The 72,089-nt window shown below is 35.8% G+C and overlaps 4 protein-coding genes, 1 long non-coding RNA gene and 1 pseudogene across 8 annotated transcripts; 2 read left to right on the forward strand and 4 right to left on the reverse strand.

The window, feature by feature from the left end:
* Positions 1-12,388: 12,388 nt before the first annotated feature.
* Positions 12,389-14,872, reverse strand: LOC113348867 (probable protein phosphatase 2C 34). The gene is made up of 6 exons (XM_026592761.1): positions 14,571-14,872; positions 14,021-14,273; positions 13,590-13,904; positions 13,275-13,392; positions 12,958-13,181; positions 12,389-12,829 (listed from the first exon to the last, which is right to left on the reverse strand). Exons 2-6 carry the CDS (start codon positions 14,261-14,263, stop codon positions 12,641-12,643), a joined length of 1,089 nt encoding a protein of 362 aa, XP_026448546.1. The 5' UTR covers positions 14,264-14,273; positions 14,571-14,872; the 3' UTR covers positions 12,389-12,640.
* An 8,721-nt stretch (positions 14,873-23,593) lies between these two features.
* Positions 23,594-24,791, forward strand: LOC113353826. The gene is made up of 3 exons (XR_003361552.1): positions 23,594-23,641; positions 23,799-23,850; positions 24,740-24,791. It is a non-coding gene; the product is annotated as an uncharacterized LOC113353826 (long non-coding RNA).
* Positions 24,792-25,568: 777 nt separating this feature from the next.
* LOC113351784 lies at positions 25,569-26,201 on the forward strand. The gene has a single exon (XM_026595718.1). It carries the CDS (start codon positions 25,569-25,571, stop codon positions 26,199-26,201), a length of 633 nt encoding a protein of 210 aa, XP_026451503.1.
* A 2,078-nt stretch (positions 26,202-28,279) lies between these two features.
* On the reverse strand, positions 28,280-31,069 carry LOC113353827 (CST complex subunit TEN1-like). 4 transcript variants are annotated; one of them, XR_003361553.1, is made up of 5 exons: positions 30,893-30,997; positions 30,466-30,635; positions 30,054-30,210; positions 29,743-29,926; positions 28,280-28,592 (listed from the first exon to the last, which is right to left on the reverse strand). XR_003361553.1 is itself a non-coding variant. In XM_026597313.1 (5 exons), the coding sequence occupies exons 2-4, from the start codon at positions 30,597-30,599 to the stop codon at positions 29,804-29,806; spliced, it is 414 nt and encodes a 137-aa protein (XP_026453098.1). In that variant the 5' UTR covers positions 30,600-30,635; positions 30,893-30,997; the 3' UTR covers positions 28,280-28,592; positions 29,757-29,803. The 4 variants fall into 4 exon arrangements, 3 of the variants coding, with proteins under 3 accessions (XP_026453098.1, XP_026453097.1, XP_026453096.1); XM_026597313.1 differs by having other exon boundaries at positions 29,757-29,926; XM_026597312.1 differs by lacking the exons at positions 28,280-28,592; positions 30,893-30,997 and adding an exon at positions 31,013-31,069 and having other exon boundaries at positions 28,914-29,926.
* A 775-nt stretch (positions 31,070-31,844) lies between these two features.
* LOC113351785 lies at positions 31,845-35,333 on the reverse strand. The gene is made up of 3 exons (XM_026595719.1): positions 34,356-35,333; positions 33,228-33,971; positions 31,845-33,068 (listed from the first exon to the last, which is right to left on the reverse strand). The coding sequence occupies exons 1-3, from the start codon at positions 35,331-35,333 to the stop codon at positions 31,845-31,847; spliced, it is 2,946 nt and encodes a 981-aa protein (XP_026451504.1).
* A 2,703-nt stretch (positions 35,334-38,036) lies between these two features.
* Positions 38,037-51,189, reverse strand: LOC113351786 (annotated as a pseudogene).
* Positions 51,190-72,089: the final 20,900 nt, after the last annotated feature.

Genomic DNA, 72,089 nt, shown 5'->3' on the forward strand with positions numbered 1-72,089 from the left:
TGTTATTTCTAACACCTGAGCTCTGTGCTTTTATGAATAGACTCTTTCGATGTTTCCATCTAATCAGATTGGTTCCTCAACTCCTATAACCAAGATGTTCCCATCCACTTAGATTGGTTAGTGCAAACCTTAATAGGCATAAATTTCTAGGCTCTGGAGTTTACTAATTGCAACTAAAAAGTTTCTCCCATACCCCCAAACTTAAATCTAACATTGTCCTCAATGTTCTAAAGATGAAATTAAAAGCATGAACAAGGAGAAACGGTTACTATTTGAAGCAAAAGAGTTAAGGAAGGATATTACCGTGTTGCATGAGATTGGGTTACCTCCCAAGAAGTGCTAAGTTTAAAGTCTTCAGCCAGACTAAGCAGGATTAGTCACCACGTAGAATCATATAGAAGTAGTCGGAATAACTGTGGGTCATCTGGATCAAAAAGTATTACCCACAAGAAGAGGAAACTGCAACAGACCAAAAAGATGCCGAACATACCCTTGTTTAAGACAACTACATCTAGTTGTGGCTCAGGTTCAGGTTCTATAACTGGGTCTAGATAACAGGTTTTCATCGGTTGGATTTCCTCAAAGCTAAGATCCGGTTCAGGTATTAGAGTCTGGAAAAACTCAACTAAGAACTTATAAGCACATAACAACAACCTGAATAACTGGGGATCCTCTAAGTCAGTCAGATTTGACTCACACAGGTGACCACAATGAAAGAGGTGGTCTTCCTTAAGAAAATGTGTCGACCCTAATATCCTAAAGTGATTAGGTTTAGTCTCAAAACTTAATAACCGACACATCTTAAAATCAAAAGTTCCCACAATTGGTTGAAAAGTTTTTGGTGGGAAAACAAAGTCAATCTTGGTATCATAGCCTGGGTTAACCACATCAACCATAGGATGGGTTTCTAACAACTGAGCTTCTTTCTGGACATCATTAGGTTCGGGAAAACGTGTATGAAGATAATCTTGTAAGATGGTTGAGGCACAAATGTCAAGTCCTACAGGAGGGTACTTTCTAAGAGTTAAAGCATATGGAGAATGATAATCACCCCCAAACTTAGAGTTTTCCGTGTCTCTAGAAAGACTAGTCACAACTTCCCTAATTTCTAGGTCATCAGATTCCTGAAAATGGTCAATAGATTCTTCTAAGTTGGGTTCATCCTCACTCATTTCTACGAGTTTATCATCTTCTAAGACTAGTGTTTCTAAATCACTAGATTCTAAAACAGTATTCTCAGGGTAAAATCTTTCCTCTAAACCATCATCACAATCATATAAAGGATTATCAGAGAAAGGCTCATAAACTAAGGTTTTAATCATAGTTACCTCCTCCGATTCACTGATAGGCACATCAAATAATGGATTATCCAACATACTGCAGGCTAAAGGATCATGAACTACATCGTCTAAAACGGTGGTATCTCTAGTCAAATCCACATCCTTTTGAATAGGTGCATAATTATTAAAATTATTTGGATTTGTATTAGAAACAACACTATCATTATAAAGCTCAATCGGAGTAACAAATTCCTGATCACTATGCCTACATATTTCATGTTCTTCATCAATACTATCCTCATCATAATCATCACTATAATAACATGAAAATGATCGAACCTTATCAAAATAATTAGTGTCTTTTATTCTAGCCTCGTCCTCTAAATTAGGCAAATATTCACTATTGATATCAAGGGTAGAATTAGAAACCCTATTTTGGAAATTTAGATTATTTCGAGCAGCATTAGCCAATGGTTCATTTTCTGCCTCTAGACGTGCCTGAATTTCACTGAGCATAACACTTATACGTTCACCACTCTCGTTTATCATCTCAGAATATCTTGTACACTCTTCTTTTGAACTATTCATTGCAACTAAACGTTTATACGTCCTTTCAATCCGTTGTTGGGTCTCTTCTAGAGATGGAACAGGTTCAAAAATATCATAATCAGGACTAGTTTTCAAAAACGAGTAACCAGTACTACAGTGTTCCTGATTTTCTTGCTCGTAAGACCAATTCGTGTGTGGATAGTAATTTGGCTCACCATGGTATGAACCATAACCTTGAAAAGGTTGGCGTTCCCAACTACTATTCCCACCATGGTCATAAAACTGATGATGTCCATATTCAAATTCATGTTGATACTCATTGTATTGGATTCTATCATACCAGTTCGACATTCTTAATTGCAAGGGAATTCTACACAACCACAAACAAGGCCGACTCGACTCTACCAAAACAAACCTAAAGATTTCTAGCAAACAAAAAGCATGATGGCTTCACTTAGATTGTTTTCTAGACCAGCTTCTATTCCTTAGAAAACGAATTCGTTAAAATTTGAGCACACCCCTTTGGAATCAATCTGAGCTAATGTAAGTTGAATCGAAGCGAGGAAATCTTAGTAGAGCTTTGATACCCAAGGCCTCACCGCATTAGAAGGCGGCGCAGTCACGCATTCAACTCACAGAAACCATCATGAACTTTGAAGTGTGCTTAAAGAGCAACCAATATTTTTCGAACGAGTTTCCTATTAAGCTCGTTACCCTATCGATCTCGTTCTATTCCAAATTTTAAAGCTTGGGTTCGCGTTAGGTTTCGTTTTCCTAAGGCGGGCAAGAAGGGAGCGGTGATGAAATCTGAACCCTTATCTTGTATTGGGCAGGCCTTGCCCTTTACTAGGAATTTAAAAACAGTCCAAATTCGTCCTCAATCAATGAATCACCTTAAGGAATACAGTAAACCCGCTGACAGGAGATTCGCGAGTGTTTCGATGTACTTACCTCCCGTACCAGACGGGGGATGAACCGTTGAAGTCGACTCGGGCCACGACTCCTATGTCATGTACGAACCCGAGGGGCCAAGACGATATAGTAATCGTCGTCCTTCCCTGCACACAGTTTATATAAATTTTTTTTTTAATAATAATACCCTTCCGTAGGGTTAAAAAAAATAAAGTCCAATTGTCCAGAATAAAGTCCAAATAACAAGTCCAAAAATTATGAAAAATAAAGCCTATTTACAAATCCTAAAAAAAAAATTATGTCTTTTTTTTTCTTCTCTTTTAGCTTTTAGCTTTAAGCTTTTTGTTCCCAAGTCCTTAGTATTCCACTTCGAACCTGTAAATCAAAGACACAAAAAGAAACGTAAAAGGGAACAAATAATAGTAAAAAAAATAATAAAAAAACATAAAAATTCTACCTAAACACAAATCCTCGTCGGCGACGCCAAAATGATTAATGTTTTTGATTGTGATTGTAGTAATGAGGTTCAAACTCTCGGACTTGTGAAGATTAAATTTAAAGGTTTAATAAAATTATATACAAAATTATTAACAATGGGTGCGAGAGGTAACCAAGACACTAGATTCCACTATTATGCAAAATTGAATGATAAATATTTCAAAACTCTATTCAATTCTTAAGTCCTCTTTTATCTTTAATTCACTATCAATCATACAGATTCTCAAACATTATTTGTAAACCTTAAGCATAGATTATCAAGAGATTAAACCAAGCATAACCTATCAAACTGAATAACAAATAATTAAGACAATCATTCAAATAATTTAAAACTCTGCAAAAGCAGCGATTAGGTGAATTATATAATTAAATGAAATAGTTACCCATTTATGTTGCGTGAATATCTTCCTCCATTGCCTTGGTTACGAGGGAATTAGCTCATCATAGTATAAATGCTCTCAAAATAATTTATTATGGCTCAAAAATGGTTTACAAATGATGAGAAGAAGAGAAAATGGTGTAAACAGCTAATGTGCGACCCACAGAAGCGTCACACAAGAACGATACATATGAAATGTTGTAGTCTTTGGGAAACTACGACCCACACTCCACTGTCGCTGTCACTGTTGAAGAACGACAGTCACTTACAGTCTATTGTTCTTCGTGTTCATCTTCATGCAGCAGCAGAAACAGAGTTTTGCTAAACTCTGATTTCGTCTTCTCTAGCTCTCCCTAGCTCCCAAAACTCTCGACCCCCTCTCTAGTAGACCCAAAGAGCCTATTTATACCCAACAACATCTCCAAATCTCGCCAATAACTCCAATATAATTCTTCATTATGCGGGCAGTGAATAACAATATTTTCCGAATATTTTCTTACCAAACGTGGAATTTCTTGCGTAAAATTCCTCCCTCCACGCTCCAAATCGATTCTTCACGACCCAAAGTAATGCTCGAGCCATTCCACATCATCAGAACACGTCCATAACTCTCCATGACGCGTGATTATCATCCTCCAGTGCATGCTTGCCCTGTTTTGAACTCGAGAATGAAAACACGTATTCCAGCCAAATTTGATTGAAACCACCACCCAAACTTTGTTCCTTATGCCAAATCACATCTTTCTGCCAATTTTCAGCGATTGAATCGCACTCTAACCCATTCATTTTGACAATCAAAATTTTGCCAGTTGAAAACTTCTTTTCCCGCCAAAAACACAAATTCAAATTGTTGAAGAAGGTGCCCCTTATCCAGAGTGCTGGGGTGCGAATATCAATTGGGGTGGAAATAATAATTTTTCTGGGTTCCTCCGGGACATTTCTGGGACGCTTCCGGTGCATTTCTGGGGTGCCTACGGTACATTTCTCCGGGGTGTAAAACACTGCTTTTTGATCCCATTTCGCCGCAAGGGCTTATTTCTCTAAAATTTCCTACAAGAACACAAAATAACACAATAAGTACTTAATCGAGTCTAACAATACAGAACATTGAGAACAAAATAGACACATAAATGCATCTATCAGTTATTTAGGAAAATAACGCGTTTTTTGTATGTCTTTCTATAAAAACGGCCGTTATAACGGTTAAATAGAAAATTAAGAAACATTATGGTCTGAAATTCCTATCTGACGGTTATAACATGCGTGAAAACGTTGTGACTAAGATTTTTTTTCCTTTTTTAATACTCCCTCTGTCCCTAAATAGATGACCTATTTATTTTTAAATTTTGTCCCACTAATAGATGACATATATCATTAAAAAAATGGGATATTTCTAAAACTATCATAATTGATTATTTTTAGTATAAGAATATGTATAATTTGATAGTCATGTTTATATTCCTTACGTAGGTGTTTTAAAATGCTCTTCACTATGGTATTTCAAAAGTATCATTGATCAACGTAATGCTATCGAGAGCATGTTTGTGGACAAAGAATTTTTGAAATTGGTAAAGGAAAAAACTAAACTAGCTAGAGATATGAAGAATATTATTTCAAATGAGATGTTTAGGTCGACGTGTCAAAATGCGTGCATAATGGTTGGTCCTTTATTGAAAATGGTTCGTTTTTTGGACTCAGAAAAACCCACCATGGGTTATTTGTTCCATGCACTTGCTACATGTATAGAAACTATACAAATGGGTTTGGGATCAAATTGAAATGCTTCTATCGTATGTATAATAAAGAAACAATGGAAAAGTCAGTTGAGTTCTCCTCTTCATGCTGCAACGTATTTTCTCAATCCTTATTACATCTTTAACCCAACAACCAATCTCATCAATAATGAAATTTCTGAGCTCGAAATATGTCTTATTGAAGTTATATCAAAAATAGTTAGTGGCCCGCAAGAATAAGCGAAATGCATGCTAGAGGTACAAAATTACTAATATTATCTCCAAATATGTTTAGTTAAGTAATTTGAATTTCTAGCACCAATTTTACTTTTCTTTGTAGGAGGGAAGCATGCGAATGATGCAAGGTCAATTTGCATCACCATCAGCACGTATTAATTGCGGCTCAACACGGTGATCCTGTAAGTTGGTGGTTATCTTATGGTGCTGAGTATATCCATCCCTCCAGAAGATTGTAGTAAAGATATTAAGTCAAACAAATACATCATCTGGATAAGTGAAGAATTGGAGTATGTTTAAAGAATCCACTCCAAACTACACAATCATTTACTTTCATCGAGAATACATGATCTTGTGTATGTTCAGTACAATTTGAAGTTGGAGCAAAAAAGAATTAAAGGTAAAGCAAGGCAAAATAACATTGATATTCACGACGATCATAGTCTACTGAGGGATGACAATATGCTTGAATGGATAGCCGGGGAAGACGAAACACCGGTTTTATTACCTCAAGAAGAACAATTGTTAAATATGCTGGAAGAGGAAGCCATTAATAATCCATAGCCCGTCCATCTACCATACAACTAGAATGATCCCGAAGTTGAAATCTCATACGAAAGGTTACCGGTGAGTGACTTTGTTTATGAATTTGGTAATCTTTCATTCAGAGATAATACACAAGGTTATGAGAATGTGAATCATACATATGATTTTCACTACACTACCAATCGCTCTGACCAGGATGTCCAATATATGAACGAAGGATATAATTCTAATATTAATAACAAAATATAATGAAGTGGGTAACAATGATGATGATAATGGAGGCTAATATGATTATGATACTTATACGAACGAAGACAACCAGTATCCCGTGACGATGACTATAATAAGGAAAGGAACCGTCGAGAAAATGAAAAATACATGAATAGATCGAAAAAGGGTGGTCGTCGTAGTTGGCTCGCGTAACTATTTAAATGATAAACACTAGCTTAATAATATTATATTTTTTAAATTTGAAGTTTTTAATCATGTAGTTTACTTTCCCTGTATTATTTTAAAATTTTAATTCTACGTTTTAATCCTTCAATCCAGAGAAAGAAAAAAAACTAAAAAAAAATGATAAAAAAAACTATTTACACGATTATAACGTGCATGATAACGGGAAAACAGTTCTAAAAACGCACGTTAAAATATTGTTTAGAAGAAAAAAATTCAAACTAATTTTAGAAAAACGGTTATAACGTGTGGGAAAACTGAAAAACAGCCCTAAAAAACTGGCGTTATTTCTTATTTATCGGTATTAATAAAGGCACGGGGTTTGGGGACCCTCATGACCATGATATATGGGTGTGACCCTTTTAACGGCCGTCTTTTCGATAAAAAGGGGTGTTTTTCAAACCTTGATTTAGCTTGTACTTAGGCGTTATGTTATGATGTATGCATTATGATGTGTCCTTAAAGTTACATGTATTAATGCGATAAATATCGCTTTTCAGTAATTTTCTTCTCTTTTGCTCTTGGATGAATGATATTTCTTATTTTATGCTACTAGATTAAGATTCTTTCCTCCCTAACCTAGTATTGTGAAAAGACGTGGATACGTGGTACACCACCAAGTGATGTAGCAGATATTTTGACTAACCAAGCTAAACATTATACGTATAAAGTTAGTTGGGATATAGTCCCTCCTCTTTATATTGGAGGAAAACTTAAGTAAATTGGAATTAGGAGAGACATGCAGAGACTTTTTATGCAAGAGATCTTGGGTGACGTTCCGTGAGTTTAGAAATTTTGAGAGACTCTTTAGATGATTTTCAAGGAATTATGATAATTTTTATTGAGACAATAAAACATACTATATGAATTTCAATTTACACATGAGACAAACAACATATTATTTACTTTACAAAATGAATATATGAATATTTTAATGAAAATGTATTAGTTCATGCATGGCTAAGTGAAATTGTAACCATTTCTCTGAATAAAATGGAATTTTTTTTGCTCTAGCAGCACCATGTCTAAACATGTGGCACTATATGATGTCATTTAAACCAACCTACTCTAACCCCTGTTATAACGAAATTCTTAGCAGAAAAAAAATATTCAGTCATACTAAGAAGAACTATTTTGTAGATATTCCCGGCTGATTTCCCCATTTCGTAAACCTTAAAGAACTAGTCTGTATACCGTTCTCGCAACTTCTTAATAAGAAGACTAATTTGCACAATAAGACTTATTTGCCATTCATGTTGTAGAAGTTTCAAAAATATTAAAAATAGTTTTCTTTCAGAAGCTTGCTTGCAATTGTTCTGCCATTTTATATGTTAATTAACCGTGAACCAAATAATAGTCCATTTGAATTCAAAGTTCTTTTCATTATTTTTGGATTCTTTCATTGCGAATGCGAAGAAGAAAAGACACGGACTCCGTTCAATTAATCGGTTGATTCATCTATGCTTAATGGGGTCTATACAGTGAAGTCACTCTTCAAAACAAGTAAAGAAGCTTATTAGTGGTGCAAGCATAAGGATGACTTGAAAGACATCAACTTAAGAGTCGCGACAAATTAGATTGACTTTTTTTCTTGATCTTTTGTCAGTCTGAATGCAGTTCCTTTTAATTATTTTGAGCTTTACTCACTCCCTTAAAAATTTTCTCACAAAAACGAACACGTTGATAACAAGATGGAGATTCCTCTTTCTATTTTTGTGAACGGATGATTTTAACCCCCTCCATAAACAGTTTAAAGATCGGGTCTATAAACTGTTTGAAGATCGGGATTTACTTCAGCCGCAGTAGATAAAAGCAGGTTACAGGATATATATACGATAGTTTAAATTTTCTGCGATTCTCCTTTGAAGAATGGTTGAAATATTTTGTCTGCTAACAATTTGGTAGGTAATAACTAGGGTAAAAGATTGGTTAGATGACATCATAATAGGCCACATGCTTGGCCATGGTGTCGCTAGATCAAAAAAAATTCCCCAATAGGTAAAATAAAAATGAGACGAATATAAGAGATTTGAATCTATAGTAAACTTATTAGGTTTTGGAAGACAACAATTTTTTTTCTTCATTTTTTATGAATTTACTTGTAGCTTATTTGGTTATTGTTTTTAGTATTTTGATGTTTAAAGAAAAGAGAAAGAACAAAGTCTCTCAAAATATCATCACTTAAGAGAGACTTTCTTTTCCTGGCGTTTTTAGGAGCCACTGAAAAGGATTTAGGGGCCAACAATAAAACAAAAAAGGTCACCCAAACGTAAAATGTAGCCATCCCTTATCCCGCGTAATTCATAATGGCAAAATTGCCCTTACATAATCTGTAGATAATATATTGTTTTTATCTTCCGAATGCATTCGGTAGACAAGATAAGAAGCATGCGTCCGAACGTAGTGGGTGCAGTATTTGAATGCATTTTGTTTCATTTTTCATTTCTTTTCATTTTTGAGTTATAGCCATGGCATGGTAGGATCAGCCACAGTCATATTCGGAAGATATATCATTTGAATAAACTCCTGAATATACGATGGCCCAAAAATCAGAATTTTAGAAAAACGGAGATTTTTAAATTTTGAACTTGTAATAATCAGAGAAAATATAATTTACATAAACTCCCGAATGTATGTTGCCTAACCTTCTAAAATGGCCCTTGAAACCACCTAGAGCCATGGCATGGTAGGATCTGCCACAGTCATATTCGGAAGATATGTCATTTGAATAAACTCCCGAATATACGATGGCCTAAAAATCAGAATTTTGAAAAACCAAAAGTTTTCTAGTTTTGAACTTGTAATAATCGGAAGATATTGCATTTGCATAGACTTCCGAATGTATGTTGGCTAACCTTCAAAATCCTTAGGTTTGCGCCTCTTGGAACCACCTAGAGCCATGGCATGGTTTGTTATGCAACAAGCATATTTAGAAGATATTGCATTTGCATAAACTTCCGAATGTACAATGCCCCAAAAATCAGAATTTTTGAAAAACCAAAAAATTTCTAGTTTTGAACTTATAATAATCGGAAGATATTGCATTTGGATAAACTTCTGAATGTATGTTGGCTAATCAGAAGACATTAATAATATTTTCTACCGAATGATATATGGTCCCAAAACTATTTCAGTTTCAACATTTACAATCGGAAGAATAGAATATTATATTCTCTTCCGAATATATACTGGCCCCAAAATGGGATTTTGCCTAAATCACAATTTTGAGAACTTTTCATTAATATATATATTCGGTAGTCAGTGTATTTTGTGTCTCTACATCAATATATTCGGAAGTCAAAAAAATTCTTTAATCTACCGATTATATCCATGTTTTTCACAAGAAAATATGACCAACAATATTCGGAAGTTAATCTATAACTCTATCTCCCGAATATTGTCCATGTTCTTGAGAAATGAAGAACACGACTACATTCGGGAGCTAAAAATCATGCATATCTCCCGAATATGGGAAAAAACAGAAAACCTTAGATTTTTTTTTTGATTCATCGAATTAAAGCGACATAAACCCAAAAAATGATCGAATCTTATCTAATTGGGGCCATTTGAAGTTGTCAGAGTGTTTGGCTATCAGATTCGCCACCACCAACTACATACGCGGCTTCGCGTCCGCCGTGTTCTTCGTGTTCTTCGTCACTTTCAGCAACAATCTCTTTATTTCTTACTAAAATTCCAACATTTGGATCGAAACCGCGAGCAACGTTTTTAGTTTTAGCTCTTTGGGGTTCATTACCCTTACCCATGATTTTATAAATGAATCGACGATGTTTTTATTTGACGACTCACGACAACGACGATGATGAATTGAAGAAGAAGAAGAAGAAGAGTTGAAATGAAGGAAATTGAAATCAGATTTTGGTTTTTATTTTTATTTTTTCTTGAAGGGCATAAAGGTAATTTCAAACTCATATAAGGTGTTCCTTACCTAGTGTCCTTGTATGGGTATAAATCAATGGCCCCTAAATCCTTTTGAGTGGCCCCTAAAAATGCCAGGTTTCTTTTAGCCATTTATGATATGTTTTGTAATAAAAGTTTCTAGAAGTCTCTCAAAACCATAAATCATTGATTTCAAATTCCAAATCTAATAACAGAGAATTATGAAGACTTTTAGAAAGTCACGATCCAATAACAGAGATTGATTGAGATTTTGAAGAACTCTCTATTGAATAACAAGAGAAGTCTCTAAAATTCTTTCAACATCTCCACAAATCTCAATTGACCAACCCCTGTAAGATTGGAAATCCTCCTTTTAACTCCCTCATAGATGGCTAATCTTGTACCCCATCTTTCTAAGTTACACTTTTAATAAAAATTCACGGAATAGGTGTTCAGAGATGCAAATTTTGTATCATTGATCAGATTTGGATTAGAAGTAAATTTCGGGATATATGGTAAATTTTAGATCACAAGATAAACCTGAACCGCACTAGTAGATTTTAAGCTAAGTTGTCGATTTCAAATAAGTGACGACAATTTTAAAGCATACAGATATGTTTTGAGGCATACGTTCGGCTGAAAGTTATCAACCGAACCTTGAAATTATCAGCCAAACCTAGACAAAAACATAGGTTTGGCTGAAAGTTGAGTATGCCTCAAAAAAAAACTCGGACTCTCTCAAAATAGGTTTCAATTTTTGGTCACCCACAAGCTGGCCTCCCGAGCCAGCCCACACTGCTGGCAACTTACATCTGAGATCATGAGCATTTGTTATCTGTTGATCATCTCTGATTCTCTCCAATCAGTCTGGAATTCGTATGACTAAGGTCTTTCAGTCATTTTCTTGACTAATTTGAGGTCTAAAATCTCAAAATTTAAGAACCCCAACAGTTAATTCATTATCATCCACAAATCAATTGACAAACAGAAATACACGGGGAAAAAAAATTACCCCAAAAAACAAGAATTTCCATCAAAATTAGGGTTTACCAAATCGACCCCCCTTATTTCGACCAGAAGAACAGAGGATTACTCTTACTACTAGTAGTGCTCACTTCACGAAGTTCTTCTTCTTTAATCGTATCGATCTGATGATTTTGCTGTTCCTGCTGCTGCTCCTGTTGTTGCTGTTGTGGTTCATCTTGATGAAAAGAAACTGGTGATTTGTTCTTACGAGATCCCAGTAGTGTTGATGATGAAGCTGAGGGTGGTCTTGATTTGATAACTTGGTACGCATATACGGCAACAGATAATGGAGATGCAATTATGAAAAAACCTAATAATAGTGGTGGTGGATAACACCAAATTCTCTTTGGAAATCCTGCACTCTTTGTATACCAATTACTATTATTGTTGTTCATAGCCATGGAAATCGAATACCTTGCATAAGGAACAAGCAAGTGATGTGGAGACGGTGAATTTGGGGGAGTATTTTCTTTAACAGGGTGTTCTAGGTCTGGGACTTGTTAAACAAGATATTTGGAGGGCTCACAGTGGACCTATAACGTGTATAGGACTCACATGGGGCTGATCTGAATACATGGGCTATTCCTTCTGGACCTCGAATAGATCCGAAGACCAAAACAGTGTCTTACCAATGACTTTGAGGCAACATTAGAAACCGGTTTTGTGACGTACGAATATGTTGAACCTAGACAAAAACATAGGTTCGGCTGAAAGTTGAGTATGCCTCAAAAAACCTCGGTCTGCCTCAAAATAAGTTTCCTACATTATACCACTGTATATCATCACTAGTATCATCACCCAATGACATTATCACTGTATTACAGTGACATCGATGATCTGAAATTACCTTGAAGACGTTTATAAAACAAGAGATAAGATATCGGAATTGGAACATACATAATCAAGGCCAAAAATTGATTTTGTTCTCCTTATTTTACAAAACAAATAAAATAAAATTATAAGAACATATTACATGGTGAGGTATTTCATCAAAGATATGTACATAAACATACAATGATCGGGCACTAACTATCAAAACTACAAGGATAGAAAAAGAGGAGAAATCCTCTCACAATCTCTCACTTGGCTTACTCTGGTAGTCTAGGCAACTTATAAGTGGGATTCATCTTCTAAGAAGAGGGTTGTGCCGGAGAGTGAAAGAAGAGGCAGATAGCCGAAATGTCATCTATTGCAATTCCCTTTCTCTTGCGTTTCCACGCCTTCACTGCACACTCCACTAATCTTTTGGCTGATTTTCCTCTGTCCGGTGTTGAAGAAACAATTCGCACTGCTTCTTCATTCGATATCACATCCCATACCTAAATAATGAGCAGAGAAATATTTTCAAACCATGTGTGCACGTTTTGATGCCATAAAAACCAAAACAAAAATGAATTCATGAAGTTTCAAAACTTAGGACTGCCGGTGGTATAGGATATGTACATACCCCGTCTGTTGCAAGCACGACAAACTGGTCTTTAGTTGTTATCCTCCTTTGGGTGACTTCAGGTACAGATGTCACGCCGTAGTCCTTAACACAATAGTCTCCGAAAGCTCTTGACATTGCCAATCCTGGTGCTTCTACATCTGGTCGCCAGACCCTATGAACCCCTGGTTCATCATCTAAACAGAACACTCGTCCGTTGCACTGGCTTATCCGCTCCGCCTCCTCTGTATTCATAGCCAATCGAATTTTTAATTGAGTATAAACTCAAATGATAGAAGAAAGATTATATGACTTGATGGCAGAGTGAGAATTTTTACGTGGTAAGTTTGGCTTGAAGTCCACAGTTAACTGAACTGGAACCAAAGTGCCATCATCAGAACTGGTGCCCAATACTGCACGAGAGTCGCCAACATTTGCTATGACAATGAACTCACCCTAACAAAACAAAGTGAGAAACTTTAGACTAATGCTGATTGAATTTTGACTAATCCAAACATACTACAGTAAATCCTGAACATGGAGATCTAACTGGTCTCATTATTTCAAGCGAGTTTCAGAAACAAATGAATCACACAACAAAAGAAAACACAAGTCAAAAAACTTACTGAGTCAATGTTAAATAGGTAATTTACCTGTCGAACGATTGACAAAGCCGTTGTGCCACTGTTGAAGCAATCTATCTTGGGGTGCCGCGCAAGCTCCTTATCAACGGCTGCACAAGTCTTCAAGAAAGATTGTCTCCATAAATCGAAATTATGAGTCTGTATAGCGGAGTCAAGATCTTTTAAATCTGATTCAAGACAATTTTGATCAAGAGCCTCCTCTTGCCAATTACATAGCAATAACGACGGCAATGATTCCCTGACATGTCTTGCAACAAAATGCCCCCATGGGCCGTGCCCATCAAACACTCCACAGAACATCATGTCTTCTTGACACCCATATTCCTATTAACACAAGAGAATCACAAACATGAAAACCACATTTTTTGCTAAAAAATGCATAATTGCTTCATAAACGCTAACTCATCGAAGTAAAGTCATAGAAAGACCTGATTAATTACCTCCAACACAATGAGAGTGTCCTGGTTTATTCCTTTCTGCCCTCTCTTTGAATAAGCAGAAGCTAGATTTTTTGAACCTTCAGCATTTACTACACCCGATGAACGGAATATCAGTTCGGTTTTCTTTGCGTCGTTAACCATCGTTCTGGACACTTCTTTTCCTAATTTGTTTGTGCAATTCCCTCCTTTCTTGATGGACAATGATCTTGAGAGTCCATTTAATAAATACGAAAAATGTCCCATTTTACTTTACCTGCAACTCAAAATTCCAGAAAATTTCAACAAAAGCAAATCCAATCAATGTTCTTGAAAGAATTTCCTCATGGATTCCAACAAAAGATCTCTTTGAAGAAAAAGAACTTTGATTTAATTAACAAAAATAACAACTTTAAGGAACAAAAAACTAAAATTTTTTTTTGCTTTTTCATGTAAATAACTTAAAAAGACGTAAAGTTTTATTCTCTGATCCTCATTTTCTCATGTACTGACAATCCAAATGAAGAAAAAAAAGACTGTAGGAGGAAATATGATCAGAGATAAAGTTTCTCACCTTGTTGTTACCGAAACGATCGAGATAAGATGATTGAAGAGAGTTTATTAAAGCTGACAGTGACGCTGAGAATCTTCAAAAATAAGCTGGAAACTGATGTTGCTAGAAGAAGAGTAAGTTGGATTGTAAAGAAGCTGTGAAGCTTCAGATCTCTTGCACTCCATCTAGACTAGACAAGAAGAGACGAGAAGGAAGAAACATATGCAAGATAACAAACCGTCTCTTGTACACAAATACTGTCAGCTTAGCTTAGCTTAGGTACGTATAAATTTAAGCTCTAGCTGTCTTAGAAAAGTAACTTCTTTTTGAAAAAGTTTGGAACTGTTTCAACTTTGATTTTAAAAGCCAGTTGTAGATATATGGATAAAGCTTTCGGTATTAATTGACACAGATAAACCGCCTCACCAATAGCCCCAGGCCCCGGTTATTAAGAGTAGCTACTTTGGCGTGAGTCATCGTTGTACAGTGATGATATCAGTGATCTGAATTCAAATATCGCTAGCACCAAATTCTTTCTTTACCGATTAAAAAAGAAAAAGTGCTACTTTGTCATTATATAGTTTCATAAGATGTTGGCTACATCCATTCGTTAGTTCTTGATTTTCTGGACAATTTACAATTCTGTTGTCTCTTACGGTGGGAGAGTTTTTTTCCTTTTCTTTTTGCCAAAAGATTTATCTCGTGTAGTTGTGTACTTAATCACAATTCGTCTATTATTGAGTTTAAGAAAATAAAATTGATCATAGAATCCAGGCGCCCCAAACAAACCATTTTAATTAGTCCCAAACTTCACAATAATGATATAGTCGTTTTCACTATACTGTATCATCCCATTGAGTTTTAATTAGTAAACTAATTATGTTTTGACCCTAAGCTAGTTAAGTTATCCATCGAATTTAGTTTAATTTATAGTACAATATTCTCCTCTGATTAGATATCCTCTTTTTATACCTAATATTTTTCATTATACCTTAACTAATTAATTAGTAAACTCAATTTTTATAATGAAATGCATCTATCTTATACTTATCATTATTATCTTTGATCATATAAAATAGCCATGCAATAGTGACTAGTTTAGAACCTGATTAATTATGTTAAATCCGTTGAAGAAAGTAATTTGTTGATTAAAATTAACTAATTTGTTTATCAAACTAGCAAAAGTTAATTAGTGGGAACAAATGAAAAGAAAACCTCTTATAAGATACTAATCTCTTCTACATCATCTATTTTAAACTTATATAATGGTCACACCAATATCTAACTTACAGATGGACGTGTTTGTGTCGACCAAATTTAGGGGCCTTGAACCTTTGTCAATTTTTTTTGTTGATAATAAATTGGTGTTGATGGATTCCATTGATTGAGAGAACTCAGGTTACTGGTATCACTACCCAGTGATTTTATCATTGTACTACACTGATATCGGACTCTTTCTTGACCTAATTAAATCGAGAAGTCAAAAATAAGTTTCTAAAATAATTTTTTGGAATGACTTTAAAAGAAAAAGGTTTTATTTTTTTTGTGAAGCAATTTTTTTTTTGCTTATGACTATTGAGAACGACTTTTGCTTCTCGAGAAGTAAAAACATGTGTTGCCAAACATATTGTGAATGATCATATCGTGACTCCCCATGATATAAATAAGTGGGAGGATGCCATGAACATGGGTAGCGCTCCTCGTTGGAATTGGGTGCCTTATCATGAACCCTTAATCAAGCAATAAGTTTTGGTTAAGTTTAATCAATGATTGTAATAACTGTTAACTTTGATGGTTAGGATGTGATCACGTGGACAGAGGAGAGGATTTAGTGAATTATCAGGTTTTCGATTTCTGCTATTTATTCATGATGTAAGAACCCTTGCTTTTATTATGAATGAATTGAATGAGTGGTATCTATTTACTCTGCGGATTACAAGCTAGGTTAAGTTATTGTTAGCTCTTGTCTCTATCAATCTCTCTAAAAGTACTCAATTCATTACAATTGGTATCACCCAATGGATCTTAGGAGTGTTTTTGAAACCATGACTGGAGGTCCTACGATTAAGGATGTAGACCAAACCAAAGAGCTGCAACACCTGATGAAAACTCTTACAGAGAGTCAGATCCGTGCTTGGATAGCCAACAACGTGCAGAAGAAAAACGTGAGGCTGATGCAAAAGCTCAAAAGACATTAATGAACAGATTGGTACAACTCACTGAAGAATCTTTAAAACTACGTACTTCAAACCAATCATCGACCTTCAGATCTACATCAGCAAACCCAAACCCTATTGCCCCATCAAAGTCATCAGTCTCAGATCCCAAATCCATCGTTTGGATCTTTACAAAACATCCACAAACCTGCAAAACTTGACTTTCCCATATTTGATGGCGAAAATCCAAGAAGCTGGATTAGAAAGTACATGATCGATTCTTCCAGATGTATCCCATGGATGACACAAAAAAAAAAACAGGATTTGTTGCCATGTACGTCCCGATTTGACCTTTCATTAGAGAGCAGCCTTTCAGCACCCCCCTGCAGGGGAGAAAGAGAAAGAAGGGCGTCAAGTGGATAATGTGTACCATGTCGATCATGCCAAGTCAGGGATATGAGTAGTCCGTCTTGGTATGAAGTGAGAAGGAGAGTCTAATGAAAGACCAACCAAGCTAAAGACAGAACCGAATTACTTGATCTTAGGCGCGGCAACCTAGTAATCTGATCAAATATATAGCTAATTGATCATATTTTTCTAATCAATTAGCTTGATTACAGCGCTGGTAAAACTTTTATTAATTAGCTTGATTTTTCTAATCATCTCTTCCGTCGTTTTGAAGATATAGCTAATGATAATTTTGTGGGATATTTTAACAAATTAACCCAAGTAACTATTGTAGAAGAGTATTTTCAAACTTTTGAACAACTTAAAACCCTCATGCTAAGTCAAAATTCTGCTTTAGATGAGGAGTATTTTTTTATAAGCTTTATAAGTGGGTTAAAGCCAAAAATCAACAACTTTGTTAGGATGCATAAATCAACATCCCTTTCTCAAGCTTTTTTCCGAGAACGCTTGGAAAAAATGAGCTTACTCCAACTTTAAAACACCCTGTTTCTAAACAACCCACCACTTCATCTTACTTTCCTAGACCAATAACATCACAAAACCTACCTCATTCCCAGTTGTTTCTCCATCAACAACTAATTTACCTTCTAAATCACCTTATATCCCTCTTATTCGTCGTCTTACTCAAGAGCAATTAGCTCAAAGACGAGCCAAAAATCTATGTTATAATTATGATGAGAAGTATGTTGCTGGTCATAAATGTAAACAATTATTTATGACAGTTGGTGATGTGGAACAACCTACATCTACATAGGAAGCACCATTAGAGACAATTGAATAACTAGTGGTAGAACCCACTATGAAATCTCATTACATGCTCTCACTGGCCACATAAGGGAAAATACCATACCAATTCCTGGGTTCATCAAGAAACAACAAATTACAATCCTAGTGGATACATGCAACGCCCACAGTTTTCTTGATTCTGAACTAGCTAGAAAGTTGCATTGTTCTTTCCATCCCACAACCCAATTGCTAGTTACAGTAGCCAATGAAGATAAGACTACCAGTACAGGGATGTGTAAACAAATGCAAGTACACAAGTTTACAGGGACCTACATCTACTTCCTCTTGGGGGCTGTGGCATGGTCCTTGGTGATGATTGGCTTCGTACCCTAGGTGATGTGGTGTTCAACCTAGCAACTCTGTGCATTTCCTTCCATCATCAAGGTACTCACATCACATTAATTAACATGTATATCATCTAACCCAACTCTTAAAAAGATGAGTGGTAGGACAGTCAAAAACTTTTTCAGGAAAAACACACATGGGTTAATATGTCAACTTTTTTCCATCTTTGTTAAGCAAGCACCTACAACCATTCCTCCACCCATTCAAGACTTATTACATGACTTTCAAGATGTCTTTTTTGAACCTTCTAGCCTACCACCACACAGAGTATTAGACCATAAAATTCCACTTAAACAGGTGCTCAACCTATTAACTTAAGGCCTTACAAGTGCCCATTTATCCAAAAATATATCATGGAGTCCTTAATTAAGGAGATGCTTCATACAAGAATCATTCAATACATCCACAGTCCATTTGCTTCCCTCATTCTCCTTGTCAAGAAGAAGGACAACACATGGAGATTCCGTGTTGACTATAGGAAATTAAAAATGAACTGACTATTAAAGACAAATTTCTTATCCCTGTAATTGATGAACTACTTGATGAATTACATGGATCTAAATTCTTTTCTAAGATTGATCTACATTCAGGATATCACCAAATCAGATTATCTACATATGACATACCTAAAACTGCATTTAATACCCATCATAGGCAATATGAGTTTAAAGTAATTCCTTATAGCTTAACCAATGCAACTGCAACATTTCAGACACTAATGGATTCTGTTTTTGATGATTATGAAAAGGAGTCTTTGTAAAGTCAGGTAAGGCCAACACTAATGGGTCCTCAAGCTATGGGGTTATCTACTTATGAAAAGGAGTTATGGGCTGTTGTGAGAGCAGTGACAAAATGAAGGCAATACTTATTGGGACATCAATTTATTATCAATACAGATCAGCAAGTATCAAGTAATTCATAGATCAGAAGATAACCACTGTGCTTAAACATGGATGGTTGATGAAACTATTAGGTTTTGATTACACAATTCATTACAAAAAATGGAAGGACAATACAGCAACCGATGTTTTTCTAGATTACCCTATGACCCTTTTGAAAGATGCAATGCTCTATTTCTATCTACACCAAATTGGGCCAGTGATATCATTCTCTGCTATGCAAATGACCCTTTAGCTACTCAACTTATTCCAAAATTACTGGTGAATTCTACTGCAGTTCCACAGTACACTTACATGGAAGGTATCCTCATGTACTAAAACAGAATTTATGTAGGCACTGGAACAAATCTTACAGAGACCATCTTGCACTTTGTACATGCATCTTTCGTTGGGGGCCATTCAGGGGTCCAAAGAAGCTACATGAGATCCAAAGCTTACTTCTTTTGGCAAGGACTCAACAAAGAAATGCTACTTTTAGTGAGCCAGTGTGACATCTGTTAAAGAAATAAAACTGAACTTGCTCATCCTGTTGGATTATTGCAACTACTTCCCATCCCCACACAAGCATGGAAACACATAAGCATGGATTTCATTGATGGGATTCCTAAATCCAATAAGAAGGATGTGATCTTTGTGGTGGTTGACAGGTTTACTAAATATGCACATTTTATCAGCTTAAGCCACCCATATACTGCTTCTTTTTGGCTCATGAGTTCCTTAATCATGTGTTCAGACTATATGGTCTACCTCACTAGTAGAAATGGGGGTTAAAAGGACCCACAGATTCGACCCTTATTGACGGTCAACGTACCGTGGACCGGTCAAGACGGTCATTGCTGTGATAAATTTCGGGAGCACATCCCAGAGCGCTAAAAACAATCATTGTATAAAAAAAATTAATTACGCATGTGTCCCGATTCATTAACCCACACCACGACCGATGATCCTAGATTTTCCTATAGTTAGGATTTTCTGGGCCCCATCCTTTTGATGGTCACGATTAACCAAACTGAAGTGAACGGATAAGCTAAACATATTTCTTACCTAACCCATATATTCTTTATGTTTCGTATCTTCCCTGTCAAAAGAGAATGAAGCTCAGTTCTCTTTCATCCTCTCACATCCGCACCTCAAACGCTTCTCTAACTCATTTCTCTTAGGGTTTGATAATCATGTCTACCCGTGCTAATAGAAATAGAAGTAAAGGTGGTTAATCAGGAAGCAGAAGAAGACATTGGATTGAATCTGAAAAATCTGAAACCAGTGAATCTCACAGTGTTGTTGTTGATTAGAGATTCACGGTATCTTGTTTTAAGGAATATCATACACGACAAGTTTTTTTAATTTGGTTTTTCTCTTGTATTTTAATTTTGGGGTTAGGGTTTTGATTTTGCAATTTTTAGGGCTCGATTGTTGGATGAGTTTGAATGTTTTATGTTATTTGTTCTTGATTTGAAAGTGTTCTCTTGTTGAATCAGATTCGAAAAGGTCTTTCTCGATTTACAGAAAAGAAGATTGAAGAATAGTTACTGCTGTTTGCTGCAGATGATGAGATTATGGAGGTTAATGTCTTTGAATCCCCTGATTAAAGATATTAAAGCTCTTACTTTTGGTTAGTATTCAGTTTCTTCTACCAATCTTAAATTTTTTATTTAATTTTGATTTTTGTTTTAATTTTAGGGTTTATGGGTTTTGGTTTTGATTTGTTTGTGTTTTGTATGGTTATATATGTGGAAGACTTTTTCACGCAGTGTAATCCTGGTGATTATACGTCTTCTCCTTCTACCAATATCTCTATTTACGCCATTTTTTTTTTAATTTTGGGCTATTTTCATGTTCTTCGATTTTTTCTTGATTTTTAGTTATCAATGTTGGTATGATTAGTAAACTAGGGTTGATTTGGGAGGGTTTTTTTGGTTAGGGTTTTTGTGTTCTTGATTTTTGATGTCCTGATTTGACCGAATTAGAGGATTTGATGTGATTTGATTTTGATTAAGAATTCTTAGTGTTTGAAGAGGGTTTTAGTTTGGCGTTTCAAAATAAGTATGATTGTATGTTGTGTTAGACTGAGATAATGGGTTTTAATACTCAAGAATGACATATGCATATGATTCTTTTAGTTAAATTCTGGGATTGTTGCTCAAATGGAGTTGTAGTAGTCAAATTCTGGGGTTGATGCTCAAATTGAGTTTGTAAATTGGTTGTGTTAAGCCTTGGTTTGGAATTGTTGGAAATGCATCATTGGTGGGAATGCAATTTTAGCTTAGGGATGATAGTGAAAGATGATTTATGTCCCTCTTCTTAAATATTGCTCTATTTAAGTGTTGTATGCATGGCTAACAAACTAATCTGCCTAAATTTAGGACCTATCCGGTGTATGGTTCAGCAACATGTGGATCCAAACCAGTGGCATGTTGCAATATGTATATATACAATGGAGGTTATAAAGCCTATGGATGTGTTTTGGCTGCTCAAGATCCTAACATGTATTCTTACCGAGGCTATAGCAGTCCCGGATAATTAACAACACCAACAACATGTATTATATCGTTCTTGCTCTCATTTTTCTGATTTTAAGTTTCAACATTTAATTTATCATGTAAACTATATCCAGCTAATAACTCTCTAACTTAATTTTGTTTTTGCTTCTTCCAGTGATCTGATTAGATAGCCAGAGTCAGTTGATTAGTTCTCAGAAAGTTGCATCTTCAAATGACCTTCAGATAATGTTGTTTCAATGTTGCAGAGGGAAAAAACCTTGTGTTTCCGGTTATGTCTACCATGGGAGAGGAGCAGATCTGTGCCGTTAAGGACATTTCTGGATCCAAATAGAAGATGAATTTTAGACTATATTACTGCAGTGTATGTTTGTTACTTCATATGGAAAGAAGATGTGAGCTTAAGTTAATGAGTGGCCATTATTACTTCTATCTTACGGTTTTAGGCAGACAAGATCATAGTTTTTCATGGGATGTTTTCTGTCTTTTATCTTAATTAGTTAATTTTATTTTTGGTGGGTTTGGTTTGCTTTAGACATACAACAGATACTCACATCTCTTATAATTGTGCATTATGATTTGGTTCGCAGGCTAAACGATGACTTGTACTCCCCAATAAGTGGATGTGAGGAAAGCTAATGTTCTTATTACTCCTACAAAGGCTACTAGCACTGGATGGGTATGAATAACTATCCCATGAGATCTTGTCATCTTCAGTTAGTAATAGGAGAAATTTTCGAGTAATTTCAATTCTTTTTTATCTTGTCTAGTGCAGAGTTTTTTGCTGCATCAGGGTTAGTTGGTCTCAAATTTATAAACTACCATGTGATCAGATGGTTGGTACTCGAGAGACATCAGTAGAGAGTGTCATGACCTTTGGGTTTGTTATATTTACTAGTTAACTATGAGCATTTTGTTTTGATGCCTTTTAGTGTTGGTATCTGATTATTTGGTACTTATCTACTGGATTCATAGATCCATTCTTCCTCGCTTATGTTTATAATTTGGTATGGGATCTGACAGGTCATGTTGATTTTTTTTCTTTTTTATGTTTGTGTAAAATGGAAGTATTATGTGAGGTATGGGAATACCATTTGGTGATCTTAGGTAGCTGTTGAAGTAGCAGGCAGGGATGGGAATCCTGAAAACCCCACCAGTTCTTTCTCACGTGTTCTGTATTAAGGAAGCTTGGTGACATTCTTTAAATATCATTTTTACGTAGTCATATATAATAGTTGATGACAAATCTTATAATATTTTTTGTGCTATTACATCAGGTCGGCTGATAATTCTGTTTGCGTGTTAGACCTTGAAATTCCATTGCTAATGTTGTTGCATCCCTGATATACAAATTTGAAGGACACAAAGCAGATGCTATTTGCGTCCATGTTCGACATGGTAAGTGCATGTTTCATTCTAATGTTATTTTAATTCCCCCCTGGAACCTATGTTTCTAACATTTTTTTTGTTTTTTCTAAGCATCTTTAATTAGAAATATACATCTAATTCGCCCAATGTTTGCCACCAATATTTAAGCAGGACAGTCATTCGATATTGATAAATCTTAGAGAGGCATTCATACAAATTGCTTTCTGAGCACCTACGTTTTTGTTTATCGCACATCTGAAGGAGCTCGATTTGACTGGAAACTTGCTTTCCGGATGGAAAGTAAGCTTGATTTTTGTTTGTCATAATCATCTTTAATTGGTTGGTGGATTCTCAAACTTATTCTTATCAAATTGTATCTCCATGCCTAAACTATGTTTTTTCCACTCTAATCGGCATCCTCCAACTATGTTCTATACTGATGGCTTGTGATTTTTCATGTGTTAGACATCAGGCTTTTGGATTATCCAATCACGGGAACAAGCAAAGGTAGTATTCCTAGATTTATGTTGATTGCACGTTTGGAAAAAATTGAAATCCTTAGTGGGAGTGAGGTAGACTTTTTAGAAGATTTTCTTTATTATGGTTCTGTTTTCATGGGTTATTTCTTATGTTAGTGCAGCCTTTCATCTTAAATGTTGGTGCGCAATCTAGGTTTTAACGTTTCTTTGTGAACTGGAATAAGATTTATTGATATTTTTTTGTTTGAAGTTACTGGTGTCCTGCTTTACCAAGGCTGCTATACATGAAGATTACTTCACAAGTACGTCTTTTTATCTATTCTCATAAATGTGATTCAGTTTGCTGTGTACTAACGGGATCAACCAATGTATTTTTTGATGTCTGAATCGTATATTAGCTGTGCGTATGGACGAGCTATTTTCCCATGGTTTTATTTTCCTATACTGTGTATATGTTTGAGCACTTAAATGAATCCAATGATTATGCTTTATGTATACTCATAATGTGTAGTTGTTAACTAATTAGATCCAGTTAGGCTTCTCCAAATATATAATCTCCATGAATATGATATGTGACGGTGTTAGATAAACCTTGATGTATGTTTCTATATGGTTGGTGTACTTTAGGCTACGATGGAGTGCCTGCAGAACTTGAGTTGTGCTGATTTTATCGTTTTCTTTTAATGGTGGGACTTAGTATATATCTATCGGGCAGTTACGAGATAAGATATGAACATTTGACCTCATTTTGAGTTATAGAATTGCACTGAGTGCTTTAAGCCATTAATTGTTCTCAAAATTCATAAGTGGTCTTGATCATCCAAGAATTATGTAGGATAGTTAACGTTGCCCAAATCTCCTGTTTGGAACCAATAACCTGATCTTATCCTTATATATGGTAATGAATGAAAACATGGGTTTACTGAGGGAAGCTCCTAATCATGTTGAAAAGAGCTGTTAGTTGTCTAAAGAGACCCCTACCTTTCTCTTAGTTCAGTACAAGGGACTTTCTACTACAATTTATCTATCTCATTATATTGCTGCTGCCGCTTGCTTGTCTTCGTAAAACTCGATGAATATATTGACAGATCTTACTTCCTGTTAAAGGGTTGGTGTTTAAAATTGTTGAGTTCTTTTGGTTATTCATCTTGGGGCCTCTCTGCAATTTTATTGATGGATTTTTCTGTGCAGGTACGCCATTATGAAGTAGGAATAAGTTCATCATCATCGGAGTTTATAATTTGTTGTTTACTCAATAGTTTTTTAGTTCATCGTTTTGTAATCGAATCCTAGAACTACAGATTACACTGGTCAGAACTACAGATTTTAATCCTTTGTGTAATTTGAAACCAATGAACCAATGAATGTTAAATTAAATGATTATTTGTGTGCAAGTTTAATTTGTTTCTCATTTTTATTTGATTTGAAATTGGTTCTCATTTGAATTCTAATTTGAGTTTCATTTGATTCTCATTTGAGTTTCATTTTTTTTTAATTTCAGATTCAGTCAGATTCAGTCAGGCCAGACAACCAATCTGAATCTATTTTTTTTTATTTTAAGATTTATATCTATGACTGATTGCAGACAATCATAAAGTTTTGACCATTATAATCGGTCGTTGATACAAGATTTTCAACGACCCTCAGAGACACGCCATAGTTGAAAATGATTCTCAAAGAGCGACCCTTTCTTCGACCGACAAAGAAAGTCATAGATACGAGTTAAATGACTTGCTTCATCGGTCGCGAAACGGCTGATTTCCACTAGTGCCTGCAACAATAGTTTCATACAGGGATAAGGTTTTGACTAGTCAGTTTTGGAAAGAGTTGTTCAAGGAACTGGGAACTAATCTTCACCTCAACAGAGCCTACCACCTTCAAACAGATGGCCAGACTCAGAGAGTCAATTCATGTTAAAAGGGTACTTAAGATGCATGACTGGCCATAAACAATGGAGTTGGCTTCATGGTTACCACTGGCAGAATGGTGGTATAACACCGACTACCATACCAGTCTATAAATGTCCCCATTCAAAGCTTTATATGGATACAATCCACTTCATCTTGCATTTCCCACTGACTGCACTACCTCTGTTGCAGTTGTGGAAGAATATTTGAAGGAGAGAGATGTTGTGTTGAAAGATTCCTTAGCTAAAGCGCGGGAAATAAGGAAATGGTTCGCTGACAGAAAGAGAACTGACAGATCCTTTGAGGTAGGTGACTGGGTTTACCTGAAGCTCCAACCCTACAGGCAATCATCCATTCATGTTAGACGCAACTTCAAGCTTTCTTCTAGATATTATGGTCCTTATATTATTTTGGAACGCATTAGGGAAGTGGCCTACAGATTAGACTTGATGGCTGGGTGTCGCATCCATCCAGTTTTCCATGTGTCTCAACTGAAAAAAAAAAAAAAGATTGGCGAAACACAGACAACAGTTCCAATGCTACCACCAGTTGATAACTCTGGTGAGATTTTCCTTCTTCCAGTAGCTATGCTTGACACGCGAACTATCACCAAACATGGCCACTATGTACCCCAACTACTGATTCAATGGTCTCACACAACACAGGATGCTGCTGCATGGGAAGACCAATCTCATGTACGTGCGCACTTTCCAAAATTTTCACCCTTGAGGACAAGGGTGATCTAAAGTGCGGAGTATTGTCCTGAACATGGGTAGCCCTCCTCGTTGGAATTGGGTGCCTTATCATGAACCCTTAATCAAGTAATAAGTTTTGGTTTAGTTTAGTTATTGATTGTAATAACTGTTAACTTTGACGGTTAGGATGTGAACACGTGGACGAAGGAGAGGAGTTAGTGAATTATTAGGGTTTCGATTTCTGTTATTTATTCATGATGTAAGAACCCTTGCTTTTATAATGAACGAATTGAATGAGTGGTAGCTATTTACTCTGCGTAGTGCAAGCTACGTTAAGTTATTGTTAGCTCTTGTCTCTATCAATCTCTCTGAAAGTATTCAATTCATTACTGAGGATTCGTGAAAACTCTTATATGCACATTATCATACATGATTTGCGCCATTTTATCCACAAAACTCAAATGACGATGAAGCTAAATCTAATATTTTGATAATATGTTCCTCTTAAAAGACTCTACATTCCTACCAAAATGAGCATGATCCAAAATATCAAACTTCACCATCTACTGATCTTAATTTCAACCGTTAACTTTTAACCGATGATTTTAAAAGGAGTGGATGGTGGTGTTATACCTTTCGAATTGTGCTCATTTTTGTTAGGAGTGTGAAGTCTTAGGGAAAGCACTATGGTAAGGGATCCCTTAGCTATATCTTAGTTGAAGTGTAGTCTTAGTTGAAGTGTAGAGAAATGTGTCCAAAAGTCATCTCACTATGGGAAAAAAGGCATCCCTTAGCTAAACAACACGAAAACTATGTTTCCGTGCAAACAATGCTAAATGGATATTGAGTATCCATTTAGTAAAAGAAAAAAATCAGTAAAAAAAAGTGAAAAAGAGAAGTATTAGCGTAAAACAGTAAAAAACCATAAACGTATACTCAGTTTCCGTTGAATATTGCACAGATACTTAGTTTCTGTAAAATAGAAAGTCACAAGGAAACTCAGTTTTCGTGTGATTTCTCTACGCTACAAACCTCATCAAATGTGATCAACTTTGAAATGTAGCTAAGGGATATTGCTACAATTAAGCTACATGGACGACCATAGTAGTTGGATTTCGCTCACCATAGTGCTTGGCCTTATAAAAGGAATGTATCATGAAAATATTAGATTTAAATAATTTGGGTTATTATAGTCACTGAGGAGTCTGATTCACATATTTGATGACGATATTATCGTTTCCCTAAAATAACATGCTCTTTTCTTCAAAAATTTATTGTAGTCCGTATTTAAGACTAGGTTATGGAAATCAGAAAAGGAGAAAAAAGAATTATGGCTTATTATCATCTTCCAAAGTTGGTTACCTCTTTGTAGGAAACAAATAACTTCGGAGATGGAAGAAATGTGTGTAATGGTTTATGCATTCTTTTTTTCTTCTTTAACTTTATCTACTGTTTCGGTTTTTTATCTACCACTTAACATTTTAGTTGTTTTTTTTTTTCAACGAGTAATAGTTATATACGTTTTTGAATTTCTTAATTCACAACTCGAAAGAGCTAGTATCTTCCAGAAATCTAGTGTGTCATCACTCATTACTAATTACTACCATAAGACTTGTTTAAGGTGTGTTATCTTCTTCAGGTTTTTATTTAAGTGCCGAATATCAACACAAAATGCCCTAAAAACAAGGAGTGGAGGAGGAGGATTATTGATTAGGTATGTATTAGCAAGGCTTATGTACTTGTATAGCGACCACTCCTTATATAAAAAAGAGAACCTTACATGTACATCACATGTTTATCATTATATTTCTTTTTTGGCTTTTCTCGTGAGAAAAGTTGCGGGCGTTAATAAGTTAAAAAGGATCAGCGTTAGATTTGAAAATAGGTTACCTATGATTTGGTTCTACATTGAGGGCAAGTAAAGATTGTGAAATGTGATAGCTAAAATTAAAATTTTTTTCCTGCCAGTTAGCGGTATAAACAAATTTTCAATTGTTTAATAATCCGCAACAGGAAGCAAAAATGAAAGAAAAACAAGAAACACAGGAATATTAGTTGGTCTAGCTAATGATATTATTTGGTTGGGAGTTGCATAACATTAGAAACTAAAACAATTATTATAAGGTTTACAGCTCTAATTGCACCAGAAATTTAAAGGGTACAGAACCCACTAATTTAGGTAAATCATGAGACACAAGAATCATACAATTCAATGCTATTATTGCTAACAACTACATATTCTTCTTTCACTTCTTCTCTCCATGTCCCCTAGCTAGGACAAAATCTTTAGTTACTTTGGGTGGTGGTGGAGGTGGGTTGTTGATGAACTTTTTACCAGTCACAGACATTTCCAATGGTGGTTGGACTACACATACAATTCATCCTAGTAAATATAAGCTCTCTTCTTTAGTTTTCTTCTGGAAATTCGTGTGTCACTTTTACCTAAACATCAAACAACATTTAAACATCAAACAACACTGCCAGGATGCCAGTAAAGAATAAAAGCATGTGAGGAGCAAGGATAAGTGGTTTTAGCTAGACTTTTAGTGCTGCAGGGTGCTGGATTGATGGGTCCAGGCCTGATGGTTATGTATTATTACCATGATTGATATATTTGAATATCAAAATGAACGCACAGAATCTAAGATAATATGATTGTGAAGATCTAACTTCGTTAATCTTAGTCATACTATAATTGAGATAACATCCAAAAAAAAAAACAACAATAAATGATGATGATGGTCGTGGATGATTTAATGATGAGAATGGCTGATCCATGATCCACTGATCCACTATGTCATAAATATGATATTCATGTAAGCAAAAATGAAGAAGGATATCACAGAAAGCCCATGATGATGTCGGTATGCACTAGTAACAGCCAGTGGGCCCTGCCTTGAACCGAGTCCTCACGCCACGTCACAGTTGAGAAGACCGACCAATAAGGGGTCTGGGACTCTGGGAATTAGGAAGGAAGGAGAGCGATAGCAACAACAACAACACCAAACCAAACAAACATTGGTGGGGCGGCAACTATGATAGAGACGTTCAGATTCAAAACCAAATATTCTAGAGAAAGAGATATCAGCAGTTGTATGGTATAGACCCACTGAAGACTGAGTGACTGACTGATGTCCATAGAAATCAACTATAGGAGGTATGCCTATTCCATCCATGTGGGTCTATAGAAAACTATAACAAGGTGCATGAATAATAAACTAAAAGTGAGGTGAAGGGGCATAATAACAGTAAGGGTTCAGTTTCACACAAGAAAGCTTGATTTGGATCTTACTTTATCATATATGGTATTCAACAGAAACGTGACTAGTTTCATCATATCAAAGGGGGCAGTATACGGAGTTTACAGTGCTAAATGCCATCTAATCAAGAAGTAGACAGAAAAGAAAATGAGCATTTAAATTGGAGATCAAAAGAAAAAAAATGTGTGTATTATAATGTATGTTACAAGTCATGAACATGGGTTTTTTGTTAGAACATTCAACCTAGAAACACTTGTTACTTGAGCTAGCAGAAGTTATGTTGTTATCATTGCCTTGCCAGTGCAAGATAAATAACAGTGGGTTTTGGTTACCTTGATATACAGACCTCGTTTATACCACGGAAGTTGGTTACCAGGACCAGTAAATACTATATTATGTTGTTGTTTCGCCTCTCATGTTGTCAGCTTGGAATCGCTTCAAGAGTTTCAGAGACTTTTTGTAGAGATTAAGGTCGATGCCATTCACATTTCTCCCTACTCGCGCCTGCAGAACAGGCTAAAACCACACAACAGACAAAGATGAATAAACACACCATATCTATGACATACACAGAGATAGAAACAGAAAGTCCAAAACAAAATGCAGTGAGACTAGAGTACAAAAGAATGCACAAAATCCTTACCTCATTACTGTTAGGTCGAAATACGAGTTCACCAATGAATTGGTAGGTGAAGCCCACTTGGATATTGAGCTCGTTCATTTGTTCTGTGTAGATCTTTAGTTGGTAACCTCCATCAGTAATTAGAGCAGTTGAGGTCTCTAAATGATACTCTTTTAGCCTAAAAATGAGCCAACCGTGATTCCGTGAATGAGTTGAGAAAACAGGATGAGTACAGATGTAGGTGGTGGCATTATTCAATCGAATAAGAAAACTTATAACAAACGACAATTGGATAAGAAAAATGAACAAAAACTACACTGTCAATTGCATTCATGGTTAGGGAATAAAATGGAGCACAAACTGGTGACACAAATAGGGTATGACCGTATGAGTGTTGTTATACATATAAGGGCTCTGATATAATGCTACTTACTTTCCGGTTACTCGAATTGAAGAACCATCTGTAAAGTGCGGGGAAGACGGGGTTAGTTCTTCTAAAGACACCAACACACCATGTCTTATTGTATGTGGTTCTTCCTCTATCGGATCGTATACCTCTTCCTCCATATTTACACTCACACAACAAAACCACACAAATATTTTCTGCAAAATTCGAGGATGAGCAACACCAATCAGATTACGATACTAGTAACTTAAAGTTGTTATAACATCTTTCTCCATATGGCACCGGTAAAATTACACATTACAAACACCTGAGTTCGCCTGAGAAAACTTATCAAATAAATTAAGCCAAAACCAGAGAGAAAAACATTGTCAAAGCTCTAAAAAGAATATCCTTTTTCAGATATCTCAATGAAGGTACATAAAAAAAAGGGTAAAATGATCTTAAGTTCACATACCCTAAATTCTGTAACTCATCAAGTAACAAATTCAAGAAATAGAGAGAACTATGAGAATAAATGATTAAAAGATGCAGGAACTTAACATCAATTGGAACCAAATTTTAATGGAGATATTACCTGAGAAATCTGGTTGAGGTTTTTAGGGTTTCTTTCCTGGGGAGAGACTAGGGGTGCACATACCCTACCCATACCCAACCCTACTCTACCCGCCAGTTTTTTAACGTTATCCTATCCTATCCACTATTTGGCGGGTAGGGTGGTGGATGAAGATTTTCTTAACCGCCAATAAGCGGGTAGGGTGGCGGGTAAAGCTCGAAATTATCCTACCCTAGTGATCTTCGAGCAATTCCTACTAGGGGTGCACATACCCTACCCATATCCGCCAACCCTACCCTACCCGCCAGCTTTTTAACCGTATCCTACCCTATCACTATTTGGCGGGTAGGGTGACGGGTAAAGATTTTCTTAACCGCCAATAAACGGGTAGGGTGACGGGTATAGGCCATATCCTACACACCCTACCCGTTGTGCATCCCTAGGAGAGACTCCAGTCTTGGGTCTCAAGTTCTCGACTATCCAGGGATTCTCCCGCTTAGCATTGGGTGGATATTCACACCCAATAGTTTTATGGTTTATTTGCACCTGAGGAATACTTGCACCGGCCCAACTGTTTTTATCAAAGGGAACAAAAGAACCTATATCTTTTCTCTTTTCTTTTTTTAACACAAGGAAGCATATATTACACAAAAAAAGACCTTACATCATCTTCTAAGTGAGGAATTAACAAGTCAGGAGGATAACTCCACCATTCCCCACAAAGATTATGTTTTTTTGCAGCTTTAGCTAGGGCATCAGCTGGATTATTACAAACTCTATAAACAAAAGCACATTACCACACAGCATTAATGTTACATATGTTTTCACACTTCTTAAGCAAAGGCATACTCTGTCAAGGAGGAAGAGAAGATTGACTCTGCATATAAGAACTAATATTCACATTGTATGTTTCAAAAACAACCTCATACCAGCCATTAGAATTTACTATTTCCATTGCTTCTAAAAGAGCCCATGCTTCTGCCTGATGAACATCAATTGCTCTTTTTACTGTTGCTTTTCCCATGACATATTTTCCTGCATGATTTCTAACTATTATACCAATTCCAGCTAACAAATCCTGAGAGTTGTAAGAAGCATCAATATTAATTTTCAGAACATTCAAAGGAGGAGGATTCCAAACCCTATGTTCTAAAGATCTAACTCTACCAGGATGACTAACATTGTCAGTTGCAATATTTAAATGATGCTGACTCATATAGATGTTAACCTGACAACAGACAGAGTTAGCGTTAGGACTAACGCCATCAAAAATGACTCTGCATCTATGTTTCCATATGAAGTGCATTATGCAATCTATCATGTGAATAGTGATAATAGAAGTGTTGATGTTGATAGAAGCATTTTGATGTTTCCAATTCTGAACCCAAGATACAACCGTAGTATGTTGCATTATAGAAGGATAATGATGAGGGAAAAAATTTCTCCAGATCGCTTGAGCAAATGGGCAGTGAAGTAATAAGTGATCCACATAGTCTTGAAGACCAGTATGACATAAAGAACAAGACTTTTCAGAATTATCCATATGCCAAAATAACTTGGCCCTTACTGGTAAAACATTGTGAATGACCTTCCAAAGAAAAAGTTGATACTTATAAGGCATTTTAAGCTTCCAAAATTTCAGCCAGGATTGAGGAGATATATTCGGGGTAGCATAGTCAATACCATCATTTTCACATAACATCTTATAAGCAGAAGCAGTAGTGAAAATACCAGATGTTGTATAAGGCCAAATCAGGATGTCTTGCTGATCTAACTGGATGGGAATAGTGAGGATAGAATTCACCTGAGCCTCCGTGAAGAGTTGTCGCAAAAGTAAAATATTCCATTGCGCTGAAGCATCATCAACTAATTGAGACACCCATTGATAGTTACTGATATTCAACTCATTCCAATCTTGTAGTGCAGTCAGCATAGAAGGTATCCAGTTTGATGTCCAGATATTAATCACAGATCCATTTCCAACTTGCCATTTTGCATATTTCAAAATGATTTGAAGCCCAAGACAAATACTTTGCCAAATCCAACTAGAGTTAGTATCAGTTGGTGGAGGAAAGAACTAAAGATCATTGTGAGGAAAATGTTTACCTTTTAAAAAATTTGCCCAAATTGCATCTTGATTATGAAGAAGCTTCCAAGCTAATTTAGCCAAAAAAGCCAAATTGTAATTACCTAAATTCTTAAGGCCCAAGCCACCAAGCCTTTTAGGTAATTTTACCTTTTCCCAAGCAATACAACGACAAGAATGTTTTTTTCTGAAATTGTTGAACCAGTAATGTCTCTGAATTTTATACATCTGTTGAATGGTACTTTCTGGAAGTTTGAAAAGTTGCATCTGATACATTCCCATAGTACTTAAAACAACATTAACTTGAGTAGTTCTGCCAGCCTGGTTAACAATTTTGTTATGCCAACCTTGAAGTCTGTTATTCATGTTATCTAGAATTCCTCGACAATTTTGCTGTCGAGATCTATGCAGAAGAAGGGGAATTCCTAGATATTTTTCCCCTAAACCCATTTGTTTCATGTTCAAGATACCAGTAATACTAGTTTTATGAGCTGAAGAAGTATGCTTACCAAAAAAGATAGTTGATTTCTGCATGTTTATAACTTGGCCTGAAGCTTCACTGAATATGGGGATAATCTGCTGGAGATGTTGCATCTGAGTTGTGTTATCCTGAAAGAAAAGCAAGCAATCATCCGCAAAAAATAGATGATTAATATAAGGACAGTGCTTGTTAATCTTTAATCCTTGAATCAAACCAGCATCCACATTTCTTTGTAAAAGTCTTGAAAAAGCTTCGATAATGAACAGAAATAAGTAAGGCGACAAAGGGTCACCTTGTCGTATGCCACGAGTTAGAGAAAAGGTACTACTTGGACTTCCATTAATAAGCAAAGAGATATTAGTAGTTGATACACACTGTTCTATCAAAGACAACCAATCTGAATGAAAACCCATCTGCCGAAAGATAGATAACAAAAGGGACCATTCTACCCTGTCGAAGGCCTTCTACATATCCAATTTCATACCAACTAGAGCTTGATTAATCTTTTTGGTTTTCATAGAATGAATTAATTCATGAGCAATGATGATATTATCTTGAATGTGTCTACCTTGAATGTAAGCTGTTTGAGTGGGAGAAATAAGTTTGGACAAAAGAGGTTTGAGTCGGTTTGATAAGATTTTAGATATAATTTTATAACTTACATTGCACAAACTAATTGGTCTATAATCAGCACGGGTTTTAGGATAATGAATTTTGGGAATCAGGACTTGATAAGTATGATTGATTGTCTTCAACATATGCTTATTAATGAAAAAGTGATGAACCATAGAAATTACCTCATTGTTGATAGTATCCCAACAATGTTGATAAAATCCAGCTTGGAATCCATCATTTCCTGGTGAGGCCCATGGTCTTATATTGAAAACAACATCTTTGATTTCATGAGCATCTGGTAATCTGATAAGACTGTCATTTTCTTCATTAGAGATGCAAGGACTGAAAAGCTGCAAAATTTGCTGATTAAGAAGAGGCATTGAAGTAGTTGAGATAACAGCAAAATATGAGAGCAAAGTTTGTTCAATTTCATTCTTAGAGTCATACCATAAACCCAGAGGACCTTGAATAGCATTGATATTAGATCTTCGTTTGTTAAAATTGGCTACAAAATGAAAGTAAGAAGTATTCCTATCAGCTTCTAAAAATTCATCCCCAGCCTGTTGCATAAAGTATTCTTTTTGAACTGATAACCAGTGTTGCAAGGAGTTACCAAGTTGAATGACTTGAGGATGTGTAGCAGGCATATTAGTGTCATGACAAACTTGAAGTTGAGACTGTATCGAATGCAGATTTTCTTCAATATTACCAAAAGATTGTCTTTTCCATTGTTGAAGTTTAAATCTAGTATACTTCAGCTTACTTGAAAATTGATAAGAAGGAGAGCCCAAAAATTGATGATTCCAACTCTGATTAATAGTCTCGGTGCAAGAAGAAAAATTGAACCAACACTTGTACAACTTAAATGGTGAATGCTTATTAGAATGAGGCCTAGTATGTAAAAGGATTGGACTATGATCAGAGGCTATAGGTACTAAATGCCTAAGAAAGGCATTAGTATAACTGTTTATCCAACGGTTATTAACTAAGGCTCTATCTAGTCTGACAGAAACATGAGCATCACCAGTTCTATGATTAGACCAAGTGGTATCTGAACCCGAATAACCCAAATCAATAAGGCCCAATTGTTGTACATAATCCCTAATACGGTTAGAGTGATGAGAATTTTTAGCATGACTATGAGTTTCAGCATCATTCATGTAAAGTTTAAATCCCCAAAAAGAACCCAAGGAAGATCAATAGAACTACTCATATCTAAAAGATACTGCCACTGATTAGTATTATCCAAAGCATTGTTAGTTCCATACATGAATGTCATCAAAAAATTTGGATTATTATCATGAGTATGAATTATAGCATGTATAGTGTCATAGGTTGTATGCATAATTTCTAAATCTACACCATTTTTCCAAGCAATAGCAATACCACCAGAGAGACCAATCACAGGATAGGACCAAAAGTTTGGATATGTAGTATGAGTAAGATAAAGATGCATTTTCGAGGTTTGAGCTTTGGTTTCGGATAAGAAAAATATATCAGGGTCATACTGGGTCAAGCAAAATCTAAGATAATCTCGAGTATGAGGATTACCTATACCCTGACAGTTCCAGGATAAAATTTTCATGATGACCAAAGAAAGCAAAAAGAAAATCAAGAAAAAAAGAATAAAGAAAATAACAGAAAAAAAGAAATAAAATAGGATAAAAGTAACAACCTGTTGCCAAGCATCAGTGTGATTCTGAGCTTCAAAAGCTTGAGCAGCAGCAATGTCCCAAATAACATTTTGATAATTGCCAATCGGAGAAAGATGAGAAGAAGCAGTATCTTGATTAACTATATCTTCCTGATGATTAACTGTCAAAATATGATCTGAAACAGTTGGCTCAGTGGCAATAAATAAAATGGTAATGGGTCGATTTGTTTTCTTAACACCACTAGTACTTGCAACCTCACTTGATAAAGTAGAAAGAGGTCTTGAACTAGAAGAAGGTCTAGAAAACATAGGGGTGTTATTGATGAAGAAGCTACATCAGAATCAGTATCAGAGTATAGAGAAATACGCATACCATCATAAGTCCTCGGTTGTTGCTGAGTAGGAGGCTGTCTTAATCTGGATCTTCTCTGGGTACCATGCTGGAGGAAAAGTTGAGCCTCTTCTTGAAGGTTTTGATATTGAGGATAAATTGGCTCAACAAACCCAAAACCTCGTACAAGCTCTTACATTTCAATTCTCCCTTGAGTCATGGTAGCACAAGGATTATCCTGATGATCTGGAACTTTGCAATCTAGACACAGACGATAAGGTTGTTTTTCATAGAAAAAACCAACCCATCTAGTTACACCAGCATCATTAGCAGCATAAATACCAGATATGAGAGGAGTGATAACATCTATAAGAACCAAAGTACGGTATTTTGAGGAGGTGGGATCATTGATACAATCTGGTTCTACAACTCTAACTTCTCCAACAATACTTCCAAAAAGGCGAAGAACATCAGCATAAGTAAATTCTGGAAGTAAATATTTGTATTCAATCCATAAAGGAGAAACAGAAAAGTCTAAGAGGTTGTAATCCATGGTAAGATTCCAGTCTTTCAACACTATCAAATAACCATCAAAATTCTAGGAGCCCCCAAACAGGATAGCATTTTTAACATCAGCTGAAGTAAACTTGATTGAAAATATATTAGGATCCAAAGTTCTGACTTGTACATACCATTGATGATTTCTTCTTAGATGTGACCAAATGAATTTAGCAGCCCTCTCAGCGTGTTGCCATGTCATGATACCTGGAGCATAGTTTACCTGCTAGGCTAAATCTCCAATCTCTAATACCAGTGAAAATAGCATTATCAGAATGAGAAATAACCCTTCTACGAATTGGTTCATCATCAATAGAAGTTTCTCCCATTTGTTGAGTAATATGATTCAAGCAATTACTGGCCATTAAAAAAGAATCAAAGAAACTTGAAATGAAAAGGGTATGAAGATAATGGAAGAAGGTATTGAAATATATAAAGGGGAAAAAAAGAAGAGGTGTCAGGATAATGAAAAAAGATTTGTATGAGGTGTTGACAAGGTAGATAAGAATGAACAAAAATTTTAATAACCAGATGATAACCATGAAACAGAAGAACCAAAATCGATAATCAAATTGATTATGAACCCAATGAAGATAAGAATCCATACCCATTCGATAACCAAAGAGAAGATGATACTGATGCACCATTACAATAGAATTGAGCCATTTGTGTAGAAGCCAACTTTGAAGATGCCAACTTGTATTTTTGCAATTGATGAAACAGGACGTTGCTACAACACCGATGCTGGACAACAGGTAAATTAGAAAAATTGATCTGCCATTAACAAGACAATTAGAGAAACAAAACAAGATAAAAATGATAGAAAATTGAAAATCAAAATTAGGGCAAAAAACGAGATCAAAAGTAAAAGATAAGACAGAAAACAAAGGTGAAATCAGAAGATTCCGACAGAGATTTATGCAGAAAAAGATGATAACAACATTGAATGAAGTTATTAAAACAGAAGAAAACAAGAAATCAGCGGAAAAAAATTGGTTGACTTAAGTTGACTTTTCGCTTGACTTTTCGTTTTGAATGAACAGTTTACATGTAGGTTTAATGACACAAAGAGCCTATACCTATTCCTTCAGGCTTGATGTATCTGATTGCAATTTTGGAAATATTTCTAATTGTGAACACTAGGTGTCATTATCTTTCTGAATGACTGAATATGTAATAAGAAATTATCTGATTGCAATTTTGGTACATAGTGACTAGTAATGCAGTTATCACCTGCTTGTCAGCTTATGCAATGTAATTTGTTTACTTTTTGCTATTCGTAGCAATAGCATGATGTTTAAATTTTAGGTGAATTTTAGATGCAGACAAGAAACATAAATCTCATTCTTAAAATTTCTAAAAATTCTATACAGTTAGCTATTCTTGTACATGAAACCAATTAGTAAGGTGAAGCTATCACATATTTTCTTGATATCCTCGATGATGATTTTTTTCCCAACACAGCATTTTAGAAATGCGCCACTCAACAGCCAAGCCTTTCTGGAAATGGAAATTGTGCAGCACCACTGATGGGTGCCAGGATGCCAGTGCCAGGATGTTCGGTTACCCGTGAATACTTGATAGCACTTCCATAATTTGCTCGTCTTAGTGACTGGTGACAACTTGGCGTAAAGAAAGCTTTTGCCAAACGATGTAGATAAACGGACATTTGGACAAACTATCTGAGACTCAACAACCATCAGGGGAACTTTGGTTATGCAGAATCCCACGCCCAGCGCTAAAGAGTTAGCACAGTTTAATTCTCGGCACATCATAATGAAGCACAACAAAGAATTTCGAAATGCCTTGTGTCATCAGTTGTCTCGCCAGCAAAGAGCCTTGAACCTACAGCCTCCACATGAATGAAAAAAGCAATGATCAACTGTGTGAGTACAGAATCATGTCCTGGCACGGATGGATCATTGTTAATGATAGACCTGAGGCTTTACATAGAACTCAGTGTGATTGAACATAGGTCTCAAGTCTTCTTCTTGACACATCAATTCCAATGGAAATAAAACAAGATGTCCCCTTATTGATTTTAACTTTTCCATGGGATCTGCAAATCTGCTATCTCCTCTGGGATGCGCCTCTATCTTTTGTGAAGCTACACCTAAATCATTTGTAGTATGACCTAGTTTCTCTTTCCAGTATGCCATGCTTTGTTTGACCTCAGATCTGAGTTTCATGGTTTTTGCCATGACATTTGTAAAATGATAATATCAAAGTCTGTGAAATCAAAAAAGAGGCAAAACTGACTTGCTCGTGATTGAAAATGTACCTCGAGTGTAAATGATCATTGGGAATGCATGCAAAGATGTCTTGGTAGATATCGGTATTTGTCTGCAAAGTCATGGTATTTGTAAATACTACATTTCTGAATAGCGACTAGGTGAATCCACAATTCAAAAGAAATCTTAGATTCTAACCTTAGCAATAGTCATCCAAATATCTCTGTAAGTTTTGTCAGCCACAAGGTCATTAATTTTGCTTATCTGCAAAATTGACAAGCAGTAAGAAAATGCAAATATCATCTAGGAAGCTTAGCATCAGTGTTGCCAAACTCGATTCACTCTCATCTGTGCAAATTAAACTACTCATTTACTGACCTCATTATCACAAAGACCAAGGTGTTCTGACCATAGTGAAAGGCGAAGACTAAAACAAAATTTACCAGCCTTCCAAGGTTTTCCATTCATGGATGAATCAACAAATTCCTTGTCTTCAATAACTATACCAATCTGAAACACACGATAGGAAGTGAAACTCGGATATAGGATAAAAGCATAAATAGAATCAAAGGTTAGCAAAAAATTTGATAGTGAAAGAACATAAAAAAGTCACTCTAACAAATGCAGAAGATTACCTCGGAATCTCTTGATCCAAGCAAACTCCTATCGTTAATATTTGATGAACCTATCAGGGCCGTCCGGTCATCAATTATCATTATTTTGCTATGAACATACACCTGGAAGAAATTATATGAAAGTTTCTTGAGAGAGTTCTCAGAAAAACTAATGCTTATTTCAGGATACCAAGTAAGTGGATACAAAAGCAGGATAATATTCATATTTTGAATTCACCTGATTGGTAACAAGAGTCTACCATAGTTTCTGAGACTGTAAAAAGAAATGTCGTCATGTGTTCTAGGACCAAGCACCTCATATAGGTTTTTCAATATCGAATGCCTTCCTCTGCAAATGGTTCGATACTGCCAATGAATTAGTGCTCTAGCAGATGCCGAACCACCACCATCCAGTCCCCCCTGTTACACAAATAAAAGTTAAAACACAAACATAAATTGGAAGTGGAAGGAAGTATATCAAGTTTTATCACCTCGAAGTCCGGTAAAAGTGGTATGACCATAATAACTCTAAAACACTTCGGTTCTTTGTCTGCTCGTATAATACGCTTGTATAACGCATCTAAGACGCGGTTTTTTATTATCTCATCTTGTGAAAGACCTGAAATGAAAAATTGGTTCTGGAAACAAGGGACCATAAAAAAAACTAGTTAGTATTTGAAGTTTATAGCAGAATTTTGGTCTTTCCCCTGAATTATGATCCATGTAATCCAGCTCACTGGAATGGACATCTTTTACAAATCGATGATAAACATTTACAGGCCTTTTGGTGTCGATTTCATTACCTCAATGTAGATATAGTGTTCTGCTTGTTCAATAAGAGAGCAATAAGCATTGTGAATGCTATCTTCAGTTTGGCTTGTTCCAGCAGACCATTGGCTGACACTTCTAATAACCTACACCAAAAGTTGCTCCAGATTGTAGCTTACACAATGTCGAATTGCAAAAAGAATATTAAAGATATAGTGTAATTGGGAATATATGGATAGTAAGCTCATACGATATATTAGCAAATTTCAATTTGTAATAAATTCTTATAGAAATCAAGCATTTAAACAGAACTAAAAGATTTAACCAACCTGACAATGACTAGATGTGCGAGGGCCAACTTGTCGAGCTTCATTAGAGAAAACAACCTGATCACCGCTTTCCTGTGCTCCCCACCATTCATCTAGATATTGTATACCTGATTGCCTTGGCTTGGCTTTGGAATCAGGGGAAGGGGCCGAAAAACTTCGACTGATAGTAAGAACTTGAGTTTTCTTGAAGCCATTTAAGTTTGGGTCTTCATTTTCTTCATCCAGTACATAAGCTTCTGGTAGGAAATAGTAATGACATGTCCTCTAATGGTGACAATGACGAAAAATAGTTCTGTTTTATACTGTCTGTACAACCGTGTTCCACGCTCTTACTTTCACACTCAACTTTTGTGCTTCTTTTCATGTAATGCCTAGGAATAAGTAGAGGAATTGTATCCAAGTTTTGCGCTTTATTTCTCTGAAAGAAATTGCAAATAGTTATAACCCAGCTCCTTGAAAGCAACTTTAACTTTGGAATGAATGATAAATGAAGCAACAAAATATCAACCTTTGCAAGGCAAGGTGGACCCCAAAGAGCACAGTGGACATCATGCCATGGAATACGGGGGCATGTACCGCGGTCTAGTTCATCTGTCATGGTATCTTCCCAAGAATTTGGTTGAGATTCTCTGCCAGGAAAAAGGAAATCGGTGAACGAATATCATAAATTTGGAATGGAAAAGAACATATTACGAGTAAACAGAAGCTTAGCTTTGCTTTACCTATCTGAATGAAAATGCATAAACTTACCTCGGGTTATAATAGTCCTTGCCAGGCCATATGGTTGCAGGGAAATCACCTACTTTATGTTCAAAGTTGTCGTACCGACCAAAACATAAATCAAGTCCTCCAATGAAACAAATTCGGTAATCAATAATCACAAGCTTTTCATGGTGCGACCTAATAAAAGCCCAAAAACATTTCGTCAATGTACGCAAGCCAAAATTGATAGACAGTTCCTACCATACAAACTACAAAGAACTATCACCTCCAGGGATAGATAATCATCTAAGCAGGGTTCACAAACAATTTCTTACCACAGGTAAATGCCGGTTGAGATATGGTCAGGATAACGCAATACTCTCACATTTTCGTGAATGCTGAGAAGCTTTTGCTTACAAACTGCACTGTTGATGTTTGAAATAATAGGAACTTCCTTGTAAAGAAGAATGTAAATCTGCACACAGTTACAAGTCAATTCAGATAAGAAGACAGGTGCAGTGCATACTAAAATGAATTTTGAAACGACAAAACAAAAGAAGAAAAGAACATAAATATTGTATAAAAGGAATATGTAGTGGCACCTTAACCCCTTGCTTAGCTTTGGCTTCAAGTAGAATGTCAAGCCGAGAGGAAGCACAAGCATTAAAAGGGCGTCGCAGATACAGTTCTGGGCACAACCACCAGTCCGTAATAAATATCTGCGTTGAATTAGCAATGAATTTAGAATGTCTCTAAGTACTAATACAAGGAAACAACTGAATATCATGCTACGTTTAACTAATAAAATAATCAGATTAACTAACCTCAGATTTTGCTTCCTCTATTGCTAGAGCGATGGCTTCGAATGCAGCTTTTCCATCTACAAACCACTGAGCCTGGCTAGCATCTTCAGTAAAACCCCTAGGTGGAGCAAAAGAACCAAAAGGTTGAGGATAACACCATCCCTCAGGTGCTGCTAATCCAGCATCGCTAATTGCAGTGACCCATTCTCTAACTTTAGCTTTAGTTCTAGTTCTTAAATTCAGACTCTGACTACCAGAAGACACCTTTCCTTGCAACAAGAATATCTTCGTTCAAAACAATGATCCATGAACTAACCAAACTAGTCCAAAAATTTACAGGGGTTAGCCGTGGGAGAGTTCGAGAGATTTTAATGTATTTAGGTTTTTTCCTGTTAGTCCTGAGGGAGTTTGAGGGAGTCTCTCCAAATCTCCGTTAGTCGTGGGGAGTTTAGAGGAGTCTCCTAAACTTTCTAGAAAACTCACTGTTAGTCATAAAACCTTACAATAGTAGGGAGTTGGTTGCTTTGCGGAGTTTGAAGGAGTTTTTAGTGTATTTTGGTCTCACAACAAATCTCTATAGGAGTTTGGTGCGTAGAAAACCATAGGAGAAAGAAGAGGAAACGTTTTTTTCCAGGTATGTTTTTCCTTCTTTGATCTCCATGATTGTTTATAATAGTTTGATTTGTGTACTATTTTGTTTGTTTTTCATATCTTTGATCTCCATGATTGTTTATTTTGATTGTGCGTATAGTTTTTTTTTGTGGGTACTCTCTATCTGTCAAAACCCTAATTTGTGGTTCAAAAGATCTTGGTAAGAAATTGCATGATTTGATTATAATGATATCTTTAAATTCAACCGCTGGAATATGATGCAATTTGAGTATGTCGTAGTTTACCTTGTTATAGAAGTACAGTAAAATTTTCACGCGGATCAGGTCACGTTTGCTACTGCAAAGCTTGCACAATATATGACTATGGTCTGCTGAGTTTAAATCCCGAATAGGGGACTGATTCCTATTTATCTCATTCTCCGCTTATCGGACAAAGTTGAAATTTTAGTATGATGTTTGTATATATTAAGGTTACCTACTGTATAAATTTCATGAAGTTCTGATCACTTTAGGTACACCAAAGTGTGAGAAATCCGGAACTGAATTATGTATGCACGTATTGAAAGTAGTCGGGTTCTGAGTAATGTATCTTTTTAATGAACCGTTGGAATGCTATGATTTTTGAGTGTGTTGTGGAATACTGAGTTGTATTGTAAGTGTACCATAAAAAATTTAAAGAGGATCAGGTAAGTATTAGTACTGCAGAGATTGGACAATCTGAAACTGTGTTTCGGTGAAACAGAATTCCTTTACAGCTATCTTCATAATTTGTCATGTCATCATGCATTAATTGGCTTGCTACTTTGCATGGGTGTCATTGAGAATCACTATCACTTGTTAAGTCATCTTATTTAGACACATACTTCTCTTCTATTCTATATGCCAAAGTTCAATACAGTGGCGTACTTCATTCCGTATTGGCGTGTTTTAGCCAATTCATACGGTGCTTTTGTTATACTGATATCTTTAAATTCAACCGTTGGAATATGATGAAATTTGATTATGTCTTAGTTTACCTTGTTGTAGAAGTACAGTAAAATTTTCACGCGGATCAGGTCACGTTTGCTACTGCAAAGCTTGCACAATATATGACTATGGTCTGCTGAGTTTAAATCCCGAATAGGGGACTGATTCCTATTTATCTCATTCTCCGCTTATTGGACAAAGCTGAAATTTTAGTATGATGTTTGTATATATGAATGTTTCCTACTGTATAAATTTCATGAAGTTCTGATCACTTTAGGTACACCAAAGTGTGAGAAATCCGGAACTGAATTTTGTATGCACGTATTGAAAGTAGTCGGGTTCTGAGTAATGTATCTTTTTAATGAACCGTTGGAATGCTATGATTTTTGAGTGTGTTGTGAAATATTTAGTTGGAAGTGTACCGTAAAAATTTCAAGAGGATCAGGTAAGTATTAGTACTGCAAAGATTGGACAATCTGAAACTGTGTTTCGGTGAAACAGAATTCCTTTACAGCTATCTTCATAATTTGTTATGTCATCATGCATTAATTGGCTTGCTACTTTGCATGGGTGTCATTGAGAATCACTATCACTTGTTAAGTCCTCTTATTTAGACACATACTTCTCTTCTATTCTATATGCCAAAGTTCAATACAGTGGCGTACTTCATTCCGTATTGGCGTGTTTTAGCCAATTCATACGGTGCTTTTGTTGCAAGGAGTTGCTAAGGGATTTTCTTTGATTAACAATTTGGATAAGTAGCTCTGCGTGTTAGTACTGTGTAATCTAGTATCACATTTTTTTATCATGTTTACATTAGACTGTTTGGTGTTATTACTATCCTTGCTTTGTTAAGTTCTAGTATTAGTCTAAGTACTAATGTAGCTAACATGTCACACCATAGAATGGAAAAATCCAGCCAACCTGTTTTATACTGTCTGTACAACCGTGTTCCACGCTCTTACTTTCACACTCAGGGAAATAAGACAGGTATAAAACACCAAACAGTCTAAAAAAAAATGTAAACATGATAAAAAAATGTGATACTAGATTACACAGTACTAACACGCAGAGCTACTTAGCCAAATTGTTAATCAAAGAAAATCCCTTAGCAACTCCTTGCAACAAAAGCACCGTATGAATTGGCTAAAACACGCCAATACGGAACGAAGTACGCCACTGTATTGAACTTTGGCATATAGAATAGAAGAGAAGTATGTGTCTAAATAAGAGGACTTAACAAGTGATAGTGATTCTCAATGACACCCATGCAAAGTAGCAAGCCAATTAATGCATGATGACATAACAAATTATGAAGATAGCTGTAAAGGAATTATGTTTCACCGAAACACAGTTTCAGATTGTCCAATCTTTGCAGTACTAATACTTACCTTATCCTCTTGAAATTTTTACGGTACACTTACAACTCAATATTCCACAACACACTCAAAAATCATAGCATTCCAACGGTTCATTAAAAAGATACATTACTCAGAACCCGACTACTTTCAATACGTGCATACAGAATTCAGTTCCGGATTTCTCACACTTTGGTGTACCTAAAGTGATCAGAACTTCATGAAATTTCTACTGTGGGAAACATTCATATATACAAACATCATACTAAAATTTCAGCTTTGTCCGATAAGCGGAGAATGAGATAAATAGGAATCAGTCCCCTATTCGGGATTTAAACTCAGCAGACCATAGTCATATATTGTGCAAGCTTTTCAGTAGCAAACGTGACCTGATCCGCGTGAAAACAAGGTAAAATACGACATACTCAAATTTCATCATATTCCAACGGTTTAATTTAAAGATATCATTATAACAAAAGCACCGTATTAATTCGCTAAAACACGCCAATACGGAATGAAGTACGCCACTGTATTGAACTTTGGCATATAGAATAGAAGAGAAGTATGTGTCTAAATAAGATGACTCAACAAGTGATAGTGATTCTCAATGACACCCATGCAAAGTAGCAAGCCAATTAATGCATGATGACATAACAAATTATGAAGATAGCTGTAAAGGAATTCTGTTTCACCGAAACACAGTTTCAGCTTGTCCAATCTTTGCAGTACTAATACTTACCTGATCCTCTTTAAATTTTTACAGTACACTTACAACTCAATATTCCACAACACACTCAAAAATCATAGCATTCCAACGGTTCATTAAAAAGATACATTACTCAGAACCCGATTACTTTCAATACGTGCATACAGAATTCAGTTCCAGATTTCTCACACTTTGGTCTACCTAAAGTGATCATAACTTCATGAAATTTCTACAGTAGGTAACCTTCATATATACAAACATCATACTAAAATTTCAGCTTTGTCCGATAAGCGGAGAATGAGATAAATAGGAATCTTAATCGTATGGTAGCGAAACAAGATATTATGGAATCACAAACGATGAGACGAAGATGTTTGTGACTACTTTTTATCTTGCATATCGGAGATTAAATCTAGAGCCAATCTTAGAGAAGATAGTACTAAATCACGATAGAAACAGCAAGATCAGAACACGCAACTATAGAGAAAATAGTTGGGTCTGGCTTCAGAATCCCAATGAAGTCTTCAAGTCGTTAGCCTAAATGGTTTCGTGAAAAACCTAAGGTTAAAGGAGAATCGACTCTAATCGCAACTAATATCACACCGAAGGTGTGGGTATTAGGTTTCCCAGTTGCTAGAGTTCTCCTTTATATAGTCTTCAAATTAGGGTTAGCAATCAATGTTACCTTGGTAACAAAGCATTCAATATCCATTCAACTGTTAGATCGAACTTAGCTTGTTACACAAAAATGAAATGTATCTTCATTTAGATATGAGTAACCGTACCTAAACGTGTACACCTTGTTGGATCAACAATAGTTAACCGAAGTTAGCCATATGAACACTTTCATATCAACCTCATTCATCTTAACCATAACTAGTTCAAATGACTCAAATGAAACTAGTTCTAGAGTTGTTCAATTGTTTATATTCTCGTAGAAGTATACAAGACACAATTGAAGAAAAATCGATTTTGATTCACTCAAATCAAGTCATGAACATTATAGCCATGGTTTGCAAAATATTGCATTCTTTATTATATAAATGTATTAGTTCATGAACAAACGGATTTTATAACACCATCCACTTAGGTATGCAAACGGCACGCATACCTTAGTGGCCGGACTAAGTTTGGGTTATCCAGTATGCGAACGGGTAAGCATACCTCCAAACTCAGCAGAAATATCCGGACCTGAACCTTACGCCAGTACGCGTACCGGTATGTGTACAAGATCCCCGGACTTTCATTAAACCAACAAGTACGCATAAGGGTATGCATACTACGGTTCCCGGACATGGATTACATATATGCAAGTACGCCTACCATGATTAAATCCAATTGTTTTAAACTCTTATTTCAACAATTGAAACATTCTTGGAAGACGGGAATAGCTGTCTCACACAAACTATTAGTTTCAAAGCAATTTTCAAGTGATCGAATGATCATTACGAAACATTCTGAGTCTACATCAAATGACTGTCTCACACAAATCATGTAAGATGTTACCAGGTGATTTTCACATGATAATCTTTTGACTTTCGTAAATAATATAAGATGAAATTGGTTAAAGCGAAAGCTTACTAACACATATCTCGGAAATATGTAAGCGAGTTAAACTCAGCTCGAAATATCAAATGTGCATAGTTGAAGTCTATATAGCCATACGACTTTTGTCTCAAATAGAAGATAAAGTAGATATACTTTTGAGTGATAGATGAGTTCAAGTCTCCACATACCTTTTGTTGATGAAGTTACACAAGCTCCCCTTAGTAGTTCTTCGACTTTAATCGATGAACGTCGTGAAGTCTAATGCTCAACTACACTTTCTATCCTAAGCCGAGACTTAGATATAAATAGACTAGAAATCAATTCTTATAGTTTTTGGCAACTAAACTTGACAAACAAGCCTGAGATAGCAACGCTTACGAGTTCGACCGAGCAGGGCTCTAAAATCTTGTATGTCTCACCATTCCTAGACTTTCTAGTCTAACCTAAACTAAGTTGACTCTAGTAGATTTAATCAAGGGACTCTAATTTAGTTTTGATATTAAAATATAATAACCAAACTTGACATACCAACGCTTGGTGGGTTCAACCGAGCAATAATGCTCTAAAAAATTGCTAGATTACCCTTTTTGAAGTAAACAGTTGATCACAACGACCAATGATTGGTTTATCTCTACAAGCAACCCAAACAACTATTTTGTCATTTTTATGATGATACAAGATAACTAAGAAGTGGTAATTCTTGGAGATATTCGGCGTGAAGAAGCCCATCCTAAGGATATAGTTGCAAGATTATATGGTTCACCATATTTATACCTCAAACCTTTAACTACCGAGATAGTATCAGAAGCACTTGAATTTTGAGGATTATTGCAAAGAAGATAAACAAAAGGTAGATGAAGAGAAAAATAAGCCTTTTCAGTAGTATCCATCTATGCAAAATTATATTTCAAAAAGAAAGAAAGAAATCTATAACCCAATAGAAACTTGACGAAACTTCAATATTATAAGGATCAACTAAAGTGTGAATATACTTCAAAGACATTTTATGCAATTGAAAACGGGTATTACATATCATATGAGTTAGATAGGGTTTAAAATAACAATTGTACTAAAGAAATAAAGAATAATTGTCACAAATATCATATTTTATCAAAAAAAAATCAATATTGTTTTTTTTTAATTCCAAATCAAGATATATTTCATCCATAATATCATAATATAAGGTACTAAATATTATATAAGATAATAATTATACAAAAAAATAAAAGATAACCGTCATAAATATCACATTTTGAGAGAATATTTGTGAAAAAAGTTTATCTAATTATAAAAGAAGATACTTTATTTAGAAAGATATAGAAGAAGATACTCTCTTGATTGAGAGAATATTTATGGAGAAAATTTATCTAATTATAGAAGTAGATATTCTTTAATTCGGAAAATATATTTATACGGTTATTTGCGGTTGGTCCACAGAATCCCTCTGCAAGGTTTCACAATTTCTACTTGGTGTAGGAGTTATTCAACACTTACGGATATCCTAACCCACTAGCATTGGATTCACTAATAACCCAAGACTACTTCAATTGTATTATAAGAATTGGAATGTTGCTAATAAATCGCAAATTGGAATTATCATAAATTGCTAAATTACCCAATTACATTACATAATCATCTAGTTCACATTACACCTTCCATTTTTTCTTACTTTGGCATTCTATCACATTATCTTATTTTCCTGAACTAGGCTTCTGCATAAACTCATTCTTCTGTGTTTTTGAGTTGTTGTTGGGTTTTTTGGAACTTGGCTTCTGGGTAGATTCATTATCTTTTCTTCATGAAGCACACTTCTGCCTACATGGATACTGCTAAAAAAACTTGTTTATCTCTTCTTTTGCTTTTTGTTTTTGTTCTTTGCAATTGTCCTGAAAATTCAAGTACAATTGATGCTATCTCCGCAGTAAAAGGTATAGTTATGGTGAAACCATATCATCTAAGTATTTTCAGGATGGGCATCTTCATGCCAAGAACCTCCAAGAACCACTACTTAGGAATTTGGTACAATACCAACGACAAGGTCTCTGGTAAGACAGTTGTTGGGTTGATCTTAGGGATAAACCATTCACTAATCATCGCGATCGACTGTTTATTTCATAAAAGGAAAAGGTCTTAAGGAGAACTTAGATGAGTGAATTTCTATTCTATGTAGCATATTAGAATCAAGAGAAACTACATTCACAACTTGTCAGATTTCCTCTTGCAAAAATTCACTCATTTAAGAAATTCAATGAAAATGGAAATAGACATACATGGTAACATGACCTATGCTTAGTTCATTAGGCTTATTTTTCATTAACACCTGCCTTCATATGTTTCTTCTTGTTTTTCTAGGTTGAAAGGAGACGAAATTCATGATGCTTGTGGATCAGTTTAGGAAACCTGGGTAGTTTGAGGCCTCGTTGATTTATTGAATCCTACCACTAGAATAAAAAAAGAGGTCATTATGAAGAAATTTCAAAAACCCCTTAGCCAACTATTTTTTTAGTGTCTAGTTTATCCCTAATTAATTAATATTAATAATCGTTATAGGTGTTAATTAACCGTGTCAGATGTGAAATCAATTGATGTTAATCGAACTTCAAAACATCAAACAACTCTTTTCTTTTTTAAAACCACCAATCCACAATCGATGAATGTTCATGCACTCTAGACCGATTATGGTTTGATGTTTTCAAATTCATGAAAAATATCCATAATCGGACAATAAATGTATACATAAAAATCATTCTCATAATAGGTTGCTTTATGTTCTTATATAAACCGATTGATGCATTTTCATTAGAAAAAAAAATTCATACTTTTATGATATATTCATTCATTTTAAATCAATCTCACTCACTATCGCAAGAACGACGGATGCACTTAGTACGTGAATCTAGCCTTTGAACCCCTAGGAAACCCTAGTATATGAGTTATAGTTTCGTGAGGGTTTACATAGAGATATACCCACAAAATCTGCACAACTATTAATCTTCATCGTAGGAATCTTAGTCCGCTTAAATAAAACCGGTCATAAAGTTCGGGGCATATTCCAGAATTTTGGATATCATGAAATGCACCTTTCCTCAAATGTGAATGCTTCATCCTTTTCCTCCAAGTAGTGCGTTTTTACGATTTGCTCTTACAAAATCACAAACAAAAGATTACTTCGTTAGTGTTGAGGCCAATTAGAATTGGTCTTATTGTTGTCAATATTTATTAATTGTAACTCTCAAAAAATAAAATAGAACTTTCCATCGACCATAATCGGCTCACATGTTTGCAATCGTAATCAGATTATGTCTAAAAAAACAGAAAACGGGTATTTTTAAGGCTTGAAGAATCGGATTACAGGAATGCCTATGTAAACTGATGCGAGGATGAAATCCGCATAATCGGTTCATAGGTGTAGTAATATGGACAGGTTATATACTTGTATTTACAAAAAAAAAAAAAAAAAAAAAAAGTTGGATAATGATAAAACAAAATTGTGTCGTAAATCCATTGCGTATTATAATTATAGTTAATTTTAAGTGCATTGAGTTCTGCACCTATTTTACCACATTTACATCAAAAACCATAATTATCCAAACCATAAGTCTTATAAAATTAAACTTACAAAATTAAAACAAGTATAACAATAATTCCAACTAAATAGGTCATAAAAAAGTATAGAGCGGAAATACCACCGACACTTCCAACACCAACACCGCCGACATTGGCAACAACATCAACAACATTGACAACAATATTGAGGACATCAGCACCACCTGCATTGGCAGCAACAACAACAATTTCTTTTAAAGCAGCGTCTGTTTCTGCATACGTAGCATTCATTTCCGGCGTGCAATTTCATTCCTATTGTTTTTGGAAAATTTGATGAGGTCAATCATCCAGTGCCAATGCCTGCTCCAGTTTGGTCAACCTGCCGACCACGGACTTGTACAGGGTTCTATGTGATACATTTGGTTGCATGTCAACATCCTCTTTTTTGATATATCGAGAAAGAAAACTTAAGTGATTGAAGTCCATAATTACAAAAGTAAAATAAAAACACAAACGGTAGATTAGACACCTGTGGAGATACCGACTCTCGACATATAAAACTATTGAAAAATACAATCCGAAGAATCGATGGATAAGACAGTACATGTAATTCGATTTTGTCTATAAAACTCTACAGAAAAATCATGGTGCACATACAAATAGATACCAATTTGAAAAGACGAGGATACCTAAATACACCATAATATTTTAACTTCAACATATAAGTATTATACCTTGTGTGATTGTCTATGGACAAAGTCGAGACAATACGACAACAAGATATTTACTTGACAATAGTTACGGTTATAAAACCGATTGACTATAGGATCAATGTCAAGTAATTCGGATTAGCGCACAAGTGCATTTACTTTATTATAATAATAAAAAATTATAATGCGGAAGTAAAGTAAATAACACATCACAAGATTTTGTTAACGAGGAAACCGCAAATGCAGAAAATCTCGTGTCCTAGTTCAGTTTTGAATATTCTCAGAATTAAGCCGTTATACAAAGAACAAAGACAACTTCTTATAGTTGAGACCAATTAAACTACCCCTAGTTACTTAGTTTCCTTAGTATCCCCGCGTCTTCGACCTTTTGGTCACGCACGTGAATCTCAAGACAGAAATTACTATCTCAAGTTGCTTTACTCCTTTTGATCGTATTCCAAACAGTAAAGGAATAAATATGTTTGGTAACCACTCTATTCAATATTTGGTAAAATATATGTTGAATTGTCAACAAAGACTCTTATGTTTAATATAATAAACTCCTTTGTCTAGTTAGACCAATCAAAAACTTAATTACCGAAATAATCAGTTTCCGGATTTGCAATCAAACAATATAGAACTCAAAGAGTAACTATAAGTGATATCGATCTTAACAACTAGATAATCACAAGTCTATCAAGGATAAACAAGATCTAGTTGGATCCCAACCGATCAAGATGTGTACATAAATTCACAAGATACGAAAACTAATAAGAAATTCTTCTTTGTCTTCAAATCTCAATTGCCTTCTTAATAACCTGCACAACACAAACTTGAATCCTTTTGTGATCAATCACGCACAGAACGGAGTCTGTTAACAATGGATTGTCACAAGATGTATTTAGATCTACAAATAGTTCTAAAGATCCCGTCGATACTTTGATCTAGTTTGAGTGATCCTTATGTCAAAAGAGAATGATCTCAAGAATAATCAAACTAGGTGCAGTCAATGTTTCAACAATCGTGAGTCAATCAAATCAATAATCGAAAACTAAAATAATAATGAAATTATCTAGTTTCCCACCAACGGTACTCGTAAAGCTTCTTGATCCCATAGAAGTCTTTAAATGAGCGATATTTAAGAGATTTTGTCAAATTAGGTTACTTTCGATTCCAGATAGACGGCTCCACCAGAAACAACACGAATGAAGTTTGCCTGGCTCTTAGGATAGTTTGCAAGAAATGCAAAATCAAGTATTTATAGGCCATGATGGTTTGGACAACAAGGAAATTACAAAACCGAAAATATTCTCAAGATATGCATTAAATTACCTTCCAATAATGTTAACCAATATTTCAAAAATCCCTCTTAGAAAATTTTTATTATTAGTTTAGCTCATTGACTAATAATCCTTTTCCATAGGTTATGATTTAATTGTTGATAATTAAAACATATAAATTGAAAATCATAATTAAATATTTTTCAATATTTCGGTTTGGGATCACCTTGAGAATATCTTTGCGTAATTAATGATAAGATTTATGCACATGTTCAAATAATGTCGACATCTAGAAGTTTTCTATTTTAACAAACCCTAATTCCATATTCACACACATAAAGAAATATGTAAATTTTGGAAACTCGGATTTGCTCTTGGGACCGTTTCTACCATGACTCCCAATCTAAGTTCGGATTGGTTCACCATGACTCCCGATATAGTTTATGACTGTTTATACCATGCTTCCCAAAATAATTTAGGATCGTATCTACCGTGTCACACAATATAGGCTATGACCGGTTCTACCATGTTTCCCAAAACTAGTTAGGATCGGTTCTACCTTGTCACACAGTATAGTCTATGACCGGTTCTATGATTCGACATAAGTTGCGATCAGTTCTACCTTGTCATTTTGCATTGGTCATTCAAATAATATTCAATGAAGAACCGGACCGACACACTTATGATTTCGCTTTCGATATGAAACAAGTTCATATATCTGCTTCCTTAAACCAATGTAATAATACATAGTTTTCTAGGATGAAATCACACATATATCCCACACATAATCAAATAACTATATACATAGATTATATTGATGTTCGTACTTACGAAGTTCAAATGATATGTGTTATACTTCGTAATTCAATATAATTCCTTGACAGTTTGAACATAATGGTATGACCAAGCTTCGCATGTTATGTTTTTAATATAAAACAACTTGAAAGATACGGTAGGAGTGGAAAAAAGTCAAGTCGGTATTACTAACCTCAAGTGGAAGGATGATGTCTTCTTTGCAATCGTTACTTCTTCATGATTTTAATACGGGAATCCCAAAAGACACCATAATCGATAGTTAAGTTACATATATATAAACCGATTTTGAGAGCACAAAACCCAACAAAAATTAATATTGTTAGAGCATTGCTCGGTCGAACTCGCCAGCGTTGCTATCTCAAACTTGTTTGTCAAATTTAGGTGATCAAAACTATAAGTCTTGATTTCTAGTCTACTTATAGCTATGTCTCGGATCAGGATAGAATGTGTGGTTGAGCTTCATACTTCACGACGTTCATCGATTGAAGATGAAGATCTACTGAGGAGAGCTTAGAGGAACTTCATCAACAAAAGGCATGTGGAGACTAAAAATTATCTATCACTCAGATGTCTATTCTATTATATCTCCTAATGAGACTAAGTCGTATAGATATATAGAATTTTATATTATACACATTTATATATTTCTCGAAATACGTGTTGGAAGTTTTTTGCTTTAGCTGCGTTCATCATTATTCTTGATGAATTTAGTTGGAAACTAAATAATAAGTCAAAAGATGATCATGTGAAAATTCCTTGAAACATCTTACATGATTTGTGTGAGACATTCATTTGATTTCGATTTGGAATGTTTTGTATTGATCATTCGATCACTTGAAAATTACTTATAAGCTAATAGTTTGTGTGAGACAACTATTGTCGTCTTCTAAGGATGTTCCAATGATTGAAATGGGAGTTTTGAACAGTTAACCTTTGTCTGAATATAACACAATATGCAAATTGTTGTGGTATGATTCAGGTCCGGAAACCTTGTTTGTATACCGGTATGCGAACGGTTTTAACTGTTAAAGCCCGGGAACCAAGTTTGCATGCCAGTATGTGAACGGTTCTACCTGAGTTACGGTCCGGGATAGTAGTATGCATACCTGTTTGCAAACTGCTGAACAAGACCAAAGTCCGGAACTAAAGTTTGCGTACTCATTTGCAAACTTAGTGGTTAAAGTTCTAAAATCGGTTAAATATGATTTCATACTCATGAATAAATACATTTATAAATTTAGGAATGTAATCTTTGCAAACCGTGGCTTAATGTTCATGACTTTGTACAATCATGAATCAAATCCGATTTTGTTTCAATTATGTCTTGTATACTTTTATGAGATTTAAACAGCTGAACAACTCTATGAATAACACAATTAGATTCATTTGATTATCTTTCATGATTTATTGATCATCATATTTGATATATAAGTGTTAGATGAATGTGGTTAAGACAAAAGTGTTCATATGGCTAACTTCGGTTAAATATTGTTGAGCCAACTCAATATACACGTTTAGGTACGGTTACCCATATCTAAATGAAGGTATGTTTCATTTGTGTGTAACAAGCTAAGACCATCTAACGGTGGAGAGATATTGATTTGGTTTTAAGCAAACTTAGCTTGAATCGTAAATCAGGTTTTTATCTAACGATGAATATTGAACGCTTTGTTTCTAAGCTAACCTAGATTCGATTGTAAGCAAACCCTGATTTGAAAAATTATATAAGGGAGAACTCTAGAAACTTTAAAACCAAATCCCGACACTTTCATGTGTCCTAGTTGCGACTAGAGTCGATTCACCTTTAACCTAGGTTTTTCCAAAACCATTATAGGTTAACGACTTGAAGACTTCATTTGGGATTCGTGAAGCCAGACCCAACTATTTTTCTGCAGTTGCGTTTTCTGATCTTACTTGTTCTATCGTATTGAGTACTATCTTCTCGAAGATCTGCTCAAGATTTATCTCCGATAGGTAAGATATAAAAAGTAATCACAAAGCTCTTCGTCTTATTCTTTGTGATTCCACAATAACTTCTTTTATTACCATATAGTTAAGTTATTGTGAGGCGATTGATATTTCTACGTTGTTCTTCGGGAATATAAGACCGGATTATCAATTGGTTCCTGTTCACCTTGATTTATCAAAAGACGAAACAAAAACTTCATAAGTACTTATGTGGGAGACAAATTTATCTATTAGAATATACTTTTTGTGGGAGACTGATTTGTTTATAAGTCTTCGACTTTGGGTCATAGCAACTCTTAGTTGTGCGTGAGATCAACGAAGGGAATCAAGTGCGTAGAGTCCTGCTGGGATTCAGAGACATAAGTAACGCGATTGTACCTTAATCGGTGTGAGACTTGGTTAGGTCTCAACTACATTCCAGTCAGAAGTTAACTTGTGGTAGGCTAGTGTCTGTAATGGCTTAATACATTGTGATGTTAAAAATTGGACTAGGTCCCGGGGTTTTTATGCATTTTGGGTTTCCTCGTTAACAAACCTTATGGTGTCTGAGTTATTTCTTTTTCACATTATATTTTTTTATAATAATTGAAATATCACAGGTTGTGCATAGTTCAATCAATTGGTAAATTCAACCTTTGGTTGTTGATATAAATTGATTGACACTTGAACATTGGTCTTTGGTACCGTTCAAGTAATTCACATACCAATCAGTTCACGAATTCTATCATGTTGATTTCCTGATTGATTTGAGAAAGAGATATAACTCTTGGAATCAGTTCATGTATTCTATCTTGTTGATTTGCTGATTGATTTAAGAAAGAGATATAACTCTTGGATATCTTTCCTTGACTGAGTCTGACTGTCTAGTTGATTCTCTTGGAATTATATTGGAGTTAGTCCATACATATTTCCGAACGAAATATTGGTGTGGTTGTTAAAGCCCCACTTTTTCAGTTGGTGTCAGAGCAGGCAAACACGCTAAGACCTCATAAGTATGTGTTTGTGCAATCTGATTTCTGCAAACAGAAGTTTATCTCGTAATTACGCACGTAGAAATGTCCTCCAAAGTTTTTGACTATGCCAGATGTCTTGGGATTACCTCAAAGGATAACTCCTTGGCTGATTCTTCCGAATTCCGAGGTAGAAAAATTTTGCTATCAGATTCTGATAACATTCTCTCTAAAGCAACAGTTGGCACTATGTCAGAATCTGAGATGAAGCTCACCCGAACTTTAAAAAAATCTGCTGAGATTATTGATGTTCAAGTCTCTAAAATTAGATCTCTTGTAGAAAGATATGCTCAGCTCACTGATTAACTTGAAAAGTATCTTGATAGAGAACGAGAACTCTTTAGTATCGTTGAGTCTTTTTCTAATAATATCGAAAATCTTGTTCAAGAAACTACTCTACAGCGCGAAAAGATTAGTATACTTGAAGATATTATTAAAGAAGATTCAATTAGATAAAAACGTTTAATCGAGACTCATTCATCAGAATTGAACAACTGTCGTGTTGAAAAAAGAGAAACTTGTTGCATCTCTTTTACTAGCCCAGGAACAGTGCAACTCCTTGAAAAGGGAAAACTCTGTTTTGGTAAGTAAGTTTTCTTCAGTGTCTATCTGAAAAGACGAGGGTACCCAAATATACCTCAATCTAAAACTTTTCCTACCTAGAAGTCCTTTCTCCGAAAGTGATTTTCTATGGACTGAGTCGAGACAATGCAACTAATCGGTTCACACTTCGTGTGATCATCTATGGATATGAGATTAAGACAATACAACAACGAAGTATGTTTACTTGATAAAAAGGTTCTGACTTAACCAAACACAATAGGATTCACTTATCAAGTAAATAGGAATTAACATTTGTGTGATTTACTTTAATTATAATAAAACAATTAAAATGCGGAAAATAAAAGTAAATGACACAAAAAGATTTTGTTAACAAGGAAAACCGCAAATGCAGAAAAACCCCGGGACCTTGCCCAGAATTGAATACTCTCAGGATTAAGCCGCTACATAAAATTACACCTAACTTCGTATAGTTGAGACCAAGCAACTAAACCTATAGTTCACCTAGTTCCTTCTATATTCCCACGCCTCCAACTTATAAATAAGTTACGTACTTGGAACAATTCCTTTGGTTCGTATTCCAACCAGTAAAGGAACAACAAATCTGTTTGGTATCAACTCTCTTCAACCAAGTGATATGAATCGGACAAAGGCTCTTCTATTTATCTTAACGTAAACTCCTTCGTAAGGTCCTTAGATCTATCTTATGTTCAATTACCAAAGTAATCGTTAATATTTTGCGATCAACACTCTTAATCCAAAGAATTGTGTTGATGCCGATCTACTCAATTAATCAATCCAATTCTATCACAAGGATAAAACTGATTATTAATTGGATCATCTTTTTATCAAAACAAGTATTGTGCACACCAAAGATTATGAACCCACAAATCAGAAATCTTCAATATCTTATTCGTCTTCAAATCTTCTTAGATCTTCAATAAACACCTGCACACAATCACTTGAATCTCTTGTGCTCAATCACGCATAGAAAGGAGTCTGTTAACAATGTATTATCACAAGATCGTCTTTAGAACTACAAACAGTCTAAAGATCCCTGTAGAAATTCTAAACTAGTTTAACTGAATATTATATCAGAAGAGAAGATCCTCAAGCATAAACAAACTAGGTGCAATCAAAGTTCAACCACCGTTAGTCAATCAAATCAATGAAAACAAAAGATAAACCACAACTATCTAGTTTCCCACCAACGGTACTCGTAGAGCTTATCAATCCCAAAGAAGACTTTAAACTAAGCGGCCGTAAGAGATTTCGCATAATTAGGTTACTCTCCTCTCCGAATAGGCGGCTTCACCAGTAGCAACACAACAAGAGGTAGTTTGCTGTTACGAAGGATTAGTTTGATAGAAATGCAAACTTCAAGTATTTATAGACCAGGAAGTTTGGACACCAAGGAATTTCCAAAACCAAAAATATTCTCAAAATATTCATTAAAGCATATATTCGGTTTCCATAATTCCTGGAAATGCTCTGTCCAAAAATAATGATCGAAATCTCTCAGAAAATCTTTAATTAGTAAATGCACATTACTAATTCTTATTTTCCTAAAAATGAAATTAATAACCTTAATTTAAAGATTCTTAACTTATTTATGTTTCGATCATGGGATTCTCTTCCCTTATCTATTAAGGAATAACTTTGAACAATTAAATAATAAACATTCTCAGCACGTGTTTGAAGTATGTCGACATCCTAACTTTGTAAGTTCTCTTTCATACTTACAACCTTGAAACCGATTTTCCACACTTCTAAACAAGTTTAGAATTGGTTCATCTGACTTTCAAGAACTATCATTGATCAAATAACATTCAATCACAAATCATGGGTTTAACGGTTCTACCAAAACAAGTTTCGGTTCTACCTCCATGTGAGTACTGTGCATAGTCACAGTAGCTTTCCAAAATTAGGTTGACTAGGTACTAGGATCGGTTCCCCACATATATATGGTCTCTAACTTGAATGTGTTGCACATTGGTTCCCCTTTGCCTAAAAACGTGTTGCACATGTCCATAGGATCGGTTCCCCTTTCTAATATAAACCTGGTGCACCTCATACAAAGATAGTTTCCCCTTTGTGATGTACTGCACCTCTTACTAGGATCGGTTCCCCTTTTCCCAGTTTTGGTCAGACATAAAATCATAAACCCGGTCATACCATCTCAGGTGATTACTTAAGATCAGTTTCACTAATAAAAGTCATACCAACACATAAGTCAGGCCTTTGTAAATAGTTTTACCAAGAACACAACAAGTCATGAAATGTTCTACTAAATCACACATATTGGATGTTCAAAAGATATGCAATGAATAACAATCCCAATAACGCCTGGCGATTTCCTTTTCGATTCACAAACCAAGTTCATGACATGTAAACATTGTTCCCTAGGATGAAATCCTCACCTCATACCCATACATAATTATTATGGCGATGTCTTATCTACAAAGTTTAATGGTTAAGCAATAAACCTCGTATTGTATTCCTTCATACTATGTCTATCTAGAGTTCAAACATGCTTTGCAGTTTTGTTTTCATTATGCACGACTTGAAAGATATGTTAGGGAATGAAACAGTTCAAGTCAAACATCACTAACCTCAAGTGGAAGGATTATTGTTGTCGTTGTAGCTCCTTGCTTCTTCACATCTTTAAGTCTTCGCAATACTTGTAATGTCTCATATCCTAATACTTTCAAGCTAACCCATACGAAGTTAACTATAGTACATAATCAAGCTACTGTTAACATGAGTTTTGATTCACTAAAATATGACAACCAAACTTGACATACCAACGCTTGGTGGGTTCAACCGAGCTATTCTCTAATACTATCTCTAATACTCATGTGGTACTACCTAGCATGGAGAAATTTTCTTTTAAGGGATTTCCTACTAAGAAACAGTTACATGACTTACAGAATTCCAAAAAGGATATAAATCTGAAACGAGATGATTGTAACGTTTCTTATCCATGAACTTGTTCATTCTGTGGGAAAAAGAATCGCAATATTCTCATTTTTTTGCTAGAAAGAAACTGATTTCTGATATTCAAAGTCTACTTCTTTTTACTGTCGACAGAGTAAATTGTCTGAAGACAACTACAATGGATTTCATTCCTGCAGAAAACCAGAACTCTCATAAAAGGTTTCCAAGGTCACTCATATAGAAATCTCTACAGGAATCGTGTCACTCCTTTTTGTGCAAACCCTTAGCCACAAATATACACATTCCCAGCGTTTATGAGAATAAGTCTGGTAGACCTAAGTCTAGAACATGGAATTTTCACAATTATGATCCTCTGGAACCTCTAGAGGTCTTAGACTTAATCCTCATAAAAATCCTTCTGATGGATATTCAAAAGGGTTTATGTCTAATTCTCCTGGAATGAGATATAACCAAAGGAAGGTAAGGAATACACAACACAAACACTGAGAAGGTATTTGCAACTCTTCCCACAATCTATGTAGTGGGATTAATTCTCACTCTACTACCTAGTTCTAGGTATGCTTATATCTAACTTGGGAGTTGCAAGAATAATATTTACGGAATGCTAAAGTTTGTTGTATATTATCGTCTGACCCATTAACTTTATTTAAACCGGTCTACGAACATCCGCTTCTTCTTCTGAGTTTATAGGGTTTCCTTAACAAGGGTCTCTTTCTCTTGTTCTAAAATATATATATTGTTTTCTTCATCTCTATTTTAAAAAAATATGGAAAACTCTTCAAAATCTCAGGAAGTAGTAAATCTTGATATGGAAGATGACATCAAAGGATGCAGTTCGGTTCAAGAACTTGTCTTAAAAAAGATGATTGCAACGAAAGTGTACAACTCCTGGATTGGTGAATCTGTCAAGGATTTAATTCATTCTCAGAATGACTCAAATATCGAATTTTTATAAATTATCTCATTGATGGTTAGACCAAAATCCTTGAAAAATCAAAAGGTCCTGATACGGAACCAGAAGAAGCTCATCTCTGATTGCATCAAAGCCAAGAAACTTGCTCGCATTGTTAATCGAAAGGTGAATGCTCTAACTCATGAACATGGAGTTTCTACGGTCAAAAGGATCAAGGATATCGATAATACCTTTTATTGATGGTGTCATGGAGAGGTATGAAGTTATCAAAGAAGTTTGAATTCATTATTGTCTAGGAAACTTCTAGTGGGAATTTATTCTTGTGTTTAAGAAGGATAACTAGGGTTTGGAATAGAAAATATTATGATTACACATAGCTATTGCCAATAATTTTCATCTTGCAATGTTTTAGATTTATTTATTTAAATTCTATTTTATTTGGAAGATGATTTTGTAGTATTAATCTTTATTGGTTTTATATATTGCAAAAATATTTAATGGGATATGTGTGTTTACGTCCGTGAACTATGAGTATCTCATATATGTCAAAAGTTAAGTCTATTATGTATTAATGAAAATATTGATAAATGATAGAATGAAGCTTTGTGTATTCTGAAGTATTGATCTTTCCCTGATCCACTTCGATGTGAAAGTACTGTATGGCTCCGTAAGTTTTCTTATGTTGAGCATTTCCGACTAAATTAATCATTAAGGTCTTCTTGTGGTGAATTTATTCGAGTTTTCTGGATACAAATTCATGTTTCATGTAATTTGTTAATGTCCAGAGAAATCCTTCTTTTCCTGTAAAAGTAAGGTCGCTCTTGTTCTATCATATTGAGTACTATCTTCTCTAAGATTTGCTCGAGATATATCTTCGATAGATAAGAAATAAAAAGTAATCACAAAGCTCTTCGTCTCATTCTTTGTGATTCCATAATAACTTCTTCTACTACCATATATTTAAGTTATTATGAGGTGATTCATATTTATACATTGTTATTCAGGAATATAAGACCGCATTATCAATTGGTTCATGTTCACCTTGATTTATCAAAAGACAGAACAAAAACTTCATAGATACTTCTGTGGGTGACAGATTTATCTATCTGAAAAGACGAGGGTGCCCAAATATACCTCAATCTAAAACTTTTCCACGTATAAGTCCTTTATCCGAAAGTGATTGTGTAACACCCCGTGTTTTTAGCATGGCGCATACTAAAAGATGCGCCATGGACCGAGATGAAGCTTCATCCAAAGCTTCAGTTGTGTTAAGAGGCATCGGCAAACCGACGCCAAATTGGCGCATTACGCAGGTAATTGGCCTAGTGCAAACATTCCGCACAATGATTGTGCATCACGCCGGAGAGGGCTGGCCAAACGAGTATTGCGTAATCATTACGCTTGAGCGCAATCATTACGATGAAGCGCAATCATTACGCTCAAGTGCAATCATTACGCGCAATCATTATGCGCAATAGTTGCACGCAATCATTGCGATGAACAGTGAAGCAGGCATGTCATTTTGGTCCCCTTTCCATACTTTTAGAAATTCCATTAAGACATATATAGGGAGGGGTACTTAGTTGAAGGTGCATATGCGGACTATGCACCAAGTAAGCTTCATAGCTTAGCCGGAAGAGTATAAATGATTCCTAAGGCTCATTTATAGTTGCCTAGACTTTCCAATGGGGCATGTGATGCGAAGGCATTACTATGCCATGTCGCGGACCCGACGATGCATAATTATTGTGCATCTTGGCGGAATGGCCTATACGGACCAGGCCATTACCATTTTTGCTAGGCCACAGCCTTGCAAACAAGTTTGCTTAAGGTGTCGTTCATTCGAGGATGAACTACGTCTGTGCTTGATCCCTTTATAGTAGGGAATGATACGTAGGCAGCCGCAATGAGTTGCAGTATTGCCGGTCCAACACTTTGTCGCTCATATCATCTAATTGTGAGATGATCGCGGCATTCTGGCCTCTCATATCATCTGGCTCGGTAGCTCGACGCAAGAGACGATTGTGGCCAAAATTGATGAGGCAAGTTGCATTTCATTCACTGGATGTTCATACTTCCTATCAAGGCGTTCGACATAGGCTAAAAACCCGAGTGTCATAATTTAGGTCAAGAGGAGTCAATTTTGATGGGAAACGGCCCAAAGATCAAGACATGTTGATCTATAGATCCACATGGTCACCGGAATTCAGCCAAATTCCATCGTTTAGGGCCACAAAGGGCCGTTTTTGCCGTTTTATGAAAGTCTTTATTTCTTAATAAACCCTTTGCGGATCAAGGGTGAGTTGGAACGGTGTGGAAGCTAAGTTAGCTGCATCATGCTCCACGAGCATGCTTTCAAGGGCGAATGGGCGTGCCTTTTCCTAGCTCTAAGGCCCGGATCGTAGCTTCATCATGGCTCATCGGAAGAGTTACGTCCTGCGGGGCAACGTGCCAAAGGCGTAATTTTATGGTCTGTCACAGATTGTCTATGGACTGAGTCGAGACAATACAACTAATCGGTTCACACTTCGTGTGATCGTCTATGGATACAAGATCGATACAATATGACAACAAGATAACTTGCGTGATTGACTATGGATACAAGATTGAGACAATACAACAACGAAGTATGTTTACTTGTGTTTGTGGGTGAAAATTGTTTCTGCCGGTTTTGGTAAATTTGGGTGTGTTGCTGAGAAACGAGTTTAGACCTAAACAAATGCACTGCACGGGAGTACTTTATATTCGAGAGATCAATCTGTACAATCCTGGCCTAAACCAAGAAATGGCCGTTCCAGTCTTGCTTCGGTCACAAAGTGAAGGAGAAGGGTTGGTCTTAGGGAGGGAAGCGAAGAAGGTGTTGAGACCAGAATGGTTAATTCTGAAGGTGTGGCTGTTTTATGACTTGTATCAGAATGTGGAACTGGCTTGCGGAATGTAAGCTATCAGTTCTTTGGTGTTTTTCTGGATACTTGTGTTGTTATTAACCAAAACTTTATTGCTTGGTCTAGATAGGTAAAACCTATTTAAACAAGTTATAATTGTACGCACCCTGATATCGTAAGAAATGGGAGTGATTGAGTGATGGAGAAGTGGAGTAATGTGTAACTGCCAGAAACCACGCCTCCACTATGAAGGAACAGGTTTGTTTACACCCACTACTTCTTGCCGCCACTAACGGCCTTGTTTTCCTGACACTTTCTTATGATGGGTGTGTTGCACGCCGGACGATGAAAACCGCCAGACCAATACCCTGATGAGCATCCCCCAGTTTGTGACATGTTTGATGTCTCGAGTATGGAAAAGTGCAGTAGATTGCTGAGTGAGTCTTGTGTACAAGACATGGATACTCTAATTAATTGTACGCCAACTAAGTAGCAGATAGACATGTGTGGTAAGTCAAAGTCAGGAAACTTGCCGCAAGAGAATAGCGTGTGATGCTATTAGCCTTTTTGGTCGCCTACTTGTCATGGGCCTGTCAATTCTCTGGCGAATTTGGACGGCTGAGATTGTAATTCATGCGAGAGGCTGACCATCGATTATGTCCACATTCAGTTGGTATCTTTTAATAGCATAGTGTATCCATTGGCACATGCCAGTGGCATAGCCGCACCTGTGGCATGGTCAAAGCTAGGATTTGGCTTCGTGGCCAAAGTTAAGGGTTTGGCAGCATGGCCAAGGCTAGGATTTGGCGTCGTGGCCAAAGTTAGGGATTGGCGGCATGGCCAAGGCTAGGATTTGGCGTCGTGGCCAAAGTTAGGGCTTGGCGGCATGGCCAAGGCTAGGATTTAGCATCGTGGCCAAAGTTAGGGCTTGGCGGCATGGCCAAGGCTAGGATTTGGCATCGTGGCCAAAGTTAGGGCTTGGAGGCATGGCCAAGACTAAGATTTTGGCATATTGGTGCTAGACCCAAATATGGCTTCGGCAACGTTGGCTTCAGTTGCCATATCAAACTTAATGCCCTAGGGAGCATTATTTGGCTTGGTTGGCGTGGAAACCTTAGATAAATTAGGGTTTGGTATATCGAAACCCTAATTTGCCCGTGTGGCATGTCGTCGCGGCTCGGTGACGTTTTTTTTGCAAAAGGTGCCATGGCCATGCCAAAGGATTATGGTAGAGCCATAACATGGGGATGGCCACAGGAGCAAGGGCGGCTATGAATGGTGATAGGTGTCTAAAACACCTTGATATTTATCTATTGTTTATGCTTTCTTTGCTAAGTTTTCTTGTAAATTATGTATTTTATGTTTGATTTTGAGTTTTAGGTACTTTGGAGCAAAAGAAGAAGAAACGTCGCTTAAAAGGGGTTAAAGTTTCATTTCCCGTGCAACTGCTGTTGAAGGCGACTTATTTCTCATTATTTACTTCTTTTCTATCTGAAAGGCATGTCGGCTTTAGTGATGCAAGTTTCTGAAAAGCATGACAACCTTAGTGATGTATAAAAATTGAAGAAAAGAGGTGAATATGAGAGGTAAGAGATGGTTGATCGAGAAACTACTAAAGGCACCCAGAAAAGTGTTAAAGGCACCCCCAGAAATGTACTAGAAGAGTTTATAAAGGCGCCCAAGAAATTCTACTATGTATAGCCCAAAATTACTCTTTATACCCCACAAAGTGCTATTCGCACCCCCAGGAATTGCTATATGTACCCCAAATTGCTAAAGGGACGCCGGAATTGGTTAAGGGGCAGGTCATCTTCTTCATTTGAACCTGAAACTTGGCGGGAAGTGTTCTTCAAACTGCCAAAATTAAGGTTCGATTTTTAGAGGTCTTAGGAAGAGACTAAAGCGTTGAAATTCAATGGGTATCTTTACTTTGGCCTAACAGGACTTGTAATGAGTTCGTTTTCAACAGAAATTATCTATAATCATAGATTTGAAGCAAACCAGTTCCGACAGAATTAGGGTTCGAGATTTCAAGTTGTTGAGAGAGACTCAATGGATGGAATCAGTTTGGGATGAATTGTACGAGCTAAATTGAGATGGTAATGGCTATTGATTTGTCTAAAATTTGTCGAAATCGTGGAACTGAAGCAACACAGTGAGATGTATTTCTCGAGTTCACGAGCATGTTTCTATGGATGGTATTGGCCGAAATTCTTTCAGTTTGGGTTAGTATCGGCATGTTAATGATAAACGGGCTTAGTAATGGGCTTTAATACCAAGGAGAAGGATTGTTTCGCGTAGTTTTCCTAAAACAGCGCAGTGATGGAGACCGGGTTTGTTTAGGTTATGCATGAGAAGTACGTACGGCAGGGTGAGGATATAAACTGCCAAGATTCGAGTATATCTAATAAGGAAGCTGGAGTACGTGTTTGGGAACCAAAAGAGGAATTAAATCTTTGTATATTTGGTATCATATGAAAACGGGGAAGGAAAGAAAATTTCGGAGTTTGATAAGTACGTGAGAAATAAAGAAAGATATTGATTGCTTAAATATATTCAAGAAACTTTCATTGTCCAGAGACACGTAGAAAGATAAACAGGAAGAAAATCCCTTGACCTCGGGTGAAAGAAAATAGAAGATAAAAGGGAGATTCGATTGAGATTTCTTGGGCAAAAGGTTTTCAGCGTATATAAATAGGAGCGTGGCGAAGACAGAGGAGGAGGTTTTTCTCTGGGATAGAATAGTGTGCTTAGGAATCGAGAAACCAAAGTTCCAGAAAGTCATCTGCTGCTGTAAACCTAGAACACAAAGAACAATAGTCTGGAAGAAAAAGTCGCAGAACAATATCGTTGTATAACAACAGAAGGAATATATCGTTTACTATTCAGTTGTGAAAGATCTTTAGCAACCATCTGCCGTAGCTGCACTGCTCAGTTTCCGTAGCTAGAAACCTTTAGAGACTGCAGAATTATTGTAAGCTTATTTACATCTTTTTGAATACAATGATTAATGAAATTCTCCACTTCTCGATTTATGAGTAGCTAAATTTCTTTTCTAGGGTTTTGGAGGAAACTATTTTTGATGAGTGAATTTTAGTAATTATTTTCTTTGACAATAAATACTCCAAAATTGTGCTTTTAATTTGTCTAAAAATTCTCTTCTTTACATGCTTCATAATAATTGTTTTGGGTAGTTTCTACCATTCTTTTATAAGCGAAGGAGAATTAGGCCTTAGTATAGTGACAAGAGTCATAAAAAAAGAGCTTGTAACGTTTTATCTTCCAAAGCATGAGATTGGGTTCGAAACTGTTTTGAGTAAAGTAGGAGTATTTGTCAAAGAAATTGTTATTGAACTTACAAATATTGGAAGTAGTGGAATCCAAAACCCTAGAATCTTCTCTCCTTGATAAATCAAAAATAAATTTTAATTAGTTTGTCTTAGTATTTTCATTAGTTAATCTTAAACCAAATCTTCAAAAGAGTCCGACCAACGAATCTTTCTTACCATTTGTAAAAACTACATCAAATTGCCATATCATGGCGCCATTCTTAGGGTTTCCTGGGTCCCGCATGGCTCGTGGCATGTTGTGGGGCCCAAAGTGGCGTAATTTGGGCCACGACTGGAAATTAGGGCTTCGGCTAATGCCACTAAAGCAAAGTCGTGTTTTTGATTAGAATACCCTAATTTGAATTTTTCACGGCGTTGGCCACGAACATGAGGTGGGTTAGCACGTAGAAGTGTTATTTATGGCACGTTGACACGTTCGGCATGCTACTGCGGCAAAGTGGCACGTTTGGCAAGTTACTGCGGCAAGTGGCACGTTTTGCATGTTTGGCATGTCGGTTAGCGCATTGGCGCAGAACGGAGTGTTTGGCATGCCATTAGCACGCTGGAGCGGAATGGCACGTTTGGCATGCAATTAGCATGTTGGCGCGGTTTCGGAAAGCCAATTGGCATTGTGACCATCTGGTGCAATTTGCCTCTTTTAATACTGTGGCGGGTTTAGGGCGACCTGATTGGTCAATAGAAAAGGGGCCGACAAGATATGGGCGTGGCCACACTTCTAGTGTGCGTGTGGCGGGTTTGAAGCGACCTGATTGGTCGATGGGAAATAGGAGGGCCGGTCAAGCAGCATGGGTTGTGGCCATCTGCAAGTGGCGCTAGCTGGCCTATGGCACGGCCACACCTCCCTTTGCTACTGCTCCTATTTTCCGCGGCTCCTCTTTTATCCCTTGTTTTCTGATTTTGGGTAGGATTTTGTACCTACTAATTCATGGCGGATCAATTGCCTAGCTTGCTTAGGTTTAGTTTCGACCACTGGGTCTGATATACTGCGCGGGGCGCAAAACCCTAATTTTGCAAATTGATAGGGTTGAGATTTGATTTTCTTGAGTTATCACAAAATTGATCGAACTCTGCATAGAGTTCGTTAAATTTATTGCCGGAGAGCAGTATGCTTTCCTATTGAGTACTTTTATGCAAAGACCTTAACCTTGATATTTCGGGAAATTCATGCTACTCTGCTGCGAGTGAACATTAATTTTCATGTCATATTTCAGTCGGGGAACATAGCACAGAAAGCATTCAAAGAAGCTCATATTAATTGGATAATATAGGCAAGGTGCCGAAATTTACAGAATATCTGGGATTGTTGTTGTATGCACCATGCTGGATAAATTTCATGTGAATATATTGAGTTGATCAATAAATGCGCCAGTGGAGAGGTTGAACACTCATGAATTTTACATGGCTCTGTTTCTTTGCAGAGTGACGGCGCATTAAATGCAAGGTTTTACAAATTTATCCCTGAACTAAAAACCACCATCAACAACTTGATAATAGGTTCGGATTTAACCAAACACAATAGAATTGATATCAAGTAAATAAGAATTAACATTTGTGTATTTTACTTCTAATTATAATTAAATATAAAAGTAAAAGACACAACAAGATTTTGTTAACGAGGAAACCGCAAATGCAGAAAAATCCTGTGACCTTGTCTAGAATTGAATACTCTCAGGATTAAGCCGCTACACAAAATCTAAACCAACTTCGTATAGTTTAGACCGAGCAACTAAACCTATAGATCACCTAATTCCGTTTGTATCCCTGCGCCTCCAACTTGCAATAAGTCACGCACTTGGAACAATTCCTTGGGTTCGTATTCCAAACAGTAAATGAACAACAAATCTGTTCGGTAACAACTCTTTTCAAACAACGTGATATGAGTTTGACAAAAGGATCTTCTATTTATCCCAACAAACTCCTTTGACAGGTTCTTAGATCAATCTTTCAACAATTACCAAAATAATTGTTTAGACTATGCAATCAATACTTCGAATCACAAAGAATCGTATTGATGCTGATCTACTCAACTAATCAATCAAGGTTATCGCAAAGATAAAACGATTATAGTTGGATCCCCAGCCGATCAAGTTTTGTGCACACCAAAGACTATGAACCTAAATCAGAAATCTTCTTCGTCTTCATATCTTCTTAGATCTTCAATAAACACCTGCACACAATCAACTTGAATCTCTTGTGATCAATCACACATAGAACAGAGTCTGTTAACAATGGATTATCACAAGACGTCTTTAGGTCTACAAACAGTCTAAAGATTCATGTCGATACTTCGATCTAGTTTGAGTGAATCTTATATCAGAAGAGAAGATTCTCAAGCATAAACAAACTAAGTGCAATCAAAGTTCAACAACCGTTAGTCACTTAAATCAATCGAAAACTAATAATAAACTGCAATTATCTAGTTTCCCACCAACGGTTGTCGTAGAGCTTCCCAATCCCAAAGAAGTCTTTAAAACGAGCGGTCGTAAGAGATTTCGCCTAATTAGGGTAGTTTCTTCTCCGAATAGACGGCTCCACCAGTAAAAATACAACTAGGTAGTTTTACTGGCTCCGAGGATTAGTTTGCTCGAAATGAAAACTTCAATATTTATAGAACAAGGAAGTTTGGACACCAAGGAATTTCCAAAACCGAAAATATTCTCAAGATATGCAATATATTTCCAAATTCGGTTTCCATAATTCCTGGAAATGCTTTGTCCAAATATTGACCGAAATCTCAGTAGAAAATCTCCAATTAGTAAATGCACATTACTAATTTTTATTTTCTAAAGATATGCATTTTAATTGCTGAAAATTAAAAGCATATTAAACTAAAAACCTTAATTAAAATATTCTCAATTTATTTCGATAAGGGATTCTCCTTTAGCTATTAAGGAATATCTTTGAACAATAAAAGATAAGAGTTACTGCACATGTTCAAAGTATGTCGACATCTTTACTTTGTAAATCCTTTTTCATATTTACAATATTGGAACCGATTTTCCACACTTCCAAACAAGTTTAGAATTGGTTCATCTGACTTCCAAGAACTATATGATTGATTATCCTATCAAATCACCATTAATGGGTTTCACGATTTTACCAAAATAAGTTTCGGTTCTACCTCCATGGGGATACTAGGATTAGTCACACTAGCTTTCCAAAATTTTTTTGACTAGTATTAGGATCGGTTACCACATATTTATGGTATAAAATTGTATTCGGTTGCACAAGTCATAGGATCGGTTCCCCAATTACTAAAAACTTGTTGCACCTCTTACATATGATCGGTTGCACCTCTTACTAGGATTTGTTCCCCAATGTCTAGAGTTGGTCATACCAATTACACTAAATCGATCATATTATCTCAGGTGATTACTTAAGATCGGTTTCACTAATAAAAGTCATACCAATACAAAAGTCAGGCCTTGTGAGTAGTTTTACCAAGATACATAAACAAGTTATGAACAGTTATACTGAACACACATATTGGTAATCCAAAGATTTATGAACGGTTATGAACGGTTATACTAATAAAAGTCATATTGATAATCCAAATATTTTCAATGAATAACAATACCAATAAGCCTAGCGATTTCCCTTTCGATTCATAAAACAAGTTTATGAATTTTACTTCCTTTAAACGAATGTAAAACATTGTTTCCTAGGACGAAATCTTCACCCATACCCATACATAATCACAATGGCATTCATACGATTATGTCGATGTCTTATATACGAAGTTCAAAAGATAGACGTGTTATACTTCGTATTGTAATTCCTTAATACTATGTCTAACTAGAGTATAATCTTACACAGCTTCGCAGTTATGTTTTCAATATGCACGACTTGAAAGATACTCTAGGAATGAAGCAGTTCAAGTCAAATATTACTAACCTCAAGAGGAAAGATGATGTCGTTGTTGTAGCACTTTACTTCTTCACATTCTTTAAGTCTTTACGTAATACTTGTAAGTCTCATATCCTAGTAACTTTCTAGATAACCTATACGAAGTTGACTCTAGTAAATAATCAAGCGACTCTTTATATGAGTTTTGGTTCACTAAAGTATGACAACCAAACTTGACATACCAACGCTTGGTGGGTTCAACCGAGCTATGCTCTAAAAATTTCCTTATATGATGGCATGTTTCTTCGACTCGTATCTTGCTGGTAAAGATTGGAGAATTTTTATCACAATGTCTTTTTGGGATATAGTCTTCCCTAATAAAAAAACAAGCACTAACAATACTAGACACCTTTTGATTAAATTATTCAAACGAATCTTCATCAGACATATGAAGGTTTTCCTAGTCGGAAGTTAGGTTTTGAATCCTAACATCTTTATCTGAGGTATCTCCTTCAAATACGGTTTCTAAGATATTCAAAGCATCTTTAAACTTAGTACAGGAAGTCACATGGTGCTGAACATCTGGGTTTATGGCGTGGATAATAGCGTTTAAACCATCTGAATTATGTTTTGCAGCACTTATCTCGGTTTCACTATATTCGATCAATGGCTTTGCAACAGTAGCTCCGTATACAACAATTGTTGGTGCGTTATACTCAGTAACATGTCTCAAAGTCACGGTCTTGTAGAAAGGAACAAATATCGATTTTCCACCATAATTAATTTGAGCCATCAAACGCTGGCAGTACGTTTATCGAGATTGCACTACTGTCCATATAGTTAGACTGCTTCAAACACAAATTTATTAGGTCTTAACATGTTTGCCTGTTCTGA

This window comes from Papaver somniferum, chromosome 2 (genome assembly GCF_003573695.1).
Source record: "Papaver somniferum cultivar HN1 chromosome 2, ASM357369v1, whole genome shotgun sequence".
NCBI lineage: Eukaryota > Viridiplantae > Streptophyta > Magnoliopsida > Ranunculales > Papaveraceae > Papaver > Papaver somniferum.

Coding starts and splice junctions, on each gene's coding strand:
- LOC113351784 (XM_026595718.1), top strand. CDS start 25,569: ATGTCCCCATTCAAAGCTTTATATGGATACAATCCACTTCATCTTGCA.
- LOC113353827 (XM_026597313.1), bottom strand. CDS start 30,599: ATGGAGGAAGAGGTATACGATCCGATAGAGGAAGAACCACATACAATA. Junction 30,211..30,465: donor TCAATTCGAGTAACCGGAAA/GTAAGTAGCATT, acceptor GCTCATTTTTAG/GCTAAAAGAGTATCATTTAG. Junction 29,927..30,053: donor TTCGACCTAACAGTAATGAG/GTAAGGATTTTG, acceptor GTGTGGTTTTAG/CCTGTTCTGCAGGCGCGAGT.
- LOC113351785 (XM_026595719.1), bottom strand. CDS start 35,333: ATGAATGATGCTGAAACTCATAGTCATGCTAAAAATTCTCATCACTCT. Junction 33,972..34,355: donor GGGATACTATCAACAATGAG/GTAATTTCTATG, acceptor ATCTTTCGGCAG/ATGGGTTTTCATTCAGATTG. Junction 33,069..33,227: donor GTTGTATTGCTTGGGAAAAG/GTAAAATTACCT, acceptor AATGATCTTTAG/TTCTTTCCTCCACCAACTGA.
- LOC113348867 (XM_026592761.1), bottom strand. CDS start 14,263: ATGGGACATTTTTCGTATTTATTAAATGGACTCTCAAGATCATTGTCC. Junction 13,905..14,020: donor ACACTCTCATTGTGTTGGAG/GTAATTAATCAG, acceptor TTGTGTTAATAG/GAATATGGGTGTCAAGAAGA. Junction 13,393..13,589: donor CTTTGTCAATCGTTCGACAG/GTAAATTACCTA, acceptor TTGTTTTGTTAG/GGTGAGTTCATTGTCATAGC.